Source organism: Dipodomys spectabilis, unplaced genomic scaffold (assembly GCF_019054845.1).
Source record: "Dipodomys spectabilis isolate Male_0828 unplaced genomic scaffold, ASM1905484v1 ptg000091l, whole genome shotgun sequence".
Lineage (NCBI taxonomy): Eukaryota > Metazoa > Chordata > Mammalia > Rodentia > Heteromyidae > Dipodomys > Dipodomys spectabilis.
The window spans coordinates 2,633,039-2,705,127 of NW_024870768.1; the positions used below are offsets into that span (position 1 = coordinate 2,633,039).

At 43.5% G+C, this 72,089-nt stretch overlaps 1 protein-coding gene across 3 annotated transcripts; it reads right to left on the reverse strand.

Moving 5' to 3' along the window:
- Window positions 1-24,632: 24,632 nt before the first annotated feature.
- Window positions 24,633-40,360, reverse strand: LOC122112051 (protein FAM156A/FAM156B-like). Of its 3 annotated transcripts, none has more exons than XM_042684882.1 (2): window positions 39,860-40,360; window positions 24,633-26,044 (listed from the first exon to the last, which is right to left on the reverse strand). In XM_042684882.1, exon 2 carries the CDS (start codon window positions 25,924-25,926, stop codon window positions 25,285-25,287), a length of 642 nt encoding a protein of 213 aa, XP_042540816.1. In that variant the 5' UTR covers window positions 25,927-26,044; window positions 39,860-40,360; the 3' UTR covers window positions 24,633-25,284. The 3 variants fall into 3 exon arrangements, with proteins under 3 accessions (XP_042540816.1, XP_042540815.1, XP_042540817.1); XM_042684881.1 differs by lacking the exon at window positions 39,860-40,360 and adding an exon at window positions 39,284-39,412; XM_042684883.1 differs by lacking the exon at window positions 39,860-40,360 and adding an exon at window positions 37,856-37,993.
- Window positions 40,361-72,089: the final 31,729 nt, after the last annotated feature.

The following is a 72,089-nucleotide window of genomic DNA, read 5'->3' on the forward strand; positions in this document are numbered from 1 at the left end:
AGAGAGGCCTCGAATCCTGAGCAGTTGTGGGAGTGTTTTCAATAGGAATGTTGTATGCATGCAAAGGACTGAAAAGAATTGCAAGGCAATGACTCTCTCTCTCTCTCTCTCTCTCTCTCTCTCTCTCTCTCTCGAGAGAGAGAGAGAGAGAGAGAGAGAGAGAGAGAGAGAGAGAGAGAGAGAGAGAGAGAGAGAGTGCGTGCACACACACGTATGCCAGTCCTGGGGCTTGAACTCAGGACTTCAGAGCTATCTCTGAGCTTTTGTGCTCAAGAATCATGCTCTACCACCTGAGCCACTGCATCATTTCGGGATATTTGATGGCTAAGAGATAAGCGTGTCATAGACTTACCTGTTCAGTCTGGCTTTTAATCCATGATAGTGAGATCTCACCCTACTGAGTAGCTAGGATTAACAGATTGAGCCACCTGCCATAGGCAGCAAATGATATTTTTGACTTGCAGAAGGTCCATCTGAACTTGGAGCTGGAGACTGACAATGCCAATTTACAAAGCAAAGAACTTTGTAGATCAGGGCAAAGGGAATTCAAGAAGGCAATGTTTCAATTCCTGGGGATCAGATACCTGACAAACAGGTAGACAGGCAGAGATTTACAAAGTTTCTTTTTGTTTGTTTTGTTTTGTTTTCAAGTGAAGCAATGGTTCTATTTTATTTATTTTATCAAGGTTTCCCTTGATTTCATTACCTTTATTTTACAAGTAAATATATAGCAGAAATGTAGAGATTGTACTGGGAATTGACAACCAAAGTATTAATGCATCAGTATTTGAAAGCAAATGGTAATTTTCAGAGAAATAGTTTTATTAGGAACTGACTTTGGGGAATATATGGCAAATTACACAGCTAAGGGCTTTGTGGCTCAGGGCTGAGGCAATTTAAGAAGGCAGTATTTCAATTCAAAGGGTTCTGATACCTTACAAGCAGGCAGACAGAGATTTACAAAGTTTTGTCCTTCCTTCCTTCCTTCCTTTCCTTCTTTCCACAAAATTAGGAATGTTTTATGTATGCAAAGGGGTGCAGAGAATAGCACTGGCAAACTGGGTTTGTGATGGACATGTGGTGGGAGATAGACATAAAATTAATTTAGAAGACAAAGTTTTCTCATCATAGTTCAAATACAGGCAGGTTGCCTGTCCATGGCAAGGATTTCTGTGATTCCCAGGACATGACAGTAGAAACTTGGAAAGAGGAAATAGCAAATCATCCCTAATGAGTGCCTCTACAGTTGGTGCAGGACAGTGACATGAGATGACAGGGGTTGTCACTGGTCACATCCAACAAACCATCCTTCCCACCTTTAGTCTATGGGTAACTACAGTGTTTGAGGCAATTTCAGACTATGGCGACTTCACCAGGCTCCAAAGCCCAGGCATAGAACTTGCCAATCCTAGGCTAGAGAGAGCTGAGTGTTTCTAGTAGTAAAGACCTCTGGCGCTTTTGCTATGGTTCTGAGAGAGGGGAGTTTGAGAGGGGGGAAGGGAAAAGAAGAGAAGAAGAAGGAGGTGGAGGGAGGAGAAGGAAAGCTAGAAGGAGAGAGATAGGCTGACTTCCTGGCTAGCAGTGGGACAACCAACCCATGTCAGCCTATATTAGTACATTCCTTATCCTCTTTGTTCCCACCTGCCCTGCATTTGTTCCCTCATCTCCAATGCTCTAGGCAAAATAAGAAGTGTATAAGCTGGGCGCAGGTGGCTCACGCCTGTAACCCTGACTACTCAGGAGGCTGAGATGTGAGGACCTCAAATCAAAGCCAGCCCAGGCAGGAAAGTCCGTGAGACTCTTATCTCCAACAAACCACCAGAAAACGGGAAGCGGGGCTGTGGCTCAAGTGGTAGAGCATTTCCCTTGAGCTGAAGATCTGAGCGACAGAGCCTAGGTCGAGTTCACGCCCCACAACCAACAAAAAATAGTATATAAATGTTTTTTCTTGCCCAGTGCTTGCAGCTCTTGTCTATAATCCTAGCTACTCAAGAGGAAGAGAAGATTGTGTTTCTAAACCAACCTGGGAAGGAAAGTCCAGGAGACTCTGATCTCTAAATAATCACTAAAAAGCTGGCACTGCCGCTTGGCTCAAATAGTAGAGTGCTATCCTTGAGCACTAAAGTTCAGTGACAGTGCCCAGGCTTTTCATTCAAGCCCCAGGACAGTCACCAGGCCAGAAAAAGAAAAGAAAAGACAGACAGAGAGAGAGAGAGAGAGAGAGAGAGAGAGAGAGAGAGAGAGAGGAAGGAAGGAAGGAAGGAAGGAAGGAAGGAAGGAAGGAAGGAAGGAAGGAAGGAAGGAAGGAAGGAAGGAAGGAAGGAAGGTACATTTTCATCAAAGTGCTTAGACTATTTGCTGTGGCCACTAGATAGCAGTGTGGCACTTCAAATATGCCTTGGCCATCTCTACCTGGTCCCTAGAGTTCTAAAAAACTACCATAGTATCTCATGTGAAAGTTTTATTTTATTTTATTTTTTTAATTTATTGTGAAAATACTGTACAGAGGGGTTACAATTACATGGGCAAGATAATGAGTACATTTCTTATCAAGCATTGTAGCCTCCTCAAAGACTTGGAGAAAATTATATTAGGTGAAGTAATCCAGGCCCAAAAAACATAGGTCCCATGGTTTCCCTTATTTCCCTTATTTCCTTCCTTCCTTCCTTCCTTCCTTCCTTCCTTCCTTCCTTCCTTCCTTCCTTCCTTCCTTCCTCTCTCTCTCTCTCTCTCTCTCTCTCTCTCTCTCTCTCTCTCTCTGTCTTTTCTTTTCTTTTTCTGGCCTGGTGACTGTCCTGGGGCTTGAATGAAAAGCCTGGGCACTGTCACTGAACTTTAGTGCTCAAGGATAGCACTCTACTATTTGAGCCAAGCGGCAGTGCCAGCTTTTTAGTGATTATTTAGAGATCAGAGTCTCCTGGACTTTCCTTCCCAGGTTGGTTTAGAAACACAATCCTCTCTTCCTCTTGAGTAGCTAGGATTATAGACAAGAGCTGCAAGCACTGGGCAAGAAAAAACATTTATATACTATTTTTTGTTGGTTGTGGGGCGTGAACTCGACCTAGGCTCTGTCGCTCAGATCTTCAGCTCAAGGGAAATGCTCTACCACTTGAGCCACAGCCCCGCTTCCCATTTTCTGGTGGTTTGTTGGAGATAAGAGTCTCACGGACTTTCCTGCCTGAGCTGGCTTTGATTTGAGGTCCTCACATCTCAGCCTCCTGAGTAGTCAGGGTTACAGGCGTGAGCCACCTGCGCCCAGCTTATACACTTCTTATTTTGCCTAGAGCATTGGAGATGAGGGAACAAATGCAGGGCAGGTGGGAACAAAGAGGATAAGGAATGTACTAATATAGGCTGACATGGGTTGGTTGTCCCACTGCTAGCCAGGAAGTCAGCCTATCTCTCTCCTTCTAGCTTTCCTTCTCCTCCCTCCACCTCCTTCTTCTTCTCTTCTTTTCCCTTCCCCCCTCTCAAACTCCCCTCTCTCAGAACCATAGCAAAAGCGCCAGAGGTCTTTACTACTAGAAACACTCAGCTCTCTCTAGCCTAGGATTGGCAAGTTCTATGCCTGGGCTTTGGAGCCTGGTGAAGTCGCCATAGTCTGAAATTGCCTCAAACACTGTAGTTACCCATAGACTAAAGGTGGGAAGGATGGTTTGTTGGATGTGACCAGTGACAACCCCTGTCATCTCATGTCACTGTCCTGCACCAACTGTAGAGGCACTCATTAGGGATGATTTGCTATTTCCTCTTTCCAAGTTTCTACTGTCATGTCCTGGGAATCACAGAAATCCTTGCCATGGACAGGCAACCTGCCTGTATTTGAACTATGATGAGAAAACTTTGTCTTCTAAATTAATTTTATGTCTATCTCCCACCACATGTCCATCACAAACCCAGTTTGCCAGTGCTATTCTCTGCACCCCTTTGCATACATAAAACATTCCTAATTTTGTGGAAAGAAGGAAAGGAAGGAAGGAAGGAAGGACAAAACTTTGTAAATCTCTGTCTGCCTGCTTGTAAGGTATCAGAACCCTTTGAATTGAAATACTGCCTTCTTAAATTGCCTCAGCCCTGAGCCACAAAGCCCTTAGCTGTGTAATTTGCCATATATTCCCCAAAGTCAGTTCCTAATAAAACTATTTCTCTGAAAATTACCATTTGCTTTCAAATACTGATGCATTAATACTTTGGTTGTCAATTCCCAGTACAATCTCTACATTTCTGCTATATATTTACTTGTAAAATAAAGGTAATGAAATCAAGGGAAACCTTGATAAAATAAATAAAATAGAACCATTGCTTCACTTGAAAACAAAACAAAACAAACAAAAAGAAACTTTGTAAATCTCTGCCTGTCTACCTGTTTGTCAGGTATCTGATCCCCAGGAATTGAAACATTGCCTTCTTGAATTCCCTTTGCCCTGATCTACAAAGTTCTTTGCTTTGTAAATTGGCATTGTCAGTCTCCAGCTCCAAGTTCAGATGGACCTTCTGCAAGTCAAAAATATCATTTGCTGCCTATGGCAGGTGGCTCAATCTGTTAATCCTAGCTACTCAGTAGGGTGAGATCTCACTATCATGGATTAAAAGCCAGACTGAACAGGTAAGTCTATGACACGCTTATCTCTTAGCCATCAAATATCCCGAAATGATGCAGTGGCTCAGGTGGTAGAGCATGATTCTTGAGCACAAAAGCTCAGAGATAGCTCTGAAGTCCTGAGTTCAAGCCCCAGGACTGGCATACGTGTGTGTGCACGCACTCTCTCTCTCTCTCTCTCTCTCTCTCTCTCTCTCTCTCTCTCTCTCGAGAGAGAGAGAGAGAGAGAGAGAGAGAGAGAGAGAGAGAGAGAGAGAGAGAGTCATTGCCTTGCAATTCTTTTCAGTCCTTTGCATGCATACAACATTCCTATTGAAAACACTCCCACAACTGCTCAGGATTCGAGGCCTCTCTTCTTAGCAATATGCTCCTGAAGTAGTCAGTTTTCTTTCCAGAAATACCAATGCATCCGGGTGCTGGTGGCTCACGGTTGTAATCCTAGCTACTCCGGAGGCTGAGATCTGAGGATTATGGTTCAAAGCAGGAAAGTCTGTGAGACTCCTATCTCCAGTTATCTACCAAAAAGCCAGAAGTGGCGCTGTGGGTCAAGTGGTAGAGCGCTCCCATCGAGCTGAGGAGCTCAGAGACAGCACCCAAGCCCAGAGTTCAAGCCCCACAGCCAAGAAAAATAAACAAAAAGACAAAAAGGAAAAAACCCAAAAACATCAATTGCTCCTTCCGTACTGGAGCATTCCACAAAGGAACTGGGGAAGGAGCATCGCCTACTTCTCACAGGTCCTTAAGCTACTGGCACACTGTCTGCTAACCTTAGTACGAGATTGCTTCCACCCCTGAAACACTTGGCACTTCAACTCCCTTCTGTCCCTTGGCACCACAATGAAATGGGTCTTGTCAAGGCCACTAGTAATAACTATAGTACCTAACCCAAGACACACTTCTCAATACCTATCATAGCCAAGGCATTAAATATCTGTAGCACATCTGAGACCATTCAATTTCTCTTTCCCTCGCCCCTGTGTATGTGTGTGTGTGTGTGCGCACGCGCACGCGCGCTGTGATCATATATGTTCCCAAGGTGCACTTTCTGACCCAGATATTGCAATGACAAGTTTTGGGTCAACATGAGACAAAGCCATAGAAAGTGATTCATTTCAGTCCCATAGGGTTGAAGGTCCTCAGGAGAAGTGACAGGCTAGCACACATCTCAGATAAGGAGGAGGAGGGTCAGAGAAAAAGGTAGAAACTTACAGTTTTACCCCCTACACGTTTGAGATTCACTGGAGTTCATTTGGCAGAATGACCCAGGAGTCTCTCTGGGCACAGGACTGGGTTGGCTGGAGGTTAGGAATCTCAATTTATAGAGCTGATCGTGGTTCCTGTTGTGTTGTAGGTGAGACCCCAGGGGCTGCCTTCCCTGAAGGGGAAGGTATGAAGTGGCTGGTGCAAGAGCCTGGGATGCTTCCATGAGAAAGGCCTTGCCCAGCTAGGGGCCATGTGCCCATGCAGTCAAGGCTGTGCAGTAGTCAGGCAGGGGCAATGGCAGAGGCAGGATGGAGGATGAGACCCATGAGAGTGCTCTACAGCCAGCACAGGTGAGCTGGGGCCAAGTCAGACAGGGAGCAGCAGTTCTCCACCAAGAAGGAAGACACAAAAGTGCAAGTGACAGGGCTGGGAAGGTGGCTCAGTGGTAGAGCGCTTGCCTTGCATGCCTGAGGCCCTGGGTTCCATTCCTCAGCACCACATAAGCAAAAAGAAAAAAGCCGGAAGTGGCGCTGTGGCTCAAGTGGTAGAGCGCTAGCCTTGAGCTGAAGAGCTGAGGGACAGCGCCCAGGCCCAGAGTTCAGACCCCACGACTGGACCCAAAAAAAAAAAGTGCAAGTGACAGCAAGCAGACACAGGTGGGCAGGTCAGCATGACCAGCAGGACCTGGGAGACAAGGGTGATCCTGCTCTGGGGAACCATACAGGGCACCATGGCAATGTGAGACTGTCACAGACCCCGTCCTGCTTATCACAGATGATCTAAAGCCACACAGCCTCCTATCCATCTTGGAGAGGGAGGGAGAGTTGTGGTGGAAACCTGAGACGGGGCATTTTCACCCAAATGGACTGAGTGCTCCTCCAGATGGACCTTTACACAATAGCAGCAGATGACACCAAATCCAACACGAATCCAGTGTTTGTTTTCCTCTCAGTTGCCAGGGCAGAAGGTAGACACATTAGATCTGATCTACATTAGATCAGATGCAGAGAATAAATGGACCCCTGTGCACTGGGCTCAGAGAGGCACGAGTAAGTTTGTGGTCTGTGCACACCATCTATCTACCCCCCTCGTGCTCCCTGTCTTATCACCCCTCCTAAATGGGGGAATGGTGCATCCCTGCTGCGTTTCCTTTAAGCCCCTGTTAACAGACCCACCAAACAGCATTGAGAGGACCAGAAATCAGGCCCAGTGAGTGAAGTGATAGAGGAGGGTTATCGCTGAGGTGAGAGAGGACTCCTCAAGGCTTGTTGGTGCCCTCCATGAGTGATGCCTTGTCTAGTCTACTGTCCTTTCTTGATACGGGTCTGCATGTTAGGGCCTGAGCCCTGAGTACTAGGCTCAGGAAACGTGTAAAGTGAGGAACAGAACCCTGGGAGAAATACAGAAGGTCAATGTTTCTAAAGTAAGTACTTTGGAGCCATAGCTGGTGGGTCACGCCTGCAATCCTAGCTACTCAAGAGCATGAAGATTGATGATTGCAGTTCACAGTCAGCCAGGGAAGGAAAGTCCTTGAAACCCTTATCTCCAACTAACCATCAACAAGCTGGAAGTGGAGCTGTGGATCAAGTGGTAGAGAACTGGGATTGAGCACAAAACCTCAGGGACAGTACTGAGGCCCTGAGTTCAAGTCTCACGATTGACAAAAATAAAATAAGAGTAGAATGCAGTGGCTCACATCTGTAATCCTAGCTGCTCAGAAGATTGAGATCTAAGGATCGTGCTTCAAAGCCAGCCTAGGCAAGAAAGTTTGTGAGATTGATCTCCAATTAAGAATCCAAATGCTGGAAGTGGAGCTGCAGTTCAAGCAGCAAGAGTGCTAGCCTGTAGCAAAAAAATAAAATAAGATAAAATAAAAAAGGCTCAGCACACCACACAGTTCAAGCCCTTGGACCAACAATTTAAAAAAGGTAAATAAGCCAGTTTCCTTCCAAGGACTGAGAGGAACCAGTAGGGATTTTAATCGTTTCTGAGATATCTAGAAATATCTCCCAGGATCTAATGTCCAACTCAAATATTTGTCAGATCACATATCCTTCACTTTCCCCTTCAATCTCAAATGTCCACATGCCTGGCACTGTGCTTTTTCCTGAGAGATAGGCAATGAAAGTCTACCCAAGGTTCATTTCAGCCAGACTTAGTGGTGTGTTCAGTCCTGGAATCTAAACTGCTCAGAAAGCAGAGGCAGGAGGATTAAGAGACTATGGGCAGGAAGTGGCGCTGTAGCTCAAGTGGTAGAGCGCTCGCCTTGAGCTGAAGAGCTGAGGGACAGCACCCAGGCCCAGAGTTCAAGTCCCACGACCGACAAAAAAAAAAAAAAAAAAGAAAGTAAGAGACTATGGGCAGCCCTAGCAAAGTTAGGGGAGACACTGTCTCAGAAGCAAGATAAAATTGAAAGGCTGTGAGAATGGCTCAAGCAATAAGGCACATACAAGCCTAAAGCTCTGGGTTCACTCTCTACTTCTGGAGGAAAAATAAAGTCCAAAGGACTTATCTCCCCTCTCAGTTCCATCCAGGGTGCTGTCTTCGGCCCCTTTGAGTATGTTTTGCATCTAGGAGACCCATTTAATAGTAGAAGCAATAGGAGGCAGTAGAACCAAAATATGTATTATTTGGAAAATACTGTTATACACATTTTTGGCCTCATTTGGTTCTAGAACCACACATGATAAACTTTCTAGCTTATCATCTGAAGTAGCCTGTCATGCCTCATCTTGCTAAAGTAGACTAGTCCTGTGGAAATGGAGTCGGGCAGGGGAAACCAAAACATGGGCCCCGGAGGGCAATTAGGGCTCTTGTGGTTCATCCTGAGCATCTCTGTTGGGCTGACTTGTGTGAGAAAAAGTAGTCTTTTCTGTCAAACTAAAGTGCTTCTGTCTTATATATTTATATTTTGGCATTGATATTGCCTGGAATTATTTGCTTTTTGACTATTATCTGTGCTGCTTATGACCAGCTAGCCACGCTAGGGAGCTAAATTTGTGTTGAAGGAGTCAAAATAATAAACTGTAATTACCAAGTGTGTTGCTTGTTACGAAGAGAAATCTTTATCAATGGAGTTAAAAAGGAATGTTAGTGGGAGCTTTCCACTGACCCCCTCAACTTCCTCCAGTTATCTCACTCCCAGACAGCCCTGATGAAAAAAAAAGTAAACGTTTGATAGAAATTAAAGAATGGCCCCATTCATATCCTTGACAAGCAACTGTACTTGGACTATAAGTCTAACTTCTTGACAAGGAGAAAGGACAGTTTGTATTGGGATAAAAACCAGGCAAACTGCCCTGAAAGGTGTGGCTACCTAGCTCTGGGTAGAGTCACGGTATTGCACCCTTTTGTGCAAAAGTAAATTGCCTTGACAAAATTTCCTATATCCCTTGTTTGTCCATTCATTTCTGTCATTGGAGTGTTGTACATTTTTTTCTTTCTTTCTTTCTTTTTGTCAGTCGTGGGGCCTGAACTCTGGGCCTGGGTGCTGTCCCTCAGCTCTTCAGTTCAAGGCTAGCACTCTACCTACCACTTGAGCCTCAGTGCCACTTCTGGCTTTTTCTGCTTATGTGGTACTGCTGAGGAATCGAACCCAAGACCTCATGCATGCAAGGCAAGCACTCTACCACTGAGCCACCTTCCCAGTCCCATACTTTTCTTTTCTTTTCTTTTCTTTATTCTGTGTGTCATAGGGCTTGAATTGGGGGCCTAGGTGCTGTCTCTGAACTTTATGCTTGAGGCTAGTGCTCTACCACTTTGAACCACAGCTCTACTTCTGGTTTTCTGGATTAATTGGAAATAAGAGTCTCACAGACTCTCATTTTCCTGGGTGGCTTTAAACCATGATCCTCAGATCTCAGCCTCCTGAGTAGCTAGGATTACAGGTGTGAACCACTGGTACACATTTCTAATGCTAGAATAAGACACTCCATTTACCTTCTCCCATATGCTTCCTTCCCTGTCACTGGGGCTTCCTTTCAGATCTGGAATTCTGCACCTCTACCACCACAATTTAAGAAGCTCGGCAAAGGTGGTTTCTTTGGCAAAGACATTCAGGTCCTGATGATGACCGGTCCACCGCCAGGTAGTAGCGGGGGAAAAATGTCTCCGGGGAAACACAACAAATCAAAGAAAGATTGGACAAATGGGATTGCATGAAACTCAGAGCTTCCTCATGGCAAAGGACATAGCTAGCAAGATCAATAGAAAGCCCACAGATTGGGAGAAGGTCTTCACTAGCCATACAATGGACAAGGGTCTCATATCTAAAATACACATAGAACGCAAAAAATTAAATCCTCAACAACAGATCCTCAAAAAAACAACTGCCCGATTAACAAGTAAACTAAAGACTTAGAAACCTCTCTGAAGAGGAAATAAGAATGGCCAATAAATTCATGAAGAATTACTCAACTTCTCTAGCCATAAAAGAAATGCAAATCAAAACAACATTGAGATTCCACCTCACCCCAGTTAGAATGGCTATAATCAAGAAATCTAATAACAACAGAGGCTGTAGGGGCTGTGGCCAAAAGGGAAGCCTACTGCATTGTTGGTGGGAATGTAAACTTGTTCAACCACTTTGGAAAGTAGTATGGAGGTTCCTCAAAAGACTACACATAGAACTCCCGTATGACCCAGTAATCCCTCTTTTGGGCATTTACCCAAATGATCACAAACAAGGACATACTAAAGCTACCAGCACAACTGTTTATCCCAGCATTATTTACCATAGCTAAGATATGAAACCAAACCAGATGCCCCTCAGTAGATGAATGGATCAAGAAAATGTGGCATATATATATATATATATATATATATATATATATATATATATATGAATTCTATGCCTCCTTCAGAAAGAATGACATCGCCCCATTTGTTAGGAATTGGAAAGACTTGGAAAAAATTATATTAAGTGAAGTAAGCCAGGCCCAAAGAAACATAGGTCCCATGGTTTCCTAGTTGCAATAACTAGTATATGCCTAGGACAAGCAGAAAAGGTCAAAAGCTATGTACAAATGAACATATAAGATGGTGCTGAGCAAAATGAACCCCAAGATAGGGACACAAGTGGTTTTATCTTTCTGGCTGTTGTTTTTAATGTATTTATAATAGACAATGTGATTTTTTTGGTTTCTTTTGTATGTCCTTCCTCTATGGTATAACCCCTGTTTTCACTGTATTTGATTCCAATGCCCTGTATCTTGTATATATATTTTTCTAATTTGGGGAGGGGAAGGGAGATAACAAAATGCTGAAATAAGGACAGGTTAACCCATTGTAACAATAAGATGTACAAGACAGTATGTTGAAATGAACTTTACAACTTTTCGGGGGAGGAGGGAGGAGTTAGGGGTGTGGGAAGGGAGAGGATGATAGGAGAAAACCAAAGGAGGAGGTAATAATGCTCGACAGGAAATGTACTCATTACCTTACTCATGTAACTGTAACTCCTCTGTACAGTATATTTACAATAAAAAATATACAAAAAAAATTCTCCCTGGGGTTTGACCCTGCTCACTCAGGGGAAAACACACAGCTTTGATTATTTTATGGTGGCTAGACACAAATAGCCCTTGGTTAAGATCATTGTTCCCAAGATTCTGACCTCTTCCGGTACATGCGGACACCACCTCAGTGATAGGCCCCACACTCCTTTTGGTACAATAATACTCTATTTCTATAGAGGCCAAAATCACAAGGGAGATCAGTCTGTCACTGATAGCTCATTCTCTTTTTCTCTGTTACCCCTCTTGAAGTGGAGGAAACAAAGCCTCGATGTTGCCAGTTGTGTCACATCAAGGCCAATCTCATGATCAGGCCTGAGTCTTTCAGAGGTTGCAAATCCAATCCCGGACAGGGCCCTTCACTAGGCCAAGCCCTCCAAACTGACAACGGCTCACCGTACTGCCACCTTCCCTTGTCTCAGACATTCAGCCTGAATCTCCAGATCAGGCCCATGCCCCCATTAATCAAGCGCATACCCTCACCTAAAACCAGCCCCTTTGTATCTGCTGTCTCCCTCCCAAGGCTGCTCTCTGCTTGCTACCCACTCCCACCATGGGAGTACTGCTCCAGTGATGCCAACACCAGGGCCAAACCTTCAAACCCACCCCCCTGATCTCACTTTTTCCTGAGTTAACTCAGTCTTGGAATGTCCCATACCATCACCTCTGAGGCCTTTTCCATGGAAGATGTGGTATCTCCCAGCCCACACTACCCTGGAGCAGAGGCCAGAATGTGGAAGGAGGGATGATGGCAGCTTTCCTGCAGCCCTATTGCTTCACTAAGACCACTGAGTCCATCGAGACTAATCCCAACTCTGTGTATCTCAGGCAGCTGTTCACCAGCCACAATGATCAGTTGGTGGTATCTCCATCTCACTGGTTTTCTTAGGTATTTTGGGGAAATAGAAACTACTGTACCCTGAAAAGTCCATGGCTTACCGTATCGTGTGTCTTTGACTCTCAAGCCAAACTTGGTGAATTGTAGACTGTGACACCACAATTAATTGCCCCCTTCTCCCAGAGTCCTCAGTATGCACTCATATATGTCAAACATTATTACCCTGTTAAAATCTCTAACCAGCTGTGTGCCAGTGGCTGAGGCCTATAATTCTACCTACCTGCGAGATAGAGATCAGGATTACCCCATATCTAGGCTAGCCCAAGAAAAAACAATTGAAACACTTCAATCTCAATCAACAGCTGGAGACAGTGGCATGTGCCAGTCATCTCTGCTTGGCATCCAGCTGTGCAAGAGTGGAGATAGGAAGGATGGAGGTTCCAGGCTAGCCTGGGGAAAAAAACTTGCTGATAACCCTTCCGCATCTGGACAGAAACAGCTGGATGGAGAGCCATGTGTCTCTTTCCCAGCTGTGTGTCAAGCACAAATAGAGGATCACAGCCCATGCTGGCCTACTTCAGAAAGAACCACAGTAGAAACTGGAAGTGTGGCTCAAGTGAGAGAGAGCCAGTTGTGAGCAAATATAGCTGAGACTTTAGGTCCTGAATTCAAGCCCCTATACCTACAAAAAGAATCCAAAAAATTAGACACAACAAAAATGGGTGACGGTGTGGATTATTTGGTTGAGTACCTTGGAAAGAATTCAGCTCTCAATTCAAATTCCAGTACCACACATACACACACACACACACACACACACACACACACACACACACACACACACACACACAAGTCCAACAAGGTTCACATTCCAAACCAGCACATGTAACATTTTCCTGGTCACAAATATGGTTCATATTTTTTAAAAAACACAATTTCTGGGGCTGGGAAGTTGGCTCAGTGGTAGAGCGCTTGCCTTGCATACCAGAGGCCCTGGGTTCGATTCCTCAGCACCACATAAGCAAAAATAAAAAATAATAAAAAAAAAAAAAACACAATTTCTCCACATCTGTACTAGTTGTATCCTAGCTTTCTCCTACCCTCTCCTCATTAATCCTAGGTCTCCTCATTGGTACAATTTTCCTGCCTGCCTCCAAACTCCTGATTTTTCCTAGCTTTGAATCATTGCCTGGATTCCTATCACTCCACTGTACATAATTTTGTGTGACCACATCTCCACCCAGAGCTTTTAACCAACTAGTTTATATTTTGGTCCTGTGTGTGCATCACCATGGCTCCATTTGATTCGTTTCATGCAGGAATTAGAAGCACAGCCCCTGATGCTGTATAAGGCACAGAGTATGGAATATCTTCACCCAGACTTCTCTCAATCTCTACACTCAGATGGTGACCCCCACACCCGTGTCCCTTGTGTCCTATTAGGCATGGCCATCCACATATTCTCCTAAAGCATAATCCTATGAATGCTCTTCCATTTGTTCTTCATCACCCAAGTGTTCCTCCCCAGTGCTCCCTCCAGAAAGGGCTATCGTTGGCACTGAAGCCAGGAAAGTCTCTTGTGAAGATGTTGTTCTTGACAGAGATTCTCTGAACACATCTTGAACAAAGACATATGCCTTGGTTTGAATGTCTTCCATCCCACAGCATGAACTCCAAGCAGAAGACCTGGGTCCTGTAAGGGTGGCTCAGTGCTAGCACTCTTACCTAGAAGACATGAGGACTTGGATTCAATTGCCAGCACTGCCAACACAGATACACACACACACACACACACACACACACACACACACACACACACACACACACACACACACACACACACAAACACACACGATGAAAAGCAAAACAATATTTTTAACAGACAATGCGTAGTGAGAAGATACATCAGAACTTAGCATATGAGCCCATCTTTTGGAAACACAGAAGAAACAGCTAAGAAGAGAACATCTGGAGAGTCATGTCTCCTTGGATTTACATGAAACAAGGGAATGGATTGTTGGATGTTAAAGTTCATCACAAATCTCTTGCTACTACTTCACAGTTAAATGAAGCGCATGAATTGACTTGTAGAAAGTGAACAACATCAACTCAACACAATTAGTAAATATGCCTAACGGCCAATTGCCCACAGCAACTGATTGGAGCCATCTTCCATTTTCAAGGCACAATCGTCTCATGAACGTATCAGTGCAATGTCTGATTAACTTTGAAAATGACCCAAGCAAGAGACATCCTGCCAAGAAAGAACAAGGCATATGTTTTGTTAACAAAGTCAAGGTTTGCACAACAAAACGGTGATTGTAGGAACATAGGCACTGGCAAGAACAGTTGAAGTCTGAAAATACACACTTACTTTGAAACATTTTTCCATTCCTTATCCTAAGAAATCTGTTCAGCACAACAGTGAGTGATTAAAACCTGCTTTTCTAATTGGGAGGAGGTTTTGGGTTGGAAGAGAATGGGGGGAAATGATAAAAAAAATGTGACATTGACCAAAACTGATTGTGACATGGATCACAACCTGACATTCTGAACTAAAACCTCTTTGTACAACTACTTAAAGATAATAAAGATATAATTTAAAATAAATAATTAAAACTGAAAATGAGATTGGCACTGGTGGCTCACACCTGTAATCCTAGAACTCAGGAAGCTGAATCTTTTTTTCTTTTGTCCATCTTGAGGCTTTGAACTCAGGGCTTGGTGCTGACCCTGAGCCTCTTCACTCAAGACTAGCTCTCTGCCATTTGAGTCACAGCTCCACTTCTGGGTTTCTGGTGGTTAATTGCAGAAACGTGTCTTGTGGACTTCTCTGCCTGGGCGGGGTTGAACAGTGATCCTCGGCTTCTTGAGTACCTAGGATTACAGAGGTGGTAAGCCATGGGCTACCAGATAAGGAGGCTACAATCTGTGGTTCATGGCTCAAAATCAGCCCAGGCAGAAAAGTCCATGAGACTCTTACCTCGAATTAACCATGAGGTTAATATGAGCAGTGGCTCAAGTGGTGGAGCCCTAGTTTTGAGCAAAAGAGCTCAAGGACAGCACCCAGACTCTGAGTTTGAGCTTCAGGACTATGTCTCTCCGTCTCTGTCTCTGTGTCTCTCTATCTCTCTCTGTGACACACACACACAGACACACATATACACCAGATGCATGAGTGCACACATGCATGAACACACATACACACAAAATAAATTGTTTTTAAAATAAAAAAATCAGTTCTCTTAAAATAAGGGTCTAGAATCTTCTGATCCAGTCAGACACATTACCCATTGCACCACATTGCAGCAATATTTACCATAGCCAAGATAAAGAACCAACTCAAATGTCCCTCAGTAGATGAGTAGATCAAGAAAAGTGGTACAGATACACAATGGAATTCTATGCTTCCATCAGAAAGGATAACATTGTTCCATTCATAAGGAAATGGAAAGACTTGGGGAAAAATTATATTAAGTGAAGTAAGCCAGACCCAAAGAAAAGTAGGTCACATGATCTCCCTCATGCGTAAGAACTAGAATTTGTATATGATATTCTTAACAGGGGATCTCAATAACCCAACTGCTCAGTGCAAAGGACTATAGATAATTAAGCTTATTAACATGAACTCCAACTTATGAAAGCAAGAGGTTCTCATTAAACCCTGTATATAGTTCTTTCTTTTTCTCTACTTTTTCTTTCTTCTTTTCTCTGAGCTTTTTTATACCTCATGTTTTGCATAATAGACAATGCTTGATGTGGAAGGGAAAGGGAATCACAGAAAGAAACAGCAGAACAATGGTGAACCACAGCAACATTGATACTCACTTGACACTATGTTGGATATGAACATTACAACTTGGGTGGATAGGGAGGGGTAAGGGGGAGATAAAGAGGGATGGGGTAACAATGATTAAAAACAAATGTACTTATTACCTTACCTATGTAACTGTAACCCCCCTACTCACCACCTTTTCAATAAAATAAAATATGGGTCTACAAGTTCTGTTCTGTAAAAAAAGAAGTGGCTCCTCAAGTGGTGGAATGCTAGCCTTGAGACAAAGCTCAGGAACTATGTCTAGACCCCCAACACTGTCGAAAAAAGTTCTCATTTTGGATTTTTTCCTCTAAAGATCACTTGTGCTGAATGTGTATCTCAAGAGACAGAATGCCTACCTAGCAGGTCATGGGGGCAACTGATGAGGCCCTGACTTCAAACCCCATACCACCCACCTACACACACACACACACACACACACACACACACACACACACACACACACACTACTACTACTACTACTACTACTACTACTACTACTACTCCATAAAACAGAAAACAGACCAGTCCATTGCCACAGTTATAGCCTACATTTTCCAAAGTGGAGTGCAAAATAATACTCATGTTGGGGGTCCCGTTCCAGAGTGACTAAGTCAGGGTCTCTGGCAATGGGGCCTTTGAATCCACTTCTCACAAATGCTCCATGGGAGGTCCAACGCACAGAGGAGCTGACAACAGTCCACTTCACCAGATGGTTTGCAAATATTATCTTGGACTTTACAGTCTTGTACGTCGTTGCTGGTTTCTAAAACCTTCATTATGCCTCATCTTTATCAAGAGCTATGTTTGAGATTTTGCTCTCACAGCTGTGTGCAGATGGGTCTCAAGGACTCTGTGTTTTATTCCATGAGGGCGCTTCTCCTCCTTGCTAGCCAGGCAGCCTCACAGGTGGGGAGGCTCTGAATGCTGTTGTCTTGGAAACCATGCTGTTGCTCATCCCCAGGGGGACACAGTGGGCCCTGGGATGAGACAACAGCCCTTCCTCCTCTGATGTCTTCCTAGGAACAGAGGTTGAGGCTGAGAGCTGAGTTTGGTTACCAGGGAGACCAAAGCCAGGTCCTGGAGATACATGAATAGAAAATGAGGTACGTGGGATTCAGGAAGCAGAGGGCAGAAGGCATTTTAGCAACCTGCCCACAGAGATGGTACTGAGAGCCAATGGTCAGGTACCCAAGGGTGCTGCTCCTGATCATGCATACACACTCTCACTCTCTCTCTCTCTCTCTCTCTCTCTCTCTCTCTCTCTCTTTCTTTCACACACACACACACACACACACACACACACACACACACAATGCATAACATGCTCAGCTCACCAGCGTTCTTTCTGCCCAGGTGTGCAGAGTGACTCCATCTGGTGGGAGCAGTAAGTACACCTGCAGGAAGCAGGTGAGGGGGGTAACAAATGCAGACAAGATACAGAACACAGAAAGAGAGGGCACCGAATCCCTCACTACTGTAAAAGCAGAAGGTACGGAGTATTTTACCTCATGACACCATTACTGTCAAATTTGCACTACTTTTTTTAAAAGCCAGATTTATTGAGGCATCATCCACATACCACAAAATTCATATATCTAAAGGAACAATGCAGTTATTTTTAAGTAAATTAGACAGTTGTATAGGGCACAATGTCGTTTCAAAACAGGATGTTGTTACCCACATAGGTGTTTATCGTTCTGGTAATCTCTAAGCGCTCCAGGTTCCAGTAACCCCTAACATATGTACTGTTTCTGGGGAACTAGTATAAAGAGACTCCTCCGTGTGGTTGGGGACATGGCTCAGTTGGAAGAGCCAATGAGTGAAAACATCAGGTACGGAGTTTGAGTGCCAGTCTCAGAAAAAGAAAAGAAAAGAAATAACGTGACTCATGCAATAAGTGGGGCTGTGTGTGGAGATTCTCCCTTAGCAAAATATTTTTGAGATGCAAATGTGAAATACCATCTATCAGTAGTTTTTCCACGTACATCATTTAGTAACATTCTACTGTGTGGATGTATCGGCTTTCATCTCTCCCTTCACCAACTGATAAATATCTGCCTAATAATTTTCACTTTGGGGCCATCCTGAATGATGATGCTTATGGATATTAGAATACATGATGTTTTATTCTGTTTGCTGCCACTAAAAACCCATTACCACGACTTCGGCAAGGTATGGAGACAAAGGGTTTATTTTGCTTTGTGGGGCTGAATCCGGTGATGGCCTTGCTGGCACAGCTCTCAGATGAAGCAAGAGGAGGGCATCACTTTACAGAAGTCATGGAGGATGAGAGATTCCGGGCCAAACTGGCTCTCATAGCCGACCCACACTCCAGATGACACTTTAATTAGTCCAATTCCCTCCACCATGCTGAGGATCAAACCCAGGGCTCTGCTTATACTAGTCAAGTGATCCTTCACTGATCCTCATCCCAAGTCATCATTTACTTACTGAGGATTGCCTGTACTAATTCATTCGTGAGAGAGCACTATCACCTCTTAAAGGTCTCTCCTGATCCTACCTCTCAAACTCTCTTAACGGGGACTGAATTTCATCCTGTCTTTTGGAGGGGACAACTCCTAGTGCATGTGGACATATACCTTCCTTTCAAATTTCTCCATGTTTTCCATTTGTTTGTCCTCCCGTGCGTGACCTACACAGGGAGCTGTTGTCTAATGACAGAGAGCAGTCAGAAACACATGTCCTTGTCACCACTGCCTCCTTCTTCTTCCTCTTCCTTTGCCTTCTGTTTCCCCTCGTCCTCATTTTCTTCTTCTTCTTTTATGCTGGCCTGGGACTTGATCTTAGGGCCTTTCCCTGAGCTTTTGTGTTCAGGGTTTGTGCTCTACCACTTGAGCCACAGCCCTAGCTTTTTAATTTTGGTGTTCAGTTGGAGATAAGGACATCATGGAGTATATTGCTAATCCTTTGTGTCTAGTTTAAAGCATCTTGTATTTGTATACAACTACAAGCCAGAATTTTGTGTCTTCTTTGATAAAATGTGTGCATAATGTAAAGTCATTTTGCATATTCTTGTGCTGTATGTGGGCTGAATTTTTAGGATTTTTTTTATAGACTTGAAGTAGAACCTTGTAATTTGTATAAATGACAAGCATAAAATTCTACCATAAGATACTGAAAATTATGCAGTTTCACATAAAACCAAGAAATGCAACAAAAAGGAGACTCTCATGGAGTTTCCTGTTTTGAACCATGATCCTCAAATCTCTGCCTGCTGAGTAGCTAGGATTACAGGCATGAGCCACCAGCACGCAGCACCTTTCTAGTGTTTTTTCTTTGGTCTTACAAGGAAAGCATTCCTTCCTTTCCCATAATGTCTGTGATCATCTGCGGGTTATAGTAGACGCTCTTTAAAATTTGGAGCCCTTCCCCTCAATCCATAGTTTGTTGAACTTTTTCTGGTGGCAGTACTTATGCTTGAACTCAGGGCCATGAGCTTCTTTGCAAAGGGCTAGCACTCTAACATTGGAGCCACAGCTCTACTTCCAACTTTCTGGTGATTATTTAGAGAGAAGGTTCTCAAAGACTTTCCTGCTCAGACCAACTTCAAACCATGATCCTCTGCTCTCAGTGTACTGAGTAGCTACCATTAGAACATGAGTTACCACAGCCATGCCTTGCTGAGTATTTTTAACTATTGCTCTCTTGGATTTGGTGAAATGACTTTTTTTTTTTTTTTGTATCAAGATGATATATGGCTGGGCACTGGTCACTCAAGATTTTAATCCTAGCTACTCAGAAGGCTGAGATTTAAGGTTCATGGTTCAAAACCAGCCCAAGCAGGAAAGTCTGAGAGACCATTACTTCCAATTAAGCACCAGAACAGGAGTGGAGCTGTGTTTCAAAGTGATAGAGCACTTGCCTTGAGTAAAAGAGCTCAAAGACAATACCTAGGCCCTGAGTTCAGACCCCATGGCTCATAAAAATAAAAATAAAACAAGACCAGATGGTTTCTGTCCTTAATTTAAATCTGAATGCTAACCAATCACAGATTCTTAGGAGAAATGTTACTTGGAAATTTTGTGTAATCTTTTGTGTATGCTGCTGGATTTGGTTTGTTGAAATTCTCTGTGAGATTTTGCATTGACATCCATGACAGATCTTGGTCTGTAGTATTCTTGTGAGATCTCTGCCTGGCTTTAGTAGAATAATCCTGGTCTCCAGAATGTATAGAGAAATGCTGCCCTTGACACCTCCCCTTTCTCATATTCTGGAAGAGTCTGAGGAGGATTTGTATTATTCCTTGGTAAAAATGGCTTGATGGAGGCTGGGAATGTGGCTCAGCAGTACAGTGCTTGCCTAGCATGCATGAAGACCTGGTTTTGATTCCTCAATACCACATACACAGAAAAAGCTTGAAGTGGTTCTGTGGCTCAAGTGGTAAAGTGTTAGCCTTGAGCAAAAAAGAAATTTAGGGAGAGTGCCCAAGCCCTGAGTTCTCAAGCCCCAGGGCTGCCAATAAATAAATAAATAAATAAATTCTTAATGGAAATGATGCAATCCATGTTTCTCTGGGTCTGGCTTACATCATGTAATATATTTTGTTCAAGTCTTTCTATATGCTTATGAATGGTATAATATCATTCTTTGGGATACATGAGTAGAATTGAGTGTGTACGTCATATACACATACATATACATACATATATATATATATATATATATATCTCACATTTTCCTCATTTGTCCATTGAGTGGCACCTAGACTGATTCCATATCTTGGCTATGATAAATAATACTGCAATAACCATGGCTGTGGTGGTAGCTTTAATGTGGCCTTGTTTGTAGTGTATTGGAAAAACGCCCAGGAGTGGTGTGGCTGGATCATAGGTTAGATCTATGTTTGATTTTTTTTTTTTTTTTGTCGGTCATGGGGCTTGAAGTCTGGGCTTGGGCGCTATCCCTGTGCTGTTCAGCTCAAGGCGAGCACGCTACCGCTTAAGCCACAGGACCACTTCCGGTTTTCTAGTGGTTTATTGGAGATAAGAGTCTCACGGACTTTTCTGCCGGGTCTGGCTTTGAACTGCGGTCCTCAGATCTCAGCCTTCTGAGTAGCTAGGATTACAGGTGTGAGCCACCATTGCCTAGCCTATGTTTGATTTTTTGAGGACCCTCCATACTCCTTTCAAGAGTGGTAGAACAAGATTCCCTTTAGGCCACATCTAACCCAGCATTTGTTATTGTTAGTTTTTTTGATAGTGGCCATTCTTGCTGGGGTGAGGTGGAAACTCAGTGTTGTTATGATTTACATTTCCTATATGTCCAAAAAAGTTAACATTTCTTCATGGGTCTATTGGCCACTTTTACTTCTTCTGAGAAGGCTCTCTTTGTGTCACTAGCCCACTAGGTAGCTAGAATGTGCCTATAAATCTATAAGTAAACACACTGGATGGTAAGCAATGGGTTACACATGAATTAAATGAAGTGCAATAGACTCTATGGAGAGCATAAATAGTATAATTATTTGAAAAGCCTGATAAGTCAAAGCCCAATATAGTAAGTACTAGGAAATGGGTAGTTGCAAGAGGGAAGGTTGTAAGATTGTGGCCAAGAGGAAAGGGACAGAAGAATGAAAGGGGAAAGGGGAAGAATGCAGATAGTAATTCACTGTATATACCACAGAACTGAGAAATATAAGGGAAGGGGGGGGTGAAGGTGTTGAAGTGATTAAAAGATCAAGATGCATTATATACATAAACTGCTCTGTTAAATGGCAAAAAAATCAACACATAACCTGAAAATTAAGCAAATAAGGGAAGGGGTGGATTGGGAGTGGTGGATGAGAATACTGAAAGCGGTGACATTGATCAAGATGCACTGTATTCATAAAGTGCTTTGTTGAGTGGCAACTCCTTTGTATAACTACTTAAAGAGAATAAGAATACTCAAAAAATGTTGGATGGAATTTACCCTGCATCCAGCTGTACCTAGCACCTTCATTGCAGGAAGAGCTTCATTTCTCTTCCCATTTCTTTTCTTCCAGCTTTTTACCCAGATTTTCCACTTGTGCATTCCATTTTAATCCTCTTGGTCCCAATATCTTCTCATGTGCTGATACCTTTAATTCAATGTCTGGTCTAGATTTTGACATGTTGAAGAGATGGGGACAACACACGATTCTGGATCCTAGTCTATAACTTGGGATGCTGCCCCACTTCAGACGCCAGTGCCCTATAATCTTCAAATACCTTTTACCTGGTTGGGAAGGAACACTTGTAAGGAGCTGGATCTCACAACCTCAGTACATCCACATAGCCATTCTCCATGTTCCTCGTGAAGATCTTAGATAACACTGCAGAAAAGGAACTTCTCAGCAAGACCTCCATGTCCAGTCATGCATCTGTGATCCTTCCCACCCCTCTCCTCTCCTGGCCACCCTGGCCTCACAGGGGATCAATTATGTACTCTCTCACCATTCCATGATCCTCACTATGGTTCAACCATTTTATCCTCTCTAAAGTTTACCCAGAAATTTAATCCCCAATCCCACAGTGTTGGAAGGTGTATAGTAAGGGCTCTGTTCTGGTAAATAACGACACAGGGATTAAACAGCATTTGTGGGAGCACAGAAGGCTTAAAGCCACGTGAGGACACAACACTCATCTACGTTTATCCTTCCATGTTAAGCTGTGAAGACTTAGTAATTAGGCGCTTACTATACACCAGAGGACAGCACTCGATCTTCAGTTGACTTCCCAAGCTCAGAAGTAAGATAAATAGAGTTCTAGTGTTCATCAACTCCTCAGTCTGTAGTGTTTTGTTATAGCAGCCCAACTTGAACTAAGACAGTATCTGATCCTTCTCCCTGATGAAATGCTCCTCAAGTGAAAGTGAGGACTAGCTCCACAAATCCTCTTTATTCCCCAGCACAGCGGTCACTCAGCACAACATGGAAAACGGAGAGGTAAAGCCAGAAAGCTAAAATGTTGGTAACTGTCCCAGCAATTACAACAGGTGGCAAGGCAGGTGTGACTGATGGATTGACTTGGAAGGTCTGCAGAATGCAGTTTGGTGTGTGGGGAATTACACAAGGGATTATGTCGCTGACCAAAACTTTACAACCTCTGTCAAGTCTCTCCAACACGATAACCATTGTGCCCATAATGCCCACTGAGTAAGGATTCCACAACAATGTTTTATTTTGCCGGTATTGATCTTGTACTCGGGGTGTCAAACTCTCCTTAGCTTTTTTGCACAAGGCTCAAGATTGTCTGCAGGGGCTTGAGCCATGTCTGCACTCCATGGCTGTTGTTTTTTCCCCTTTGTAGTCCATTGTCTTTTTATTATTTTTATTTTATTTTTTTTAATTGTATTTTATCGTAAAGATGTAGTCCATTGTTTTGATGCTTAGGCGGAGATGGGATCTTCAGGACTCTTCTACGGTGACAGGCTTGGAAAGTTAATCCTCCAGATCTAAGCCTCATGACTCATGGGATCACAGGCATGAACCACCAGAGCCTAGATTCAACACATCTTAGGAAGACCTCCCTGGTCATTTAAGGTATGTACTGTCCATCGAGGTCACTGGGTCCATACACTTCATCTCAGTCATGACAGCATGACAGAAAGGGACTGGTGAAGGGTACCAGCTACAATGGAAGCCTGTCTTGGTTTGTTTGTCAGTTTTGCCTTTTGCTGGATGTGAGACCCTGGCAAGTTCCCTAACTGGAGCCTGACACTGTTGCCAAAATGATGTGTCTATGCCAGAGGGGAAATGAGCTAAGGTACGTGCACACAGAGAATAATGTTTAACACCTATTAAATAATCAGCCAAGTGCAATGTCATGATGCCTTCTCTTAAAGACAGCCAGACTCACCATACATATACACCCAGGTACACATACATGTACACATACACGCATACCTACACACATTCATATGCAATACATTCTCCCCAGACGTTGGAAGATAGTCCTGGCAAGGCTGGTTTAACTTTTCATCCCTGATGAGATTCCAAGTCCAGAATGTGAGTAACTCACCTGTTTTTTAGCCAGTTCCCTTGGAAGGAGACAAGAAGGTGATTGCAGCAGTGCAGCTCTGGTGCTTCCTTAAAAGAACTGACACAGAGAAGAATTTGTTTTCAGCCCAGAAGAACGGCACAGCCCCTGGCTGGGAACATATCATGGGTTTCTATAGAGGGAAAAAATGCAGATTTTTATCAGTCAGGCCTCCTTAATTATAAAGACTGGTGTCTACTTCCCAAATTGACTTTGAAATAACTCAATGATGCTCTGGTTCCCAGGAAGCAAGCATACGATTGCTATTCATGTTCACCAACCAGTGCACCAGGCCACCAGGAATGGCCTTTGGATACCTCAGCCAGGAAATTAGTGCCAAGCCTCAGGGCTCTTATGGGGGCAAGTAGACTCGGCTTCCAGTCTCCTGTGTGCAGGAGTATACCCTCACAACCTCGATGGCTGCCTGCTCTGAGGGCTGGTCCTTGCCAGTGCCTCCGATGGTGACTAGAGTAGGTTCTCTTCCTGTTCCCCACACACTCTACTCCCATCTACCCTGAGTCTCCCACTACTGAGTGCCTGTTGCCTGCTCCACTTCACTGGTCAGGGATTTCAAGGTAGTCTCTCAGATCCCACAAGAAACAAACCACTATCGATTCACAAACCCCAATTCTAAAGTTAATTTCCTTTCATGTGCACGTTTATTTGGTATTGGTGATGTTATGAAAAAGTCCTGCGTGGGAGAACACGCAATTGCTAAGGAGCAGAGAAACATTTACTCACAGTTAGTTTATCATAGTCATAATACTTTACACAGACAGTACAATGGTGACCCACTAGAGTCCAAATCGACATCCCTTTCCCACACTTGTGTTCCAAAGCAGATTCTTGAACCCGGATCTCAGTGTCACATCCTGCCACTTCAAACTGACAGAAAGCTGCTCCTGGCTGACAGTCAATAAAATGGCACAAAAGCACATGGACATCGACAAGGCAGTCATACCACAGAGACAGCTTACATCTTACTGGCACAAGGTAGAGAGCAAAGATGGAGAGCCAGGTGGAGAAAGTGACCACATGTGATGAGTTGAGGACCACCGATATGCTGTTTCCCATGTCCCAGAATGCCTCACGACTGTCCTACAACAGCTGGCAGGAGAGATGACAGACTTCCCGGGAGCGAACGAACTGTCATGCCAAGAGGATTCTGGTCAGCACAGGGTTAGGGAGTCCTAAGAAGAATGCTCACTGTGCCCAAGAGGGACACGAGTCCAGAAGCTGACCACACAGCACGTCTGCCTCCCTTCAGTCTCTGTCCCATGAGGATCACCATCTCAGTTGTCTTTCAGCCACTGCTTGAGCAGCCTCTGGAACATCTTCTTGTTTTCCTGCTGCCTCTCCCGTGGGCACCTCTCTTCAGGTGGCTGCTGCTGCTGCTGCGCCCCCTCTGGCAGAAGGCTAGGCTGGTTGGTGCCCATGCTGAGGGTCAAGCCACTGAGGCCCTGTACCAGCGACTCCCAAGAGGAAGAACTGGCGGTGGCATTTCCTTCCCCTGAAATCCCCGTGGATGGCCCGTGGCCCTGGCAGTATCGACATTCACATCGGATCCGATTCTGAGCTCTGTCATCTGGAGAAGATCCGGTGTTCCTTTCCACTGCGTAAGGAGCCATATGGTCGCGGTGCCTGCGTCTCACGTGGCCCGGGGACGCCTTCTTCTTCTGAGATAACCCCAGCCTCTCCCAGCGCCTTTGCCTCAGCAGACTCTTCTCCTCCCTGTAATGCTGCTGAACCAGCCCCTCGGGCAGAGGCGCAGAGGCACTGGGACCTGCACCTGGGCTCAGCTCGCTGAAGCTCATCCTGAGCTGCTGGGAGGAACAAGGCTCAGAGACCATCATGACCTCTTGGGAGGCCGCAGTAATGGTCAGCCGGGGAGACCCGGAATTCAATGCCGCATTCCATTTCTCCAGTGGATCCATGGGGTCTGGTCTGAGCTGGAAGCCCTACTGGGGTGTGGTGTAGATGGGATGGTCAACAGGGAGGACTTGCAGTAAGCAGAAGGAAGCTAGAGACCATGGGCTGCCAGCAGAGGCCACACTGTAACAAAGGGGAACAGGACAAGGAGGAGAGTCCATGGTTATGCATTTTACTTTACAATCCTGTCCCTCCTCTTCCTAGGTGTCAAAACCACCTCCTAGGCTTCTTCTGTGGATTCCATGTGCTAATGTACATCCAGAGCTTAGGAAGTCAGCTGAATGACATACTGGTTTTAGAAATGGCACTACTTATTCCATCGATGGAGCATGCGTACAATATGGAAATCTACTAACAGTATTTGTTGACCGCTGACTCTTTATAGGCCATTCTGGAGAATGATTATAAGAACAAGCTATATTTGACTAACATGTGCTCCTCTCCTAAATATTCCTAAACTTGCATACAGTAAACGTTATGAAATTGTAAGTATGTTTACCAAGGGTGACAAACCTCTGGGGACTCTTGTGTTCATGATCACTGGCTTTACATCTAATGAAAAGTGTAAACTTTGTCCAAGAACATAAATGTTCTCATTACCTCACTTATGAAACAATGCCTTAGTAATATAAATAAAATTACTTTTTTTAAAAAAAAGCTTGCTTCGCATCATCTTATATGGTCATTTGTACAGTTTTTGAGCTTTTCTGTTCATCTGATAAGACCTATATGAATTATTGCACATAAGGGAAACCATGGGACCTACGTTTCTTTGGGCCTGGCTTACTTCACTTAGTACAATTTTTTCCAAATCTTTCCATTTCCTAACAAATTCCATTTCTGATGGAGGCATAGAATTCCATTGTGTATATATACTACATTTTCTTGATCCATTCATCTACTGAGGGGCATCTGGGTTGGTTCCGTATCTTGGCTATTGTGAAAAATGCTGCAATGAACATAGTTGTGCTTGTAGCTTTAGTATGGTCTTGTTTGTGATCATTTTGGTAAATTCCCAGAAGTGGGATTGCTGGCTCATAGGCGAGCTCTATGTATAGTCTTTTGACGAATCTTCATACTGCTTTCCAGAGTGAACAAGTTTACACTCCCACCAACAGTGCAGTAGTGTTCCCTTTTGGCCACATCCCCTCCATAGTTTTTCTTTGTTGTTGTTTTTAATGTACTTGGTAATTTTTTTGTTTTTTTTTTCCCTATGACATCCCCTGTTGTCACTGTATTTGATTTTGGTACCCTGCATCGTGTATATACATTTATCTAATTTGGGTATTGTAAGGGGAATAACAAAATGTTGAAACAAGGACACAGGATGACCCATTACAACAATGATTCTCACAAGGCACTATGTTGAAAATGAACTTCACAACTTCTTCGGGGGAGAGAAGAGATAGGGGACGGAAGGGAGAAAAACAAAGGGGGGGTAACAAGGTTCAACAAGAAATGTACTTATTTCTTTACTCTTGTAACTATAACCCATCTGTACAGCATCTTTACAATAAAATAAAAGTTTGCTCATGCTTATGGAAATTACCACAAGATTCCCACTATGTGCAAATAAAATTTTCATGTACTAAAAAATTCAGCAAAATTCTGTAGTTCCACAGCATGGTTGGGACTCAACTAAACAAAACACTGGTTCTTTGAAATGATTAATATGTTTAATAAACCTGATCAGGGGCAGGTAATAGTGGAGGAAATGGGAAAGAAAAAAATCACATTACCACTTTCAAGCATGAAAGAAGAGAATTTACCACTGATACAAAAAGCATGTTTCTCCACAATCAGCTCTACATAAATAAATTCAAAACCTTGGTGTGTTGTCTCCATTACTGGAAAATCATGATCTATCAATATTCACCCAAGATGAAACAGTGTGTTCAGTGTTACATCATTTACAGTAATTGAGCTATTAATAATAAATCTTTCTCCAAATTCTCCAGACCTCTAAAAACTAACATCCTGATTTCTGCTTCTGTGAGTTTTACTGTATTGCATACCTGCAAATTGGAATAAGGAGCAATAAGAACTTAAAAAACCTGGCTCATTTCACTTGCCATAATTACTCAAGTTTCATCAAATTTATAAAGAGATTAAGGGTAAGTAATAACCCATCTGTTTGTATATATGAACTTATGGATATAAATTTTACCCACTAACCCATTAAAGCACATTTAGTGTATATACACCTCTTGGCTGTTGTGAATAATGATACCATAAAGTGAGAATATGAGTATAAAAGAATATTTCGGCTTGCCTAGTGAGTTTCACTGCTGAATTCTACCAGATTTAAAATGAAGAAATTATACCCTTTCTACACAATACCTTCCAGAATACAGAGCAGAGGGAACATTTCCAAATGTGTTCATAAGTGTAGCACTGAACTGGTACCATGAAAACAGAAAACAGACAGGTTTTCTGTCTTGGCATAAGAAGTAAGATAAACGTTCTTCAAGAACAGCCACAGTTCCAGGCCAGCAATGTATGAAAACAAACAAACCATGATAAAGTGGGTTTTCTGCCAGGAATGCCAAAGTGTTTCTCTCACTAAGGTGCAAATCCTGTCAATGTATTTCACAGTGGTGCAGTCAGGAAAAAGAAGAACAAAGATAACATCAGATCAAGATATATATATTTATATATATAAATATATAATTACTTGATATGAATTTAAATCCACTGATGACATTAGAAAGACTAACATACAACAAATAGAAGTTTACTTCCTGAACCAGTCAAAGGGCACATTCAACCTAGAACTGATGTCCTACTTAATTGCCTCAAATGGACTGGATTCTCCATTAGGCAAGGGCAGCTTCTCTTTTTTTTTTGGGGTCCGGTCGTGGGGCCTGAACTCTGGGCCTGGGCGCTGTCCCTCAGCTCTTCAGCTCAAGGCTAGCGCTCTACCACTTGAGCCATAGCGCCACTTCCGGCTTTTTTCTTATGTGGTGCTGAGGAATTGAACCCAGGGCCTCAGGCATGCAAGGCAAGCGCTCTACCACTGAGCCACCTTCCCAGCCCAAGGGCAGCTTCTCTTACTGTGACTATTCAACTTCATGCTGGACATCTTAGATGGTACAGCAATGCAAGGAAAGTAAATAACATGTCAATGAGAAAGGAAGAAACAGAACTACCCTTCCTTATAGATTTCTATGACCATCCATATGAAGTACTCATTGTGTTTCCATCCAAATTCCTGGAACTAATAATTGAGGAGACAAGATCAAGCCATATGTGCAGGGTGGTACTCCCCAGCACTTAGGAGGCTGAATCAGGAGGATTCTGGTTTAAGACCAGCCCTGGGCTACATTGTGAGTTCCAAACTAACCGTAGTAAGAGCTTGTCTCAAACCCCAAAAAGCAAACAAAGAAAATAACAACCCAAAGATTGTCAACCCATGGTAAAAAGCCATATGAATGCTAAAAATCTAACTTAAAAACAATACTTTTTATGATAGCTACAAACAGAAAAGTATGCTAATGAAAGAGATTTAAAATCATAATTATAAATGGAGAGAACCAACATGTTTATGGATTAGAACATGTACAAAGGGAAAATTTTTAATTACCTATACTTGAATTAATCCAAACCAATCAAAACCCTAGAAAGCAATATGTTCATATAAATAAGCTGAATTTGCAATTAATGTGGAACTTCAATGTGGAACTTTTTTTCTGGTTCTGAGGCTTAAACTCAAGGCCTGGGCAATATTCCTGAGTTTTTGTGCTCAAGGCTAGCACTCTAACACTTGAGGCCACAGCTCCACTTCCAGCTTTTTGGGTAGTTAATTGGAGATAAGAATCTTGCAGGCTTTCCTGCCTGGGCTGGCTTCGAACTACTGTCCTCAGATCTCAGTCTCCTAAACAGCTAGGATTACAGATATTGCACTGGTACTCTTCTGGAACTTCAAATTTCAAAAGTAATTAATTTGAACAAATCATATCATTTACTTGTTTTGTTTGCTGATACAGGGCTTAAACTCAGGACCTGGGAGCTGTCTGTTCGTTTTTTTTGTGTTTTTGTGGGGTTTTTGCTCAAAGGTAGCATCTTGTGGGTAGTTAACTAAAAATAACGGCCTCATAGTCTTTTCTGCCCCAACTGGCTTTGAACCAAGATCCTCCTCAGATCTCAGCCTCTTGAGTAGCTAGGATTACAGGCATGAGTCATCAGTACCTGTTTCAATAGGGATACAGGTGGACCCATTGCAACAATGAGATGTACAAGATGTTATGTTGAAAAATGAACTATACAACTTTGGCGAGGCGGGGGGGGGGGGCAGGGATGGTAAGGGGAAACAAAGGAGGAGGCAACAATGCTTGATAAGAAATGTACTCATTACCTTGCTCATGTAATTGTAACTCCTCTGTATGGTATTTTCACAATTTAAAAACTTATTAATAGAAAAAAAAATAAAACCTAAAGATTAAAAAAAGAATATTGTTCTGGAAAGGAACAGACACACTTCAAAGAAAGAAAACATATTCCATAAACACATCCATACAAATATAAACAAATGAGCACAAGGGAATTTGAGAGAACAATTTTCTTACAACTAGTCTTGTATATCTATATAAAAATATGAATCTCACTGGGCGCTGGTGGCTCACGCTTGTACGCCTAGCTAATCAGGAGGCTGAAATCTGAGGATTGCAGTTCATAAGCCAGCCTAGGCAGGAAAAGTCCATGAGTCTCCTATCTCCAATTAACCACCAGAAAACCAGAAGTGGCGCAGTGGCTCAAGTGGTAGAGTGCTAGCGTTCAAGCCCCATCTCACACACACACACACACACACACACACACACACACACACACACACACACGTATAATTTATATATGCAATAACCAAAAATGGTCTAGAAGTAACCATCAAATGTTTAATAATAGGGCTTTCTTTTTTGGTCATGGGGCCTGAACTCTGGGCCTGGGCACTGTCCCTCAAGTCTAACACTGTACCATTTGAGCTACAGCGCCACTTCGGACTTTTTCTGTTTATGTGGTGCTAAGGAATTGAACCCAGGGCCTCATGCATGAGAGGCAAGCACTCTACCACTGAGCCATCTTCCCAGGCCCAATAATAGGGCTTTCAAAAGATCCAATACATTGGTACTAAGCAGGCTGATATGTGAAGATCTTTGTTCGAAGCCAGCCCGGGCAGAAAAGTCCCTGTGAGACTTGTATCTCCAATAAACTACTCAAAAAAAACTTGGAAATGGCCGTATGGCTCAAGTGTTAGAGCGCTAGCTTTGAGCACAAAGAGGCTCAGGGACAGCGCTCAGGTCCTGAGTTCAAGCCCCAGGACTGGCAAAAAAAAATTTTTAAGATGCTGTACAAGAACATTTAAGGCCAGAGAACAGTGAAGAGCAAATTTGAAGTTAAAATCAGATGTAGGAAAGAAATAAATGAATAAGCTGGACTTCATCAAAATTTGAAACTTTGGCTCAGAAAAATCTGTATGGTATTTTCACAATTAAAAAAAAAACCTGTGAGTTAGGACAACAAGAATGAAGCTACAAACTAGGAAAAATGCGTGGGAACCAAAGATCTGACAAAGATCTTACATCCATAATTTAGAGAGTACTTGTAAACTTAATAGGGCCAGCTACTAGTGGCTCATACCTGTAATCCTAGCTACTTAGGAGGATGAGATGTGAGGATCACAATTCAATACCAGGCCAGATGGAAAAGTCTATGCAACTCTTAGCTTCAATTAAGCAGTAAAAATCAGAAGTGGAGGTATGGCTCAAGTGTCAGAACACCAGCTTTGTGTTAAAAAGCAAAGCAAAAGTGCTACGTCCTGAGTTCAAGCCCCAATACTCAGACACACACACACACACACACACACACACACACACACACACACACAACTTAATAGTAAGAAAAAAACAACCCCAAGTTAGAAAATGAGGTGGGATGTGAGCATATGAAACAATGCTCAATATCATAAAAAGTTACAGACATTGAAAGTGACTCAAAGCCAGCCAGGCAGGAAAGTCTAAGAGACTCTTATCTCCAGATGACCAGCAAAAACCCAGGGGTTGAGGTGTGGCTCAGTGGTAAAGCACCAGCATTGAGTAAAAATGCTAAGTGCCCAGGTCCTGAATTCAAGCCTCAGGACCAGCACAAACAATAGCACAGTCTTACTGTATGTTGATTGAAAAAACACAAGTGGCTGATGTTTTAATAAGAGAATCTCTCCATAATCTTTCAATAAACAAATCTTGGAAGAATTTTATTTTAAAAACATGGTATATTAAATTGATACTTTAGGGCACCAATCCAAGCTCTATCCTTTTAGAAAACCTGGAAACCAAGAATTTGCTTGTGGTTGTGGAGCACAGTGGGGACTCAGAAATATTTGTTAATTAAATATTGCACTAGGAAACAAAACAATGTTAAAACCTTCCAAATCATGTCATTTAACCATGCATACATGCAAACAAGAAGCATGCATCACAGAATGAGAGTCTCTTAACATTTCAGTCCTTGGAAGCTGTTTCCAACAAGCTTGTCCAATTACATCCCAGAGCCAACAGCATGCCCCATAAATACTTATGTGAGAGACATCTGGAACATAATCTTAACCGAATTATCTCTCAACCTATAGACGTATGTCAGAGGGACTCACCCTCTCAGCATCCTATTTCTTCATTTACAAAGCCAATTCTCACAGAAAGAAAAGAATTCTCACAAGTATCTTTTTATGAAGAAATACTGAGATTTTAGAAGCATTAACTCACACTGACCCAGGTGTTACTCAATCTTTCCTATCTGTTCCTTGTCGGAGTGAAGTTTTCCAGAAGGCTGCATGTGCTCTGAATCAGTATCCAATATAGGATGTTGTTTCTCCAATGGGCATGATACATACTGTCTGTCCTATTTCTGTAGGCACCACAAGGTTCTGGAACCACACATGTGAAGTTACACAGGATCCTCTCTAGAGGTGTTAAGGGTAATGAGGCTTCAAGAAGTCCTCTGTTTGGGGACAGGGGAAGAAGTGACTTCCAGTCCTTCATCATCTTACTCACCTCATCATGTAAGAATCTCGTGGTCCAGAGCTGGCCATGCGGCTTAGTGGTAGAGTGCTTGCCTAGCATGCATGAAGTCCTGGATTCAATTCCTCAGTACCATATACACAGAAAAAGCCAGAAGTGGTGCTTTGGCTCAAGTGGTAGAACGCTAGCCTTGAGCAAAAAAAGCAGCTCAGAGACAGTGCCCAGGCCCTGAGTTCAAGCCCCAGGACTGGCAAAAAAGAATTTCTTGGCCCAGAGACCTTGTGTTAAATTTTTGTTTTAAACACTTAGGTCTCAAGTTTCCTTTCTCCCCATCTCAAGGCAGCTTCTGAAGACAGGAGACCACTGCCTGGAGTGAACCTACAGAGTTTATTCCACAGAACTTCAGTTGGGATGTGTTGTCCTGACCATCAACATGGGATTGCTTCCTACCTTGATAGTCAGTTTAGTGTGCTAAACTGTTTAGGCTAGGGTACCTTGGCGATGTAGCACTAGTGCAGATGTTGCCGTGAAGGTATCTGTGGGAGTAGTAACCTCTTACAATCATCAGACTTGAAGTAAAGCATGTGAGTGGCTTCCAGTCAAGCTGATGGTCTCAAGAGCAGAGACTGAGGCTTCTCAAGGTAGAAGCAATGCAGTCTGAAGACTGGAACACAAGACCTCTGCTGGAGTTTCAGCATGCTGGCACTCCTCCAGATTTCACACTCAAGAATGCAATGTCCAATCTCAGTGGTGTGATCTGTTCTCTGGCTTTTGGATCTGCCAGCACTCACAACCCCATGCAGACAATGCTTTGAAATAAGTAAGTCTATCCATAGCTCAATGCAGATATGCATAGCTACCTGGATCTGTGAAAATACTACTGCTTTGTTTACTCTGCAGTGTCTTGATTAATTTACCCACAAACATCATATCATATCTCAGCCCCAAAACACTGATTGAGTTGTGTTACTCTCCAGTGCCAACTGATGTGGATGACAAGGAATCTGATTCGTTTATGTGGTACCTCCCATGTAGCTTAAACTATGCTGTAGGTGTTTTACACCCATTCCTTTGTCTCATTTGGGTCTCCCAATCAACCTCCAAAGCTGGCAGAGCTCTTTTCATTTCACAAGTGGGGAGGTAGAATGATGTAAAAAGACAGACTTCAGTAGCGGACCCACACTGGGATCTGGTGGGAATGAAATCTTCAGGAGGTAGATGACTTGGGTTAAAGACAGCAGGGTGAGGGTGAGGGTATCTGTGTTTTGGGGAGCGTCTAATTCTGTGAAGGAGCAACAAAATCCAGGGCATACCCGGGCGAAATCCAAACAAAGAAGTAGCTCCAATGAACTATAGGAAAGTGCTCGATCTGACCTGTAAAGATCCATCCGACCTAAGGTGATGGATCTAGACAGGAACTCCACAATGACACTGCCTGCATTCTGGTGAAAGATCATCCAGGAAAAGCTCAAAGAGGGGCAGGAAGAGAAAGGCTCTCAGGCTCACCAGAAAAGTCTAATGAGACCTTAATGTCCTTCCCTATAGGGTATGAAGTGCAAGAGTAAAGCCTTCCTCCAGACTATCCCACAGAAGCGTCAGTAGGTGTAATGATAGGAAATGTGTCAGGTTCCTTTCTTTGTACTTTCTCTGCACTATCCTGTTATATGGTCCTGAATACAACCCTGTCATTTGCGTATTCACAACTGAGGTGAGGGCTGTTTCCTTGGGATGATACAATAGCACATGGCAGAACTGGGGAACAAATGTGCTTGTATGGAATACCAGCAAGTATCCTTAACCATTACATTATACTGTTGTCACAAAAATAAAGTCCACGCATCTACAATGCTCACCATATAAGGAATTCTGCTCTTGTTTATTAGTAAAGAGAAACTCCCTCAGTCAGGCTTAGTCAGAAAAGCACCTTATCATCACACAAAACAATCAGGGGGAGGAGTGTGCCTTGGTCAGATATAATTTGTGATCTACCAATGCTACCAAGGACCATGCATCTTTTTCTTTCCCACTGTGTCCAGGAGTGACATCCACATGTTCCTTTCACCTTGGCAAATGCTGGGTCACTTCCCCATTACTCAGCCAACTGTGGGCCAGTGAAATAGATGAGAATAATCATCTTAGATGAAAGATTCTCTAATAGGATGGCTCCTTGGAAGACTTTCACCTCTTTACCAACCTTCAGTACTCAGCTTAGATAGCACTCCTTCTACCAGGTCTTCTCTGGTCTGTTCCTCAATCCCTGAATGGATTACCTGCCTAGGAGCTCCTACAGCACCTTGTTCTTGCCCCTCTCCCATCCTTAACTCTTCCCAGATGGCAAATGATGGTTACCTGTTTTTCTTATTCACTAGCCTGGGAGCCAACTGAGGCCAGCAAATTTCTCTAGTTCACTCATCATCACAAAGTTTCCAGTCCAAGGGTGTTAACAAACATCTATCAACTGAATGTGGGTCCTTTACAGATATCTCAGTATGTCAACCCTCTAGAATCCATATTGGAAAGCAGGAGATTACTGCATTGAGAAAAACATTGAGAAAGATTAAGTAATGTCTCTAATATCACATGACCAGGAAAGAGCAGGATTCCAACTAGGAGTCTAGATGTCTATGCCCCTGGTGGCGTCACTGCCTCCCGGAACTCTCAGTGTCCTTAGAAGCTGAACTAGCAACCAATCCCAGCGCAGAAATAGGAGAGGGAAAGTCCTAGAGGCCAGGTTCATGTGTTAGAAGCCAGTACAAGGATCCAAGTAACAACTGAGCAAATATTTTCCATCCATGCCAGGCTATATCCTCGGTACATGGAATCCTACTGCCATTAGCTCCCATTCTAGTTGTGGCAAGGAGAAAGAAAAAAAGCTAAACAAGTAAACGCATATGATGTCCAGACCACTCTAAAGAACTGTACTGATTTTGAAGTACAAAGTAATGACACATACATTATCTACCTTTCCCTGATTATATTAAATATACTTAGGAAAAGAAATATGTTTTTCAGTCCAAAAGAATAGAATTCTTTGATCACTATCAGTTAACCACTAGGATGATTTTTTTTAGAAATGGCAAAATCCTACAGGTAAATAATTGACAAATATTTAAGCAAGTGAGGTGCTGAACTTTCTGTGACTACCTTGTTGAATGCTAGGGGAAGGAATCCATGTTCCCTCAGTGCATTACTGCACAGCTCTGCAAGTGTGTCTCACACCTGGCATTCAGGTGTTCTGTATTTCTTTTATTTAAGTGATAGGCTCTATCTCACTGTGTCTGGAATGGAAGGGATGCTCTTCTTAGGAGGGTCACTATAAAAGAACACTGAAGTCAGTAAACATTCAGAGACATCCACTTCTGAGTAGGAAGGAAGAAAATGGAAACGTGGTCCCTCAGTTAGGCATGTCGAGTCAGGTGGGCCACGAAGACACAGACACAGAAAAGCAGTTCCAGTACAAAGAAAGGGGGTGGAGAAAAAGAGGAGGAGTTGTCAAAGCAGCAAGAGGAAGAAAAAGAGAGTCTCCCTTTACCAGTGGAGAGTCCAACTGGTCACCAAAGTCACTGTTCTCCGGGTTCTCATTACAGATCTTACTGATGGCTGCCTCAATGACATCTATACCTTTCAACTACAAAATAAGATAACCTGACTGCCCAACAAGCGTTTACTGAGGGCACACTTGTACAGAGGTCTGGTCACTGAGATATCCAATATAGCACCCTCCTGAGGACAGAGCTCAGTCTGAGGAAGCAAAAGGCTCTTCAACATATACAGTAAGTAGAAGAGGTGGTGTCCGCGCTGATACTAGACACTTGAGAAGAGAGTGGGGACAGAAGACATAACATTTCTCATTCTGCTAAGTGAGCAGGAGGAATTCCAGCAAAGGAACTGCCATGGCTGTTCCTTCACAGTAGTCTATTTTCAGCTGAGAACCCCTGTAGCTACACATTGTAAATGGGAACACATAGCGACTGCATTGATACCACATGGTTCTGGACCCTGGACACTCTAGGGATAAAAGACCCAAAGATATCTGATAAGCAGAAAGTTTAGCTGTGATACTTTCAATCAACAGATGTGCAATATATCCTGAAGGGTAACAGTCTGCCCAAAACTCTTGGTCCATAAGGCAGGGGGCCAAACTGAAAAGTGCAACTGAAATAATGATAGCAGGATCAAGGAGAGGACTGAACTCAGAGAGGGCCTGCAGCCCAGGTGGTCAGGAAAGCGTTCCCCTTGGGCATAGGGGGATATATTTTATAGGCTATGTAACTCTTATATGACATACTTAGGGCTAAAACTACTCTGGATTTCATATGATTTCCAGATTTTGGAATATGTGCACACACACATATATTTATATCTTGATATATGTAAATACACCCATATATCTAATTTGAGATCTCTTCGGCATGGGACCCAAGTATAAAGACAAAATTCATGTTTCACATACATATAATATACATCACCTAAAAGTGATTATTGTGTAGTCTCTGTGTCTGTGCACGTCTGTACACATGTGCTTGAGTATGTGCACGGTTAAGGGTGAACCCAGGTTCTCAGGGTATGCTGTCTACCCTCTTTAATGCTATACCCCCAATCACACTTGTATTCTAACAAGAATCTGTCAAAGGAGATAAGTTGTGCGATTTTCCAGCAGTTCTGTCACAGTGGTGCTCAAAAAGTTTCAGGGTTTGGAACAATTTGGATTTTAGAGTTTCCGAATAGGATGCTCTGTTGGTATTACCCCTCTGTGCAGATGAGATAACAGGATTAGAGAGGTTTAGTCACTCGATAAAGATCACAAAGCTAGTTCTTAGCTGTGACCCCATCTCACCCAGGTCTTTAAAATACAAAGAGCCCCATACTATTCAGTACATCAGACTCCTCTCACCTCTTTTAATGAGATTTGCCATCTTATGCTTACCTGTGGTTCTCTTTGCCTTTCAATTGTCATCATCTGCTAAATATCATAAAAAGATTTTATGTGAGAACAGCACTATTACTTGCAGAACATAGACATTCCTCACAATGCATGATTGGTTTCCTAGCCCAGACCAGAAGCAATGATGCTTGAGTGTATTTCCCACCAACCTGCTGTATAAAGAAACAAAATGGACCACTCAGGTTTAGTTTTAACCCAGCGATTTCACATAGCCCCGAGTATAATTTTCTTTATAACCACTGGCAAAATGAAAAAAAAAAAGCATTCCTTGCCTATGAAAAATGTTCACAAGACTTTTTTTAAATGCCAAGATGGTCCAGGTAAAGAGACACTAGTCCTCTTTGATGCTTAAAATATGGAAATCTCCTTTCATCTGGAAGTGAAAGGGTCAGCCAAACAAGGCCATTTCCTTGTCGTTTTGGAGCACAACTAATAAATAACCCTAACACTCAAATTCATTTGCTCAGTTGGGTGTGTGTGTAAATCAATCCAGATAAACTCTATAGGGATTTCAATAGAAATTTGTGAGCAATCCTAATAGCAAATTTCTGATCCTGCATAGGTCTAATGCCCTGGGTCAACTGGAGAACCTTTGATGCCTTCTCCTCTGAGTATCAGACACTGCAGTTTGCAGCTTGCTTTAGTTATTTGACTAAAATGCTCTAAATATTTGCACATTACCATCTCATAGCCTACTAAAAACAAGGCACATCCTAACCATCTGCCTCTCATAGGTCCTAGGGAGAGTTTTTCTGTTTCCATTTGGAAATGTCTCCTTCCTTGAAAACACTTCAGTGATTTTTGTCTCCTGTAAGTGAGGTGGGAGATATGAGTAGAGAGCTGGGCAACGCCAAAGAAACAGGTTATTTGTGAACCTGTTGAATACTGATTTGAACCCAGTGGCATCCCAGTTGCTAAACGATGCCCACAGGAACTCCACTCTCACTTATCTGCTTAAAATCGGCCATCCCTAGCTAGAGAAAGAGAAATACGCCACACGCAGACTGTCCAACCGCCATACTGAGACTGGGGCGTCTGAGGAAAACGTGGGTTATCTCAGAAAGCGCCTTTCTTGTTGGCTACAGCACAATTCTGGTCCTAGGACCCCAACCCACACCTTCCCTGTTTTAGGAGACTCTCTCCGAGTCTTTCACCACTTCTCTTAGTTGGACAATTCTAGGGACTTTAGCACTCATGCTTCCACTCTGTCCACTCAGCTATATAACTGTCTTTGCTTGTGTCTCCCTCCGTGTCTATCTCCCACCCTTAATCTCTAGGTCTCTCCCTCCATCTCTCTGCTATTCCCATGCTCTAGTCTCTCCCACCTCCTTCGGTCAGCTTCTCTGGGTTTCTCTCTGATTCCCTCATCCAACCCCCTTCTCCTTCTCAGTGTCTCTCGGGCTGTCTCACGCGCGTTCTTGCTCCGGAGCTCGTCTGGACATCCAGTCCCCTGCGTGCCGCCTCTTCTGCTCAAGTCCTGAAAACAGCGCTGCGCTGAGAAGCCAAGGGTTAAGACCACCGAGAGGAGCTGCGCTCCGGAGGCTAGAGAGGCCGCTCTGAGGAGGGCGGGGTCTGCGGGCCCAGCCAGCACCACTGGGCGGGGCCTCCGCACAGATCTGGTCCTTGGTTTGCTGCCACGGCTCGAGTGTGGGAGGCAGGCAGCTTAGTGGCGGCTGCCTGTGTCCGCGCCTTGGCGTCTGGGCAAGGGTCGGCTCCGGACAACGCTGGCCACGCTGGCGGCGTCTTGGCCACCCTTCCAGCAGCGCGACGCGCGACCTGGCGCGACCTCTCCCTGGGGTGGGGTGGGGTGGGGCCTCCGGACACGGCTCTGAGAAGAAACTGTGGGCAGCGGAGGTGACGTCAGTGGCGGACCCCCGGGAGCCGGCGCGGGGACCCCTGAGGCCGCCTGCTCCGGGACGGGCCGGTTAGTTCTGGTTTCGAGCGCTTTGGGGGTACCTGTGCTTACCTTGGAGTTGGCCGACTTACCGGGTTTTCTTTGGGCCATGGGAAGCAGCGGTTCTTGAACGCAGGCTACAAGTTGCGCGCATTCGGGCTACAGCCCAGGAGGAGCGCTCCAGATGTGGAGAGCAGTGTCCTGCGGGGCTGCCCCGGCCTTCCAGCTTTATAAGGAGGAGACACGCCTGCCTGCCGCGGGTGGGCAGGTTTACAGAGAAGGGGCTGTTTTGTAATCAGAACTCTCGGTACGCTGAGCAGGGAATGTTCATCTCTGTTCCTGGGGATAGTTGATAAGAAACTTCTCATCAATATGGACTGTCCTTGAGATGGATAAAGCACAGGGAGTCGGAGGACCAGTTATTCTAGAGTGTTCTGGAAGCTTTAACAAAGGGTGGGCAGAGAGCAAGCCTTGAGGAGACTCCTTATAGGAGAGGGTGGTTCCTGATGGTCAGACCTGCTCTGAACACAAAAGTGTTACTGTGAGTTCTTCACCACGTCTCATTTCAGGGAGGCAAGTGAAATTTATCGTTCTCAACAAGGTGAAAAGCAGGGCTGTGTGTGTGTGTGTGTGTGTGTGTGTGTGTGTGTGTGTGTGTGTGTGTCTCATTTCAGGGAGGCAAGTGAAATTTATCGTTCTGAACAAGGTGAAAAGCAGGGCTTTGTGTGTGTGTGTGTGTGTGTGTGTGTGTGTGTGTGTGTGTGTGTGTCCATCCATCCCTGTCCTGGGGCTTTAAATTCAGGTCCTGAATGCTGTCCCTGACCTTTCTTTTTCCCTTCAAGGCTGGTGATCTACCACTAGAGCCACAGCTCCAGTAACAGCTTTTTATTTTTTTGAATAGTTTATTGGAAACCAGTCTCACGGACTTTGATGTCCTGGCTGGTTTCGAATAACTGTTCTCAGGTCTCAGTCTCCTTACTAGTTATGATTACAGGCGTGAGCCACCATTCTCAGATAAAGCAGGGTTTTTTTTTTTATTCCTACCCAGGTTGGTGTATAGATATGGAGATATTTTTACCCTGAAAGTAACTACCATGGCAAAACAATTATCCTAGAGTATCATTCCTCCTCCTCCTCCTCATTTTAAAAATGAAGTGATTTTTACTGTGTGTTGATGGAGGTGAGACCCTGGATCTCGCATGAGGTAGGTGAGTAACTACCACTGAGCTGCATTCTCAGCCCTTAAAAACTTAACTGACAAACCTGGTGCTTATGGATCAGCCCTGCAATCCTAGCTTCTCAGGAGGCTGAGGTCTGAGGATCAGTTGGAAGCCAGCCCTGGCAGGAAATTATATAAGACTTTTCTTTCCAATTAAACACCAAAAAATCCAAAGTGCAGTTGTGGTTCAAGTGGCAGAATTCTAGCCTTGAGCAAAAAAGCTCAGGGACAGCATGCAGGCCCTGAGTTCAAGCCCCAGGACAGACACTAAAAAATAAAAATTTGAGAAACAACCCACAGATTAAATATGTAAAACCATATAGATAAGTGGAGACATTTTCATCTTAACCTGGAGTACCACTTTGATGGATAAAAAGAATATTCTTTCAGACTAAATGAATGAAACCAGTTAGTTGTGTTTCCTAATTATTATTACCGTTCTATAAGGGATTGGCAACTTAGATACTAATCACTTAGGTCACCTTCCCAACAGCTCTTAAGTAGACAGTGGTTGAGTCCTACAACAGCCAGTGTTCCACATTTATTTCCTAAACTGAAGCCATCAGCCCTCACCTTCTGTGTACACGTCCCTTCTCCAGTGCTGTCTCAGTCACTTAAAAAGCACCACCTTCTACCCCCTGCTTAGGCAACAAATGTTGAAAGCCATCCTTAATTGTTGCCTCTCCACCAGCCCCACAATCTCCAAGCCTAGCCAATTCCATGCACCATGACTTTCTGAGTAAGAACCTTAACACATCCCTTGTCAACATAGTTCACTCTGTAGGCCCATCACTCCCATCTCTGGTTCTTTACAACCAATATCCTGACAAAGCTGCTCTTCCAGCCAGCGATCATAACGTCTTCAACATAGTCGCTATTCTACAGGTCTGGAATTGCGCCACCTGCTGGTCAGAACATGTCATCCCTGCTCAAATTCTGCAGGTGCTGCCTGCTGCTGTTCAGATGATGACCAGCCTTCCAGACCAGGCACTCATGAGGCACTGCCTGCTCCAAATTCCTCCTCAGTAACAGAACCTTCCTCCTGTTGCACCCCAGACTCAATTTCTAGTCAGGCTAATCCTTTGACTAGCAGGTACCCCTTTCACCCCTTCCCCCACCCCTACTTCTACGGCCTCACAGATTGTGTTGCCTTTGTTTATTAGCATGTACCACCTCCTTCCTCCTGCCTGATTCCTACTAAAACTCATAGCTTTCAGGCAAGGTAATGCAATTTCCATTTTATGTAGGTCATAGCTGAATGAAAAATCGTATCTATAGGTTTTCATATTTTACTATATAGCTCCTGATGGAGAATCTTTACAAATTCCCCAAATGGGCTGAGTAATTAGAAACTGAGCAGGGTTTTCTTAGAAAGGCTTACATGCAAATAGACTCCAGAAAAAGGCAACTATGGAAGGTGACAGACTACTTGACTATAGAAATCATTTCATTGTACATATACTGCAAAGCATCATGTTATACACCTTACCTATATAAAATAAAAATAACTATAAAAACCATCATGAGCTGGGCACTGGTGCCTCACGCCTGTAATCCTAGCTACTCAAGAGGCTGAGATCTGAGGATCACGGTTCAAAGCCAGCCCGGGCAGAAAAGTCCATGAAACTCTTATCTCCAATAAACCACCAGAAAACTGGAAGTGGTGCTATAGCTCAAGTGGTAGAGTGCTAGCCTTGAGCTGAAGAGTTGAGGGACAGTGCTCAGGCTCAGAGTTCAAGCCCCTCGACCGACAAAAAAATAATAAAAACAATCATGACATTTTCATAAAATAAGGCATATGTGTTGAAGATTTTAAGGAACATAGCACTTACTTATAACATAGATCTTCCCTTGTTTATTGAGGACCCTTTATTGCATTTGATTTGGAGTATGGAATTGTGACCACAGGTTTTGTACTATGATGGGAACTGGATTGAGGACCTACCTCACAGGGAAAGGAAAACATCTAAAATATGTCATTTTGTGGTCTTGTAAAACAAGTAAATAAACAGGACTTGAAATGCCTAAGTTTATGGGCTCCATTTTGATTAAGTAATTATTCACTGAAACATGAATGCAAGTTACAATCTGAGGTTTCTGTAATGACAGTGTAATAACTGAGTTGTCCTCCCTTGCAGGAGAGTTGATGGGCTTACTGCTCCTTGTGGTCATCCAGGCAGCCAAGAAGAGCTGTCTTCTCAGTCAGGAAGTCACCCACCAAGTGATTCTGTGCTTTTAGTACAGCCCTTGTATTATACCCTCAGTAGGTGCGCCATGGACTCTGGAAGGTAATATATAAATTCTTAAATCTCTGGAATGAGGTCAAATATACAGCTTATTCTGCCTGATACAGGACAAACTGAAGGTAATCCTCATTCACTATGGCCCATTCTATCCATCTATCACTCTGTTAGCATAATGCACCTATTCTGGCTGAAGAATAGGCCAGATCTCCACAGACCCTGACATCTTGCCATCCACACTGATGTGTGGATCCCATGTGACCTGGTATAAATGGCTCTTTCTGGAGCTTGATCACTGAGGACCTGGTGTGTTGTTCACATGTGCAGTTTGTATTTCCAAGGACCCAAGAAGTAAATATCCAAACCCTTATCTACAGACCAAGAAGCAAATTGAAAGAAGTTAGGTCACTGATGCAGAGAAGGATGAGTCTGGGAATCACACCTTGGTTTGAGTCTGTCAGAAGCAGTAGGCTGCACAGTGAGCAGGGCTCAGTGGTAGGAAGGTGAGTTTGTACAGAGCTCACCTGTCATCCAGAAGGGAGTTTTCTCAGCATAGATTGACAAGGTGTTCTTGTCAATATCTGCCTTTCAGACAGATATTAATAACTTTATTGGTTTGGAGCAAGAGAAAAAGAAGCACGGGGTGGCTTGGCTTCAGACAAAGGGTTATAACATGGCAATTCCTGCTCTGTTCAAATCCACTTGAAACAGGTGCCAGGGAGAAACTCACCCCCACCTACCATCTCCCCTAATGTGTGTAGTTTGTAGAATAGCAAGGATAGTCACAGACCTGACTTGTCACTGGGCTGCCATAGCCCAGAAAGGAAACAAGTTGTTCTGGTGCAGAATGTTGTGCCAGTCCTCAGAACATGATAAGGGGCAAGTATGGGTGTCTTAGAAAGGAGATACTATTCTGGGGAAGTTTGCTGTTTCTTCAGTCATAACACACATTTCTGTTATTTGATCTGTGTGCTTTGTTCCTGTGGTTCAGCTGATAGAGTCTTAGGCCCATTGTGTCGCTGGGCACAGGTAGTATTTGGCTGCAGCCCTTTTTTTCCCCAGCCCTGAATTCTGCAGTTAGAAGCTATATAGGTTGGCCAGGCAGTGGTAACTTGTGCCTGTAATCTTAACTACTTTTTTTGTGAAAATACTGTACAGAGGGGTTACAATTACATGAGCAAGGTAATGAGTACATTTCTTTTTTTTTTTTTTTGGTCTGGTCATGGGGCCTGAACTCTGGGGCTGGGCGCTGTCCCTCAGCTCTTCAGCTCAAGGCTAGTGCTCTACCACTTGAGCCACACTGCCACTTCCTGCTTTTTTCTTTTTGCTTATGTGGTGCTGAGGAATCGAACCCAGGGCCTCATGCATGCAAGGCAAGCGCTCTACCACTGAGCCACCTTCCCAGACCAATCTCAACTACTTTTGAGAGAGAAATGGAATAAACTGGATTTGAGGTACCTTAGGTAAACGTTCTCAAGACCACATTGCCACAGAAAAGGCTGGGAGTAGTGTTGTCATCCCAGCTACAATATGAAGCTTCAGTAAGAAGATTGTGCTCACCAGGGTGCTCATTATAGGCTCATGCCTATAAATCTAGCTACTTGGAAGGCTGAGATCTGAAGATTACAGTTCAAAGCTAGCCTGGATAGGGAAGTCCATAAGACTCTTTATCTCCAATAAACTACTCAGTAAAAGTGGGAAGTGGAGCTGTGGCTCAAGTGGTAGAGTGCTAGCTTTGGGCAAAAAAAAAAAAACCCTCAGGGGCAGTGGCCAGACCCAGAGTTCAAGCCCCAGAACCAACAACAACAAAAAACAATTGTGTTCTAGGTCTGTAGGGGAAAAAATGTGAGACCCTATCTCAAAAATCACTCGAACATAATAAAACCCACCAAATGCTACTTGAAAAGGAGGGATGAACAAGAAAAGGAATGGTAATATAGTGGAGAGGATAATTTGCTCCAAGTGCTACACTGTGTCCATGTTTGAAAATACCAAAATGAGACTCCCTCATATTATACATGTGCTAATTCAAAAATAAATTGGTAATACTAAAATATCAAAAAAAACTGTAGATGTGGCTACAGCAGTAAGTGTGTGTCTGGTCAGAATCAAGAGGAAGATGGCTAGCAGTGATGTGAAACCTTAGATAAAGGCCAAGTTGAGCTTTGGAAAGAAGTTAGAGACCCTCATGAGGTCCCTATAGCGCGCCTGGAGTCAGGCTATGAAATAGAATATAGAGAGCTACAGTGGATGGGCCTGGGTTTCTGGCTGTCGCTGAGCCTTTAGAGGAAGAATACCACCATATCCCAAAAGATGGGCACATCCCATCTATCCCTGTGTCTTTTGTCAATAAGACCTCCACAATTGGCTCCAAGAAAGAACATGTGACTTTCTAAGCAGTGACAGGATCTTGACCCCAGAGGAGACTGAGAGGAGCTGAAGTGAAAGGCATAGGCAAGGAAGCCTGACTCTTGGGAATGGATATTGGCAAGTTCTCAGAAAGTCCCCTCAGGACAGCTTCTCAGTATGTTGTACACAGTTGTCCAACCAGAACATCTGGATGGGAATCACAAACACCTTGTGTCTGACCTGGTGGTAGGACCATATCTCATTCTGGAGGTGAAACACCGACTATCTCAGGCCTTTCAAACCCTGGAACATAGAACAAAGAATAGCCCTGCAACCAACAAAAAAAAACCAGAAAGTAGTTGAGAGCATCTTACATGCTAGGCAACTGAGAACCTCCACCTTTAAATGAAGAGAATCACTTGAAACATTCTCTAGCCATAAATCTCACGCTGGGCTCAGAAGGGAATGTCCAGGTCCCTTCTACTTTTACTATTCAGGACCTGGGTGATTGGTTTCTTCCCTTTGGAAGCCTGAGGATTTGACCATGTAAGAGTTCCTAAAGACCTCAGAGAAATAGAGATATTTACAGCTGGCACAGGAGTATAAACCTTCACTCCCAATTCAGTGCAGTGGAAGCAGGCAGAAATGCACAGAAACCTGTTTCTCCATGGAAGAGCTATTTTCTGTCATGGGAAAGCTACATCTCAATTGGAAGTATATGTGAAAATATATACAGAGCCATATACATATACACACACACAAACAAACTGACTATAAAGTCTGGTATAGGCAGTGGTGTATTTCAGTGGTGTAACTCCTTTGAAAAACTAACTGACCAGTTAACAAAATGAATATCAAGAAGTTGAAACGCTTTGTCTTGGACAATATGAGTAGCAGACAAATGGATGGTGCTCACCTTAAGTAATACAGAAGTTTCTTGATTATCTCCTGACTGTTGTCACTGTTGAGTCATTGTTGCTGCTGATTTTTTCCAAACATATCTGGAAGGTGTATTTGGTACAGATTTATAAGCCAAGAACTGCATTTGACAAGACAAGATTTTCATTTTTTCACTTCTTCCTTCTGGTAGACTATGAACCCGGTAATTCAAAGAGAAATTAAGTTCAGATATATATTGGAGATAAATACAATACATTTTATAATGGCTATCTTTAAGTAAAGAATATTTTTGAACCAGGCACTAGTGGCTCAGACCTGTACTCCTATCTACTCAGGAGGCTGAGATCTGAGGATCATGGTTAAAAGCCAACTCAGACAGAAAAGGTCCATAAGACTCTTATCTACAATTAACCACCAGAAAACCAGAAGTAATGCTGTGGCACAAAGTGGAAGAGCATTAGCCTTGAGCAAAAGGAGCCCCAGTGACAATACCCAGACCCGGAATTCAAACCTCAGAACCAAAAAAAAGGAAAAAAAGAAAAGAAAAAGACTATTTTTGGACAAGTACACTGGCAAATCATATTATTGACCAGAAATATAGTTAGAATTCAGGGCTTTGTGCTTGCTAGGCATGTTCTTGAGTGTTGAGCCAGCCTGCCAGCCCTTTACCCTGGTGATTTTAATGTAGGGTTTCAAATTTTGTCATGACCGGACGTTAGTCGCACGCGCGCGCACGCGCGCGCGTGTGTGTGTGTGTGTGTGTGTGTGTGCATGTTCCCACGCATATGCACCAGTACTGATGCTTGACCTCAGGACCTAGGTTCTGTCCCTTAGTTTTATGTACTCAAAGCTGGTGATCTACAGCTTCAGCCATAGCTCCACTTCCAGTTTTCTGATAACTAAATGGAGGTAAGAGCTCATGGACTGTCCTGATTGCTGGCTTTAGCTGGTGATCTCAGATCTCAGCCCCCTGAGAAGCTGGGTTTATAAACTTGAGCCACAAGTGCCTGACTTGGTCCTCCAATTTCATGCTTCCTGTCAGCTGAGATAACTCTCCTACCATCATGTCAAGCTATTATTTGAGAAGAGGTATTGTAAACTGTTATTGCCTTAGCTCGCCTGGAACCTTGAACATCTTTCCAATCTCAGCCTCCAAAGTGTATTATTTTTTAATATATTTCCAGAAGTACATTTACTGTATTGATAAGTAAGAACACTTTTACTTATCAGTATTGATACTTACATTCCAGAAGAGGTCTTGGTTTTCTATACCCATACCTATATACTTCTCAGTATAAAGACATTGATACCCTTCTATTCTTGTCTCATACTTTTTCAGGACGTTTTTTGGCCTTTGCTTCTGAAATATGCTTGTGGCTTTCATACTTAACTAATTCAATTGGCCTTTTCATGCATATCTTCACTTTTTGGCACAAAGGTAAAGGGACTTCCTAACCTACCTCTCTTGTTATTAATTGTATGGCATTTCCATTTTCAATTCCCACTAAAATACTGTGGAGACTCAAAGCAAATGTAAATTTACAGTAACCCTAGAGAGTTACAATGACCCCCAAATAGCTGGCAAAGTCTGAGTGGGTTTGCCAGTGAGAAATTGACTGAAATGACAGTCAGAATTCTGCCCTCACAGCTGAAGAACTGGCACAGTATAAGACTTCTCCTAGTCTATTCAATAGAACCTGGGGGTGTCACATCCTGGTTTGGAAAGCCTAATGGGTCACCTGCTTTGAGGATGTAGCTGGCCCTAAGAGGAAAAAAAACACTGTCCTGTGCTTAAAGTGTGCTTTTATGGTAAGTGCTTTCCTAACCTGTTCCAGAACCTGGTTCCATTGACAGGCAAAACAAAACACAAGACTAAAAAGAAAGATCACCCTCTCTAAACCTGCCAAAGCACTATAAATGGTACCTTGAAGTTTACCCCTCAAAGCTTCTAGGGAGCAATCCAACATGAGTTGTGCTCTTACTGTGATGTCCTGTTTATTCATTTTGTTTTTGTCAGTTGTGTGGCTTGAACTCTGGTCTTGGCTGCTGTCCTTGAGCCACAGCGCCACTTCAGATTTTCTGGTGGTTAATTGGAGATAAGAATCTCAGGGACTTTCCTGCCTGGGCTGGCTTTGAACTGCGATCCTCAGATCTCAGATCTCAGCCTCCTGAGTAGCTAAGATTACAGGCGTAAGTTACCAGCACCTGGCATGTGATGTCCTGTTAGATACCACTTTAATTTTGCAAACAGCTGTTTTTATGTTTGTTTCTTTAACTACTCTGCCATGACATCCTTGGCATGAGGTTGCAATCATCTTTACCACTACCAGCTACAACCAACTACATTAAGGGGTTGCAGAAACCTCCCCGCTTCCCTAGTTTTCTTCACGTCCTCACAGGGCCTTCAACAACTTCACACAAGGACTCATTACATTGCGTGCAAGCCCACAGTGATGGCTTGGTGCTTGCTTAAGTCTTTGGCAGCTTCATGAATTCCACATATTAGGCCCTCGTGGATTAGAGAGGGCTTCTGCACCTGTTGTAATGCATTATTAATGTCCATCACTGTAGCAGCAATGCCCTCCTCACTGTGGCAGTGGGTGTGGGTTGAAGCCTAATCTTGAACTTTCCCAGGCCTCCATCTTCACAGAACTTGAGAATAGTGTGGTAAAAAAATAAAATTTCCTGTATACATTATAGCATACCAAGTTAAACCTACATGGCCTCCAGAAAAACAAAACAGAGAGGGATTCTTGCACATATTGGTGGGAAAGTCACTGCTCTGACAATTACATTGCATTAACCAGGACTCTAGCAGCCTAAATAGCTGCTGAATTAGAAATGAAATGGCTCCATTCCAAGAAAGACATCCATCAGGGTCCCCATTATCTAAGGTTTAGCAAAGAGAAATAACCTTGTTTCTAAACAATCATTTTAATAGTGCCAGCTCCGCAGAGGAAAAGAACCAATATGGTGTATGTGTGTTGTAGAAGGTGACATTTCAAACTGCAGGTAGGTTAAAGGCTGAAAACCCAGAGAAGAGCTGCTCTTCTAGCTCAATCTAAAAGGCTGTCTGCAGCAGAATTTCATTTTCCTTTGTAGAGAACCTGCCTAGCAAGTGGGATCCTGTGGGTTCAAACCCCTTTACCACTGGGTTTTTTTTAAGTGTTTGAATAACTATATAACACATTGTTGTACATTAGAACTCTAGATTTAATTATTCCACATAAGTCCAGCTTAGTCCACGTTGACCTATATTTCCCATATCTGCAGTCTCCACTCCTGGTAACCACTGTTCTATTCAGTTTCTTTTTTTTGGGGGGGGGGGTTCCGGTTGTGGGGCCTGAACTCTGGGCTTGGGCGCTGTCCCTCAGCTCTTCAGCTCAAGGCTAGCACTCTACCACTTGAGCCACGGCCTTTTTCTTTTTGCTTATGTGGTGCTGAGGAATCAAACCCAGGGCCTCATGCATGCAAGGCAAGCGCTCTACCACTGAGCCACCTTCCCAGTCCATGTTCTATTTAGTTTCTATACAGTACATTTTTGTCTCAAATGACATCTACTTTTTTATTTTTTTCCCGTCCAGGGGCTTGACTTGGGGCCTAGGCACTGTCCCTGAGCCTCTTTGTGCTCAAGGCTAGCACTACCATCTGAGCTACAGTGTCACTTCCTGCTTTTTCCGAGTAGTTTACTGTAGATATGAGTTGCACAGACTTTCTTGCCCAGGCTGGCTTTGAACTGCAACCCTCAGATCTCAGACTCATGAGTAGCTAGGATTATGGGTGTGAAACACCAGCGCCCAGCCAGATCTACTTTTTAAAGGACTAAGGAATATTCCATTTTTTGTGTGTGTGTGTGTGTGTGTGTGTGTGTGTGTGTGTGTGTGTGTGTGTGTGTGTGTACCACATCTTCTTTATGAACTCATCTGTTGAGGGGTATTTCATTCTTTATGGCCCAGCAGGACTCGTGATTGCAGAGGCCTGCCGAGTGCTACAGCTAGGAGCTATGTCCTTGTCTAGAAGTTGTAAAAGGTGAGGCACTAGATATGTGCACTATCTCTGTACAGGAAACTTTGAAGATCCAGGTTGGTTTTTTCATATCCTGAATATAGCTTTATTTCAGTTTATTATGCAGTATTAGACTTGATAGCATAAATTATTTTGCTATGATTTTAATACTGTAAGATACTCTTTTTATATGTATGGTTCAATATTCCATTTTATGTATTTTTTATTATCTTTAAGTGGTTGTACCAAAGGGTTTCAATTCAACATGTCAGTTTATGAGTACAATATATCTTGATCAATGTTACCCCTTTCTTTCATTCTAGCTCCCCTGATCCCATCTATCACAACTTTATATATCCCTACAAATTACCTGGCCACCATTGTGCTATGCAACTTTCATTTGTTCTCTTAACCAGAAAAGGGATGAAGTCCTATCAATAAATTAATAAATAAATTGAAAAAAAGTTCAAGACTGGTTTTTAAAATTTTTCCAGCTAATTTATAATCTACTTTGTTGGGCTGTGAAGGTGGTTCACTGGTAGAGTGCTTGCCTTGCATGCATGAGGCCCTGGGTTTGATTCCTCAGCACCACATAAGCAAAAAGAAAAAAGCAAGAAGTGGTGCTGTGGCTCAAGTGGTAAGAGTGCTAGCCTTGAGCTGTAGAACTGAGGGTCAGTGCCCAGGCCCAGAGTTCAGGCCCCACGACCGGACCCAAAAAAATAATAACCTACTTTGTTGTGACTTAAGCAAAAGCAAAAAAAACCCAGTTTGTTCATATACAGAGATAAGAATTTAGAAACTCAGAAGTCAAGATATTTAATGTTAAAATCCCAGAAATTAATGCTATGATCCTAATAGCATATTTCCAGGCTTATTTTTATTTAAAAAAATTTTTTTGTCAGCTCAAGGGAAGTGCTCTGCCACTTGAGCCACAGCACCACTTCTGGTTTTCTTGTGGTTAATTGGAGATAAAAGTCTCAAAGACGTTCCTGCCTGGGCTGGCTTTGAACCGCAATCCTCAGATCTCAGCCTCATGAGTAGCTAAAATTACAGGCATGAGCCACTGGCACCTGGCCCAGGCTTATTATTAATTTTTTTTTATAACTGATCACTGTTTACTAAAGCCTTCCTAAATCCAATGCAGAATTTGGGATTTCTTCAAAACCGTAACAATTTGTTTAGTAATACTATTTGACCATCACTATCTTTTGTAACTTACTGTTTTCAAAGTACTTTCTGTTTCACTATAAAATTAGGGTGGTTACTAGCAAAAGGAATCGTGTAGGTGGACACCGGTGGCTCATGCCTGTAATCCTAGCTACTCAGGAGGCTGAGATCTGAAGATCGTAGTTCAAACCCAGCCCAGGCAGGAAAGTTCTTAAGACTTATCTCTAACCACCAGAAAGCCAGAAGTGGAGCTGTAGCTCAAAGTGGTAGAACACGAGCCTTGAGCAAAAGAGCTCAGAGACAGTGCCCAGACCCTGAGTTCAAGCCCCACAACTGTCAAAAAAAAAAAAAAAAGAGAATCATGTGAAAACAAACTTCCATGTGTAACTATATAATTTGGATGACTACATTATGATTTTGAATAAAACCCAACAAAAACAGGTTTAGTTCTATAAGTCTGGATAATCATTAAAATAATGACACTTGGTGGAGGGGGGGTACTGAGGATTGAACCCAGGGTGCCATGCTTGCTAGACAAGTACTCTTATCACCCAGAATGATATTTTTTGGTACCAGTACCTGCCTGGGCTTGAGCTCAGCACATGAGCTTAACACAATGCACTCTTGCTCAGCTTCTTTATGAACTGCTGGTGCTCTGTCACTTAAGCCATGCCTCCAGTCCAGCTTTTTGTGCTGGTTAGCTAGAGATGAGTCTTGAGGACTTCTCTGTCTGGGCTAATTTTCAACTTCAGTCTTCAAAGTCTCAGCCTACTGATTAGCTAGGGCTACAGGCATGAGCCACTGGTACCTGGCTATGACATACTTTTAATTATTATAATTATCAATAAGTCAATAAATCAGCCACCAAGCAATAATAATAATTATGGAAGAAGTACACACTTCAAAGCATACACAGTTCATAGAAAAAGCTGTACTTGCTGGGAAGGTGGCTCAGTGGTAGAGCGCTTGTCTTGCATGCATGAGGCCCTGGGTTCGATTCCTCAGCACCACATAAACAAAAAGAAAAAAGTCAGAAGTGGCGCTGTGGCTCAAGTGGTAGAACGCTAACCTTGAGCTGAAGAGCTGAGAGACAACACCCAGGCCTAGAGTTCAGGCCCACGACCGGACCCCCCCCCCCAAAAAAAAAAGAAGAAAAGAAAAAGAAAAAGCTGTACTTAACTAAAGACATTTTCTCATATTTAAAAATTCTCACAACTAATGGTAACACAGTTTAGAACCTTAACCAAAAATAAAATATATCCCAGATTTCATAAAGTACAAAATTAATTCACAGAAAAGCCCTCAGGCTGTTTTGGGCACATTTTTTTGTCAATTCTGGGGCTTGAACTCTGGGCCTGGTCGCTGTCCCTCAGCTCTTCAGCTCAAGGCGAGCACTCTACCTCTTGAGCCACAGTGCTACTTCCGATTTTCTAGTAGTTAATTGGAGATAAAGAGTCTCACGGACTTTCTTGCCCAAGCTGGCTTTGAACCTCCATCCTCAGACCTCAGCCTCCTGATTAGCTAAGATTACAGGCATGAGCCACTGGTGCCCGGCAGCACATTATTTTTTGTTTTATAATTTTTGTTATGAATTGGAAGTAGTTATCTGTTTTTGTTTTTGTTTTTGTTTTTTGGGTCCGGTCATGGGGCCTGAACTCTGGGCCTAGGCGTTGTCCCTCAGCTCTTCAGCTCAAGGCTAGCACTCTACCACTTGAGCCACTCTACCACTTCTGGCTTTTTTCTTTTTGTTTATGTGGTGCTGAGGAATCCAACCCAGGACCTCATGCATGCAAGGCAAGCGCTCTACCACTGAGCCACCTTCCCAGCCCCAGTAGTTATCTTTTTTGTCAGTCTTGGGACCTGAACTCAGGGCCTAGGCACTGTCCCTGAGCTTCTTTTGCTCAAGGCTAGCACTCTACCACTTGAGCTATAGCACCACTTCTGGCTTTTTCTGTTTATGTGGTACTGAGGAATTGAATCCAGAGCTTCATACATGCTAAACAAGCACTCTACCACTAAGCCATATTCCCAGCCCTGGAAGGTGTTATCTTGAAGTAGTGGGACAAAGAAGTTTGAAATTAACATTTCAGTTTGTGAGTGCAAAGCATCTCAATCAATATTACCTTTTTTTTTTGCCAGTCCTGGGGCTTGAACTCTGGGCCTGGGTGCTGTCCCTAAACTTTTGTGCTCTACCACTTGAGCCACAGCTCCACTTCCAGTTTTTTTGTGGTTAATTGAAAATAGGAGTCATAGACTTTTCTGCCCAGGCAGGCTTTGAAGCAAGATCCTCAGATCTCAGCCTCCTGAGCAGCTAGGATTACAGGCATGAGCAAACAGCCCCCAGCAATGTCATTTTCTTTTTTTTGGGTCCGGTCGTGGGGCCTGAACTCTGGGCCTGGGCGCTGTCCCTCAGCTCTTCAGCTCAAGGCTAGTGCTCTACCACTTGAGCCACAGCACCACTTCCGGCTTTTTTCTTTTTGCTTATGTGGTGCTGAAGAATCGAACCCAGGGCCTCGAGCATGCAAGGCAAGCGCTCTACCACTGAGCCACCTTCCCAGCCCCCAATGTCATTTTTTTTAAATCATCCTCTCTACCCATACCCCATACTCAGAAGTTACCTGTCTGCTATCCTGTAAGGTGCCCATGTTTAGCAACATTCATTTGGTACCTGGGCAAGAAAAAGTGTTGAGCATTTGAAAATAAAAGTCTAAGCCTTTTTTTTTTTTTTTGTGAATGAAAGGTGGGGAACAAGCAACACAGCAGCCAAAGAAACACCAGATGATACATGTGGGCAAACATTCTGTCTTTGTTTTGTATTATTCGTGTTTGTAAATGACAGGTGGTTCAAACTGGACAGGTGAAAGCACAGCTACACACAGCCCAACCCTCCCACCTAGGGCTCCTGACCACACTGGCCATTAACTCTTACTGAATTCCATCCTTGAAATCATAGTGAAAGGAGCAGGAAGTCTTTTGTATTATGTCAGGAGGACTAGGCTATGGCCCAAGATTGGAGGATTTGGGGACAGTAGGTGGAGCCCTAGTGCAGTCTCTGCCAGTCTACATCACATGACGTCAGAAGTGGAAACTGAAGTATGCTCCCTCCACCCTCCTCTCCCACGCCCAACCAGAGGAGAGTCTCCAGTGGCAGTGGTTTAGCTAAGAGGGCTCAGAGGTCTGCAGTTGTGATCACTGGGTGATGGTTCGGTGTCCCGACCCGCAGGACTTCAACGAGGGCAATGAACCTAAGCGAGAAGGAATGAAGGGACAAGAGACACGAAGAAGGACAGCAAGACAAGGATTCTGATCAAGCTGCCAAATTTTTATTTTTTCACACAGAGGTATTTATATGCTTAGAATAAGGAAGCTTTTTCATTGGCCATAGCAGCTGCAGGATGTTTGCTTAGGGCAATGTGAAAAGGTGGTCCAGAGCAGCTTCCTGGTCTTTGTTTGGGGCAGGATGCAAAGACCAGATTCTGTAAATAGCCTCGAGAGATGTTCCAGCGAGATAGTCAAGCTTATCATGCAGAGAGACTCCCTGCAGGGCTCTCGACAGTTCTGCAACTCAGTGAGTGTGACACAGGAGAAGTCCATAGGTGACCTGGAGGAGCACATCTAGGGGACTGGAGCAAATCACTAAAGGTAGAGTTAGGGTCAGGCAGCAAGCAGTTCTTTTACATTTCCAATCCCCTGCCTAGATCAAAAGGCAATAGCAGACTTGGAAGAAAAGTGCAGGAGTCACCAAGGAAGTACACGAAGTGATTTCAGGGCACAAAACCCCCAGATCCAGAACCTGCCAACCAACCATAGCCCAGAAGCAGGCGCAGATTACCGGTGTGGCTTGGCCATTTAATTCTTGTGGACCCAAGGACAACATTGTGGAAGGCTTTCTTCTCGAGATAGGTTTTTTGCAAATATTGATTGTAAGCTTCTTCACCCCTATTTTGGGTTGATAGCCTTTACCCTGGTCACTCACAAGCCAGGCCCAGCCACAGTTGCCTATTCCCACTGGCCCTGGCTGTGTCAGCAATGGAGTCAGGATGCTCAGTCTGGTCACACGCTGGTTCCAGTGTGTAATTGCAAGGTGCCAACTATAGAATGTATTATCTCTGCTCTAGGATGTTTCCCTGGCTACATGACAACTATAAGATGTATTGACCTTGCTAAGTGCTAGATATAGAATGTATTTTCTCTGTGATAGGAAGTTTTCCCTGGCTTTAAGCCAGCTATAGAATGTCCTGCCCTGGCTGTCTGATATCTCCAGTGTCCAGCTATAACCACAAAGATTTCCTGCCATAGCCCCTTCTACACTCAGACACATGACACTATATCTTCCTCTAAGGCTGCGAGAGTAATTTGGTACTCTGTATTCCTCGAGAGATAGCCTGTCAGTCTTTAGCTGACATTAAACGCTTCTTTCTTCTACGTGACTGTGTATCCAGGTGCTTTTCTGGGTGGGCGATTACACTGATAGATAACTTTTTCACGAGGAGGGGCTCCATAGTCATCCATCTCCTGGTTCTGAGAAATGAAAAACACAAAAACAAAACAACAAAAAAAGCATAAAACTTTCACCACCAGAAATGGCTCTCATTTTAGCCACTAGATGGCAGAATTGCATAGTGCATACTAACTACTCTGCAAGCCCCCCCCCCCCATTCATGTTGTAAAAAATGTTTCCTTGAGTAATTATATCAGCAAAAAACATTGTCAGGGTTTTGTTTGTTTGTTTATTAGTGTGCTGTCTGCCTCTCCCAAGTCTGGGGATCTCTTTCTACCTCCTGAAGGTTCTCTTGCTAAAATTCACTGTTTTCCTGCAAACAACAGGCTTTATTGCAGTACTGTTCACAATAGCTAGGATATGGAAACAACCCGGATGCCCCGCCACAGATGAACAGATCCAAAACTTGTAGTATCTATACACAATGGAATATTATGCAACCATTAGAAAGGACAAAATAATGGCATTTGCAGGGAAATGGATGGAGCTAGAAGAAATCATGTTGAGCAAGGTAAGCCAAGAGCAAAGAGACAAATGGTACATGGTCTCCCTGATAAGTGTATGTTAAATCCAAAATGTTAGGTGATACAACAAAATTAAAGGACTTAAGAAACAAAGGACTTCCACTCATCTGGTCGAATCACCACTAAATAACCCCATGCTGCTGATCATATGTATGGTATATATGTGTACACCGGAGGGGAACCAGGAAGACGACACAGAACTAGCAGGAATCAGAAAAACATATAACAAACAGCAGGACCCATCAGCTGCACTGGACATTGACCAAAATGAACTAAGCAACTTAATGGCAGCGATGGGAGGGAGGGAACAAGTGGGAAAGAGGGAACAGCTGACGCTATGCAAAGCAAAAGAAATGTACATACCACCCAACGTGGAAGAAATAACTGTATTGCAAAGCTCATAAGTGTTATAGACCATGATAGACAATTTGCTCCAGGAAAGTTAGAATGTGTTTTTTATCCCACAATACTGTGAAATTTGGGGAATTATATAATCACTTAATCACAATAAAAAAAATTGGGGGGGGGAGGTCTGGTGATGGGGCCTGAACTCTGGGCCTGGGTGCTGTCCCTCAGCTCTTCAGCTCAAGGCTAGCACTCTACCACTTGAGCCACAGCGCCACTTCCTTTTTTTAAATTTTTATTTATTTTTTTATTGTGAAAATATTGTACAGAGGGGTTACAATTACATGGGCAAGATAATGAGTACATTTCTTATCAAGCATTGTAGCCTCCTCCTTTCACTTCCTTTTTTTTGTTTTTTTGTTTGTGTGCTGTCTGCCTCTCCCAAGTCTGGGGATCTCTTTCTACCTCCTGAAGGTTCTCTTGCTAAAATTCAGTTTTCCTGCAAACAACAGGCTTTTTTTTCTGCTTATGTGGTGCTGAGGAATCGAACCCAGGGCCTCAAGCATGCAAGGCAAGCACTCTACCACTGAGCCACCTTCCCAGCCCACAATAAAAACCCTGACAGTTCAAAGCCAGACCGGGCAGGAAAGTCTGTGAGACTCTTACCTCCAATAAACCACCAAAAAACCAGAAGTGGTGCTGTGGCTCAAACGGTAGAGCACTTGCTGAAGAGCACAGGGTTAGCACCCAAGCCCAGAGTTCAAGCCCCATGACCGACAAAAAAAACCAAAAAAACAACAACAACAAAAAAACCCAGCAATGCCAGCTGGGCACTGGTAGCTCACGCCTGTAATCCTAGCTACTCAGAAGGCTGAGATTCGAGTGAGGACTGCAGTTCAAAGCCAGCCTGAGCAGCAAAGTACATGAGACTTTTATCTCTGATAAACTACTCAGAAAAAGCCAGAAGTGGTGCTATAGGTCAAGAAATAGAGCACTAGCCTTGAGCACAAAGAAGCTCAGGGACAGTGCCCAAGCCCTGAGTTTAAGCCCCAGTATTGGTACTTATACATATCAGCAATCCCCAGCTAGAGAAAGAGAAATATGCCACATACAGACTGTCCAACCACAGAAATGGGGCATCTGAGAAAAATGCAGGTCCTCTCAGAAAGCGCCCTTCACAATAGGGCAGAATTCTGATCCCAAAGGCACACTTTAACTCAGTCTATCATCTCTCTTCTCTCATCTGGCCTATGCTAGGGATTTTAACACTCACTTCTCTGCTCTGTCCACCCACTTACTCACACCACTCTCTCATTGTGTATCTCTACCTTTGTGTATCACTCCCTACAGTTGTGTTTAGGTCTGTCTGTCCCTCTGTCTCTCTGTGGCTCCCACACAATCCAGGTCTCTCTCTCTCTGAACTTCTCCCCCATCCCTTCAAGTTCTCAGTCTCAGGCTATCTCACACATATTCTTTTTTGTGTGTGTGTGGGTGGTGGGGCTTGAACTCTGGAGCTGTCCCTGGGGTCTTTTTGCTCAAGGCTAGACACCACTTCCTGCTTTTTCTATGATTAATTGGAGAGAAGAGTAACATAGACTTACCTGCCAGGGCTGACTTTGAACTGTGATCCTCAGATTTCAGCCTCCTGAGCAGATAAGGATTACAGGCATGAGTTGCCAGCACCCAGCTTTACACACATTCTTTTTCTTTTCTTTTTTCTTTTTCTTTTTTGCTGGTCATGGAGTTTGAACTTTGGGCCTGGGCACTGCCCCCTGAACTCTTCAGCTCAAGGCTAGCACTCTACCATTTGAACCACAGTGCCACTTCTGGTTTTCTGGTGGTTCATTGGAAATAAGAGTTTCGGAGACTTTCTTGCCCGGGCTGGCTTTAAACCACGATCCTCAGATCTCAGCCTCCTGAGTAGCTAGGATTACAGCTTCACACACATTCTTGATCTGGCGCAGGTCTAGCGGTTTGGTCTGAGGAAATACGGCCTCCTATGCACAATTCCTGCAAAACACAGCGCTGCGGTGGGGACCCACGGATTTCGATCACTAAGAGGAGCGGACCTCCAGAGCCTAGAGAGGCTGCACAGGGAGAGTGGGTTCTGCAGGTCTCACCTCCCATCACATGGGATAGACATTTTACAGAAGCAGACCCTAGATTTGCTGTCACTGTTGCCTTGGAAGCCAGAATTGAAGCAAAGCCAGCTTCTATACTAGGATGGTGGGCAGGTTTCAGCTCTGCACCATCCTCTAGGCAGTCCAATACCACAGCCTGGTGCAACCTCTCCAGGACTTGTGGAGACTCAGCTTGAGAAGAAATTCTAGGCAGCAAAAGTGACTTCACTGCTTGGAACCTCTGAAAACTGACTAGAGATCACCAGAGGCCAGTTGATCAGGGATGGGCTGGTTTGTTCTGGTTTAGAATGTGCACAGAAGACAGGTACCTGCTTTTTAAACAATGTATTTACATTTTGATTTTGCATTAGGTTTGAGTTTTGCATAGGTGTAAGAAGTCTACCAGGACCCGGGAAAATAAAAAAAGAGAGAGAAAGAAGTTACATGTATTCAAGCTGGGACCCACCAAGGCAGAGCCTCCAGATGGGATCAGGGTCTCAGGGAACCTGCCTTAGACTTTCAGTTTCATAAGGAGGGCGTGGAGGTGGGGGGAGGGAACTGCCATGGGTGAGCAGGTTTACAGAGAGGGTTTGTTTTTTTTTTTTGGTAATCAGAATTCTCAGTCTGCTCAGAGGAGCTGAGAGAATGTTTATCTCTGTTCTGGGACAGTTGAAAAGAAACTCCTCATTGAAATAAGCTGTCCTTGAGAAGGATAAAGCAGGAGTAAGTAGAAGGGCCTTTCTCTAGTGTTCTGGGAGTAACAATGAAGAACAGACAGTTTAGTGAGCCTCTATCTGATTGCTCCGTGTGTGGGGTGGGGGTTCCTGTTGGTCAGCCATTCCCTGGAACACAGAAGAGTGCTGGGATTTCTTTTCCACCACCTGTTTCAGAAAGACAGGTGAAAATGATAATTCTCCACAGGCAAGAAGAAGCAGAACGTTTTTTTTTTTTTTTCATTTCTGCCCAAGCCTATACCTAGGTTTAAAGGGACATTTTATTTTTACCTTGAATGTAATGAATCTGCTAAAATAAACTATCCCAGAACAGCACCATTATCCTCATTTTACAACTGTGGTGACTTCTTCTGTGCCAAAGATGAAGATGGAAACCTGGATCTCTCACAAGCTAGGCAGGTACTCTACCACTGAGCTACATTAACTGAGAGCTGGTGGTACAGGACTTGACTAGAAGGTGAGAGAGACCCTGGGTTTGGTCTCCAGCAACACTAAAAGAAAAGAAAAAATTATGTGTGTACTGTCTATGAGCTTTTTTGTCAATTGTGGGACCTGGGCACTATCCCTGAGCTGCTTCTGTGCAAGGCCAGTGCTCTACCACTTGAACCACAGTACCACTTCCAGTTTTTGAGTGGTTAATTAGAGATAAGAGTCTCACTGGGACTTTTTGCCCTCACTGACCTCTAACCAGGATCCTCAGATTTCAGCCTCCTGAGTAGGTAGGATTACAGGCATGAGCCACTAGCACCCAGCTATAACTTGTGTAGATACTGCTATATCATTATATATCTATCCTCTTCCAACTCTGTGTTGTGTCTCATTATCTTTGATTTCAGTCTTTATGACAGAAAAGAATTTAGAGTGAAACAGGGCCAGGGTAAGGGTTTGAAGTGTCTTTATCACAACTGTAGAGCTGGGCAGACCCTGAAGGATAACTGAGGCCCAAGACTGGGGATTGAAGGCTGGCACTACCTGTTTGGACATCTGTTCTTCAGCTGTCTCAATTCACCTCTTGGTCCTTTATCTAGGGAGTTGTAGTCTAGATGATGCTTAGAACTTGCTTCTTGGTTATTTAAAGGTCCTTTACCAAATCTACTTGATCATCCTGGGTAGCTGTGATTGTGGAAATTATTTCTATACTAGAAACTATTCTGGAGAATAGAGCAGGAAAAGGGCATGTGTGTAGTCAGAGTCTACTTACCTGGAGTGCAAGAGGAGCCTCGTACCTTTTATTCCCTCCCTATTCTTAAATTTCTCATGAACCAGGCTAAGCATTCTGGTACTACACACTAGTGGTCCATTATGCTTAGTTCAGGCCCCCCCCCACAATAAACCTATACTGAGCAATCATCAAATTTTCCCTGTGCTCTGTTTGTGGTGCACATAGCAGGCTCCTCAAACTTCTATTCAGAAGGAGGACTGTTGAGTGGCTTTAGACCTGCTAATTAGACATGTGGTTCTGTGGCTACAGCACAGAAGATGTCACATGAGATAGGACAGGAGGGCAGATTAACACGTGAGTCAGACAGCCTCATCTGGTTGTGATTATATTTCTTTGATCAGACTCTAGTGCTTACTGGTTTTTCCCTACTCCTTCCTCCTGGAGGTGGGCTCTGCAGCCCCACACAGACTTCCCTGTAGGCTCTGGGACCCTTAGTTATCTTTCTCTGTCTATCTAATCGAACAGAAACTCCAACAACTGGCATTGGCCCTTTGACCCTTGGATGTCCCTGCTGCCATTCAGCTCCCTTTCTCTCTACCAACTGCCCTGGCATTCTTGCAATGTCTACTTGGCTGGACAGGAGATTCTTTTTCTTAGCTGTTGCCTCTGTCTGGAAAGCCAGTTTCGCTTATTCCCTCCCCCTTCATGTTTATGTCAAAATGTCACCGCTAGGTGACCCCTGATGGTCACTTACCTATTTTTTCTTTCTTTCTTTTCTTTTCTTTTTTTTTTATTGTGAAAATACCGTACAGAGGAGTTTCAATTACATGGACAAGATAATGAGTACATTTCTTATCAAGCATTGTTGCCTCCTCCTTTGTTTCCCCTTCCTATCCCTTCCCATATCCCCCCTCCATATCTCCCCCTCCCCGCCAAAGTTGTAAAATTCGTTTTTCGACATAACGACTTGTACATCTCATTGTTGCAATGGGTCCGCCTGTATCCCTATTTAAACGATTTGTTTTTTTTCCCTTCCCCTCCACAAATTATACCAACATCAAATACATTGAAAATACAGGTTATACCATGGCGGAGGGACATACAAAGCAACAAAGAAATCATCTGATAAATATGTTAGAAACAATTGCAAAAAAGAAAAAAAAACATTTGAGTCCTTATCTTGGGGTTCATTTCACCTAACATCAACTTATCTGACCTTTTCTGCTTGTCTCAGACATATACTAGTTATTGCAAATAAGGGAAACTATGGGCGTATGTTTCTTTGGGCCTGGCTTACTTCACTTAATATGAGTTTTTTCCAAGTGTTTCCATGGTCACTTTCCTATTCTAACCTGCAAGAGGACTAGTATGCCATTCCCATGACATAAGTGGCTTCTTGCACCTGTGCACTCTCACTCTCTCACTCTGTCATCACACATCACAGTGCCCTTCCCCTTCTGACTTTCTGGCATGTTGTCCATCTTGCCAAATACTACGTTGAAGGTTTACCATCTGCCCCTTCCCCATCCAGATCCACATCCATACAGGGATTTCTTGATTTGCTCACTGATGTATCCCAACACCTGGAGCAGTGACTGGCTCAGAGAAGACACCGGTAAGCTTTTGTGACTCAGTATGGATTCTGTGACACCACCTTCTGTGCATTGAAGCTGTGTCACTGTCATTCAGCAGCTGCATCTGGCTTAGGCAGGAAGACTGCCCAAGAGATGAGTCATCTGAGACATAAGGCCACCTGGCATTATTTTAAAATCCCACACTTAGTTTCAACAAACTTAAACTGATTCAATGTTTTGGCTTTACTTTGGAGTCCCAAGTTATTTCTTTTGCTTGAGGTTTCAGCAAGGATTTATTTCAGTATAACACAATAAAATATGGAACATTAGAAAGAAACATTTCCTGTTCCCCATGCAAGAAACAGGAGCTAAATTTCATCAACTTATTGCTTTTTGTATGTGCCACTACTAGGACTTGAACTCAAGGCCTGAGCACTGTCTCTTAGCTTTTTTGTTCAAGGTTAGCTAGCACTATACCAATTGAGCCACAGCTCTACTTCTGGCTTTTTGGTGGTTAATGGGAGGTCAGAATCTGATAGACTTTCTTCCCTGGGCTGGCTTTGAACTGCAATCTCAGATCTCAGCCTCCTAGGTAGATAGGATTACAGGTAATTGCCACCAATGCCTGGACAAGTTATTTCTTGATGTGTTAAGCTCAAAACAAATTATGGCCATTTCTGAAACACTTGGGAGATCAATGTGATTGATGAATGTGGTTAGGCCAGTGTGACTTGCTTAGATCTCCTGTATGCAGCTTCCTTATATCCTCACTGCTCAACCTTTTCCTGTTTTAGAAGAAAAGTGAGAATTCCCACCTACCCCCAGTGTTTACCTGACCCATCCCAAGTGTATTCATTGCCCTCTGTGTGACACTCATCTCAGGATGGTTTCCATGCCAATTACTGAGCATAGGCTCCACATAAAAACATTTGAATGGTCATCAAGAAATCTCACTGAGTAACAATGCTCGATAGGAAATGTACTCATTACCTTACTCATGTAACTGTAACCCTCTGTACAGTATTTTTACAATAAAAACATTAAAAAAAAGAAATCTCACTGAAATCTGGGCACTATTAGTTCACACCTGCAATACTAATTACTCAAAAGGTTGAGATCTGAGGATGGTGGTTCAAAGCCAGCCTAGGCACAAAAATCTATAAGGCTATTATCTCCAATTAACCACCACAAAGCTGGAAGTAGAGCTGTGGTTGAAGTGGTAGCATGCCAACCTTGAGCAAAATAGCTAAGAGACAGAGCCCAGACCCTGAATTCAAGCCTCAGTACTGGCACAAAAGTTCATTAAGATAACTTGTTTGAAAAATCCTCCTCTGCATTAGGAATTTGAAAAGGGGAAAGGTCAGAACTCTTCTGTCATCCTCCAAATGGGTTAGGGATTCCTTTCTTCTGCCTCAAAGTTGAAAAAAATTCCCTACTTCCTATCTCTGGAAGGAAGTAACAGGCTCCACAGCAAGCAGGACTCAGAGGCAGGAAGTTGAATTTCTACTAGGCTCCCCTTTCATCAAGAAGGACATTTCCCCAGCATAAGGTTGACAAGGTACAGTTGTCTGGCAGCTTTGCCTTACAGATATCAGTAACTTTCTAGGTTGGGGACAGGTGAAAAATAGCATGGAGTTTCTTGGCATCAGACAAAGGGTTATAACATGGCAATTTGTACTTTGTTTAAATCCACTTGAAACAGTTCTGGGGAGAAACTTGCCTTTACCTTCCATCTGGCCTTAATGTGCGCAGTTTATGGAATAGCAAGAACAGCCATGAACCTGTCCTCTCATTGGGCTGTCATTGTCCACAAAGGACGTCTGCATCTTTGTTGCATAGTGCAGAATATATTGTACTGGTTCTCAGAACATGATAGGGAACAAGTGTGGGTGGCTTGGAGAGTGAGATAACGTTCAGGAGCAGTTTGCTGTTTCTTGGCTCAACCCACATTTTTGTTTACTGATCTGTGTACTTGGCTATGATGGTTCAACTGACACAGTCTTGGCCCATTCTGTCCCCTGGGCACAGATGACATTTGACTATTGCCCCTTCTGTTACCCAACCATGAGTGATTGTGCTTTCAGGAGATGTGTGTATTGGCTAGACATTGGTGACATGTTCCTGTAGTTCTACCGTGCTGGAAGTAGAGATTAGAAGAAACTGTTTGTTTACTTGTTTTTTTTTTTTTTAATTTTGTTGGTCGTGAGGCTTGAACTCAGGACCTGGGTATTATCCCTGAACTTTTTTTGTTCAAGGTTAGTGCTCTATCACTTTGAGGCATAGTGCCACTTCCAGTTTTCTGGTGGTTAGTTGCAGATAAGAGATGCATGAACTTTCCTGCCTGGGCTGGCTTTGAACCATGATCCTCAGATCTCAGCCTCCTGAGTAGCTAGGATTACAGGTATGAGCCACTGGCACCAGGCCATGAAACTGGGTTTTTAAGGCCTGAACAGACAAAATATTGTGTAAACTGCTGCTCAATAGAAAATGCTGGGCATGGAGATGCATTATCTGTCATCCCAAGTACAATAGGAATGCCTAGCCAAAAAGCCAGACCTTACTTCAAAAATAACCAGAAAATAATGAAACTTACCAAATGTTGTTTGGAAAGGAGGAAAGAAGGAGAAGAACGGGAATATAGTGGAGGCAATAATTTGTTCCAAGTATACTGTGTCCATGTAGGAAATTTATCAGGAAATCCTCTTATATTATCTATATATGTTAGTTCAAAGATAAAATCATCACAAAATAATAAGAACAAAAAGGACTAAATGTACAGTTAAAGTAGTACAACACCTGCTCAGCCAGCATTAAGTCCTGAGTTCTAACCTTAGTTCCACCCTCCTCCATCATCCATAGAAGATGTTTGGGAAGGAACTTGAAGAGTACTTACTGTGAAACCTTCTCAGATAAAAGTCAAGATGTTTCCAAGAGTTAAACTGTACTAGGGTTCCAAGATTGCCTAAGAAGCAGCCTATGAAAAGTAGGGGTACAGAACTACAATGTAGATAGGCTTGGGTTCTTTTTGGGTGTCATTGTGGCTTCTGAAGAGGGAGACCATCTCATCTCAGAAAATTATGGGCATGCCTGATCTACCCTTGAGTAGTGGGTCCCTGTGTCTTGTCAATAAGAACTCTACAACTGAGGACTGAAGGAAAACCAGTGACTTTCTAAGCAGTGGCAGGATCCTGACCCCAGAAGATTGTCTGAGGGGAGCCAAGGTCAAAGATCTATAGGAAAGGATGCTAGGATGTTGGGAAAAGATATGGCCGAGTTCTCAGAAGGTCACCTCAGAACAACTTCTCATCAGTTGTATACATTCATCAGGCCAGAATATGGGGAGAGGGCAACAAACTCATAATGTCTGACCTTAGTATTGTGACAATATCATTCTGGAGATGATACACCAAAAACCTCAGACATTTTAAGCTCTGGAACACAGAGCAAAGATAGAGTAGACCTCTCTCTGGGATACAGATCCTTTAACAGCTCAGAAACATCATACTGTGGACATTGACTCCAAAGTACTTCAGGGGCCTCCCAATGGAGGTCACAAACCTAAAATAGATCAATGATATACAAAATCCAGGGACCAACCCAAGAGAGCTCAGCTCCCAGGCTCTAAAACTTAAGACACACGGTACTCAATGGTTCACACAAATCTACTCCTCAGAAAGTTCAGCAAAGGAAGATAGAGACACAATAACAGCCCAGGGATATCAATTTTTTTGGGGGGGTCTCTTGTGGGTCTTGAACTCAGTTAGGCCTAGACACTGTCCCTGAGATCCTTTTGCTCAAGGCTAGTCCTCTACCACTTTGAGTGACAGATCCACTTCAGGTTTTCTAGTGGTTAATTGGAGATAAAAGTCTCACAGACAGGGCTGGGAATATGGCCTAGTGGTAGAGTGCCTGCCTAGCATGCATGAAACCCTGGGTTCGATTCATCAGTACCACATATACAGAAAAAGCTGGAACTGCCACTGTGGCTTAAGGGGTAGAGTGCTAGCCTTGAGCAAAAGAAGATCAGGAACAGTGCCCAGGCCCTAAATTCAAGCCCCAGGACTGGCAAAAAAATGTCTCACAGGCTTTCTGGCCTGGCTTTGACCCATGATCCTCAGATCTAGGCCTCCTCAGTTACTACTGACTGGCACAAGAAAGAAAAAGAATGAAAAAAAGAAAAGAAAGGAAGAAAGAGGGAAGGAAGGTAAGAAAGAAGGAAGGAAGGAAGGGAGAGAAAGAGAGGATTTGGCAGATAAGGGATTTGTCCAGATTTCCACTAAGTATGCTAGAGCTGCTACTAGAATCTATTTTACTGTCTCAACCTGTTCTAAAAGCTGATATTTCCAATGGCCAAATTATTTGTTAAAATCATAAATTATCAAGGAATCTGAAATATGTTAGTTTTTGTTAGAAGGCATAATCAAAATTAAGAAAATGCTCTCATACTTTTTTGTTTCCATAGAGCTTTGATTCAATTGGTTTGTGTGTTTTATTATGGTATAACTAAACCATATGGTTAATTATGAAAGATTTTTCAGGTTTTCACCTCTGTGTTCTGGTAGAAAATTAACCCGGTAAAAGAGAAATTCAGCTGAGATATGTGGGAGGAAAGTAGAGGAACAGATTCCATAAAGGCTAGCTTTCCCTTGCAGTAGAGAATTGGGGCAGATTCCATAAAGTCTAGCTTAGTGGCGCTGTAGCTCAAGTGGTAGAGCGCTCGCCCTGAGCTGAAAAGCTGAGGGACAGCGCCCAGGCCCAGAGTTCAAGCCCCACGACCGAAAAAAACAAAAACAAAAACAAAAACATAAAGTCTAGCTTTCCCTTGCAGTAGAGAATTGGGGGGGGAAGGGCTGGGAATGTGGCTTAGTAGTAGAGTGCTTGCTTAGCATATATGAAGCCCTGAGTTAAATTCCTCAGTACCACATAAACAGAAAAGGTTGGAAGAGGTGCTGTGGTTCATGTGGTATAGTACTAGCCTTGAGCAAAAGAATCTCAGGGACAGTGCCCAGGCCCTGAGTTCAAGCCCCAGGACTGACAAAAAAAAAAAGAGTATTTTTGGAGAAATACAGTGGCAACTCAGATTATTATTATTGGCAAGTATTGTGGTTTGTGCTTGCTAGGCACAGTCTGGCTATTAGGCCAGCCTTCCAGCCCTTTTTTTTACCCTGGTTATGTTAATGTAAGATTTTACGTTTTGCCAGGGTTACACCTGGACCTGGACCTTAATCCTTCAATCCTATTCTTCTCATCATAGCTGGGATAACTCACACACCATCATGCACAATAGGTTAAGTGATCTGGAAAATTAGTTTTGTCCTAGAGGTCATGGAACCTTGATCTTCCTGATCTCAGCCTCCTAACTGCATTATTTTTAATATATTTTCAGAAGTAATTCATTCTATTAACAAGTGTAAGGTTGGATGCTGGTGGCTCACGCCTGTAATCTTAGCTACTCAAGGAGGCTGAGATCTGAGGATTGAGGTTAGAAGCCACCCGGGGCAGAAAAGTTCCTGTGAGACTCTTATCTCCAATTAACCACTCAAAACCCAGAAGTAGTGCTGTGGCTCAAAGTGGTAGAGCACTAGCCTTGAGGAAAAGAGTTCAGGGACAGAGCCCCGACCCTGAGTTCGAGCTCCACAATGAGCCAAAAAAACAAAACAAAACAAAACAAAAAACCACAAATGGGAACACTTTTACCTTACTTACAGTGAATGTCAGGTGTCAGGCAGAATAATATTCCTCTTGTATTGATACTGACATACCAGAAGTAGTCTTGGTTTTCCACACCCAAACCAGATATATTTTTTCCCTGATTTTTTTTTTTCAGTCGTGGGCTATGAACTCAGGACCTCAGCTTTCTGCCCAAGGCTAGCACTCTATCACTTTGAGCCATAGCTCTGCTTCTAGTTTTCTGGTGGTTAGTTGGGAATAAGAGTCTCACAAACTATCCTACCTGGGCTGGCTTCGAACTGAGTTCCTCAAATCTCAGTCTCCTGAGTAGCTAGTATTATAAGTCACCAGCACCCAGCAAAAACATATCCTTTTTTTGCCAGTCCTAGGACTTGAACTCAGGGCCTGGGCACTGTCCTTGAGGTTCTTTTGCTTAAGACTTGCACTCTACCACTTGAGCCATAGTACCACTTCTGACATTTTCTGTGTATGTGGTATTGAGGAATCAAACCCAAGGCTTCAAGCATGCTAGGCAAGCACTCTACCACTAAGCCACATTCCCAGCCTCCAAACCAGATATCTTAATGCTTACATATAACTACATTATTGCCCTATGCAGTAATGTATAAAGGTATTGACATTGTGGGCTGGGAAGGTGGCTAAATGGTAGAATGCTTGCCTCGAATACACGAGGCCCTGGGTTCCATTCCTCAGCACCACATAAGCAGAAAAAGCCAGAGGTGGTGCTGTGGCTCAAGTGGTAGAGTGCTAGCCTTGAGCTGAAGTTCTGAGGGACAGCGCCCAAGCCCTGTGTTCAGGCACCAGGACTGACAAAAAAAATTTTAAGATATTGACATTGTATAATATTGACAAGTATAAAGATATTGACATTGACCTGTTGCATACATTTCAGGGACTTTTTCTGGCTTTTGCTTTTTGTGGCTTTCATATGACTAGATGATTTTATTTTCTTTCTTTTTTTTTTTTTTTAGATGATTTTATTTTCATTGAGTTAGTTCTACTAGCAGTCTTTTCATTCAAAACCACTGTGGCAAAAGGTGAAAAGGACTTTTCCTAACCTACCTCTCCTGTTATTAATTAAATAATTAAATTTTTTTGGGTCCGGTCGTGGGGCCTGAACTCTGGGCCTGGGTGCTGTCCCTCAGCTCTTCAGCTCAAGGCTAGCGCTCTACCACTTGAGCCACAGCGCCACTTCCGGCTTTTTTCTTTTTTTGCTTATGTGGTGCTGAGGAGTTGAACCCAGGGCCTCATGCATGCAAGGCAAGCCCTCTACCACTGAGCCACCTTCCCAGCCCCTGTTATTAATTTAATAATGACCTAATTCACTAATTTTTGTGTATATGTTGTGCTCACCATTCTTGACTTGGAAGTTGTTAGCCCAGAAGCCTCTTCCCTCATAGCTTAGCATGCTCTTTCCCTAGGCAACACTAGGCCTATGTAGTAAAGGCAGCAAATGATTAGTCCCTGAGTGTAGTAAAGGCAGCAAATGATTAGCCCCTGAAAAATCATTATGAACATATAAGGCAAATCCTGGAGGTTACAAAAGGTCACCTGAGACAATAGCTGGCACTTCTCACTTCCTCTTCCATGTGAGAAGGGTCTTGTGGGCCCCTTTACGGGTAATAAACCTTTTCTTTGGTCTTTGTATCTGGATGTTCACGTGGTTTTCTGGCAAAGTCTTAACTCTTAACAGTTAAATGGAAATAAGCATATCATGAACTACCTTGTCTGCTGGCTTTGAAGCACACCCATCTGACTTTATGACAGTTTTTCCAGCTTCTGTTTCTGGCTTGTTTCTCCATGGAGACTGAAATAAATGAAATTTATACTAACCTTAGGGAGTTACAATGACCCCCAACTAACTGTCAAAGTCTGAGAGGGTTTCCCAGTAAGTGGCTAAAGTGACTGTCACATATCTGTTAATACAGCTGACACTGAACTTGCTTGTAAGTTCAACTTTGACTCTATCTAGTAGAACCCAGAGGAATCACATCCTACTTTGGAAAATAAAACGGTTAGCACAAATGAATATATAGGTGGCCAGTAACTGGTGGCTCTTGCCTATAATCGTAGGTACTCGGGAGGCTGAGATCTGAGGATCAGTTTGAAGCCAGCCCAGGCTGGAAAATCTGTGAGACTTTATCTCCAATAAACTACTCAGAGAAATCTGAAAGTGTTGTTGTGGCTCAAGTGGTAGAGCTCTAGCCTTGAGCACAGGGAGGCTCAGGGACAGAGTCCAGGCCCTGAGTTCAAGTCCCAGGAGCAACAAAAAAGAAGCATAGCTGGCCTCCACAGATATAACAATGCTGAGCTAGGAATGTGGCTTAGCAGTAGAGTGTTTGCTTCACATGCATGAAGCCGTGGGTTCAATGCCTCAGTACCACATAAACAGAAAAATCTGGAAGTGGAGCTGTGGCTCAAGTGGTAGAGTGCTTACTTGAGTTGAAGAGCTCAGGGACTGCACCCAGGCCCAGAGTTCAAGCCCCATGATGGACCAAAAAGAAAAAGAAAGAAAGAAAGAAAGAAAAAAGAAAAGAAATAACAATGCCCTCTAAGGGTCTTACAGAAAAATCAGACCTGCAAGAGACCAACTAGCAGTAACACATGTTTATTTCACTGGTTGGCCCAGTGATGGAATCACACAGAGCATTTATAGGGTTACCTTAGGAGGATTGGGCTACCAAGACTGTGATGGTGGCTGAAGAACTCAAACTAAGGGGGAGGGTAGCTTAGGGAAGTGGTGATTTTATTTGGGCAGTGCTCCATGCTCCTGGCCAGAAGTTTACCTTCCCAGAACTGGAGATGAGGCCTTAGGCAAGAATTTCACAGCAATTGCATTGATTACAATTTGTTTACAGAGTAGGAAGAAGATGATTAATCTTCACCCCAGGCAACAAGTGCTGTCAGTTACCATCTAGGGACTTTCCAAGCAGATGCCCCCCCCATGTGTCTCTCTCTTTCAGCTCTCTCCTTCCCTCCCTCTCTCTCCCTCTTAGCCCCCCCCTCTGGAATTTACCAGGCAAAAGGTCTTGTTCCCATTTCATGTTTCTGTGTCTAGTGCCAGTCAAGCTCCTGAACACTGGAAGTATGGTAGAGTGCCTGCCTTGCACGTGCTGGAATCTGGTTTCATCCTCAGTGTGTGCACACATGTGCGCGCGTGTGCGCGCACGCACACACGCACACACACACACGCGTGCACACACACACACACATTGCAAAGAAAGAACAAGCTGGGTGCATGTAAGTGAAATCATGCAATATCTTTTGTCTGTATGGTTTACTTCACTTAGTAGTATAAAGTTGACCAAGTTTATCCATGTAGTCCAAAACAACAAGATCCATATTTTTAGAGGACTAAGAAATATTGCATCTGTGTGTGTATGTATATGCTACAATTGCTTTATTGACTAATCTGTCAAGGGATATTTCATTTTCTGTGGCCCAAGGGGTCTTTTGACTGTGCCAACTGCTAGATCTAGAAGCCAGTCTCTCGGTTAGAAGTTACAAACACAGCCCTGCGCTGGTGGCTCATGCCTGTAATCCTAGCTACTCAGGAGGCTGAGATCTGAGGATGGTGGTTCAAAGCCAGCCCAGAGAGGAAAGTCCATGAGACTCTTTTATCTCCAATAAACCACTCAGAAAACCGGAAGTGGCACTGTGGCTCAAGTGGTAGAGTGCTAGCCTTGAGCTGAAGGGCAGCACCCAGGCCCAGAGTTCAAGCCACACGACGGACAAAGAAAAAAGAAGGGGCTGGGAAAGTGGGTCAGTGGTAGAACGCTTGCCTTGCA

Bases quoted from the DNA above. Each gene is read 5' to 3' on its own strand.
- LOC122112051 (XM_042684882.1), bottom strand. From the start codon at position 25,926: ATGGATCCACTGGAGAAATGGAATGCGGCATTGAATTCCGGGTCTCCC.